The following is a 71,022-nucleotide window of genomic DNA, read 5'->3' as shown; positions in this document are numbered from 1 at the left end:
AAAAGGAAGGAAGCCCAACTTGAATTATTTTAAAGTGTGGGGGTGTTTGACAAAAGTGCAAGTTCCTAAACCTAAAAGGGTAAAGATAGGACCGAAAACCGTTGATTGTGTTTTCATAGGATATGTGACAAATAGTAAAGCATATCGATTTCTGGTTCATAAATCAGAAAATCCCGACATTCATAATAATACGGTTATAGAATCAGATAATGATGAGTTCTTTGAAAATATATATCCGTATAAAAAGGAATGTGAGTCGTTTGGTGAAGGATCTAAACGACCTCGGGAAAAAACAAAAGAAATTATATGTAATCAGGAGGATCCAAGACGTAGTAAACGTCAAAGAACGTCTACTTCATTTGGACCATATTTTGTGACTTTCTTATTGGAGAATGAGCCTCAAACATTTAAAGAAGCTATGACTTCTTCCGAATAATTGTTTTGGAAAGATGCATTCAATAGTGAAATAGAATCCATATTGAACGACCATACATGGGAATTGGTTGATCTTCCTCCTAGAAATAAACCTTTGGGTTCTAAATGGATTTTTAAAAGAAAAATCAAAGATGATGGCACTATTGATAAATTCAAGGCAAGACTTGTAGTCAAAGGGTATAGACAACGAGAAGGTCTAGACTATTATGATACATACTCTCCAATTACAAGAATTACGTCCATACGGATGTTAGTAGCATTAGCTGCAGTGTATGGTCTTGAAATTCATCAAATGGATGTTAAGACGGCCTTTTTAAATGGAGAGTTGGAGGAAGAAATTTACATGGAATAACCTGAAGGGTTTGTGGTTTCAGGTAAAGAAAAGAAGGTATGTAGAGTTGTTAAGTCTCTTTACGGACTAAAACAAGCACCCAAACAATGGCATGCGAAATTTGACCAAACAATGTTGTCAAATGGTTTTAAGATAAATGAATGTGATAAATGTGTGTACATTAAAAATGTTCCAAATCACATAGTCATTATTTGCCTATATGTGGATGATATGCTGATAATGAGTAATGACATTGCCAACATAAATGCTACTAAGCGTATGCTCAATAGCAAGTTTGATATGAAAGACTTGGGAGTTGCTGATTTAATTCTGGGAATTAAGATCCATAAGACTCCTCAAGGTCTGGCATTGTCACAATCTCATTATATTAAGACAGTACTTGAAAAATTCAAGCACTTGGGCTTTAAAGTTGCAAAGACTCCAATTGACGTGAATCTTGCATTAGCAAAGAATAAAGGCCAAAGCATATCACAATTGGATTATGCTCGTGTGTTGGGATGCTTAATGTATATCATGAATTGTACACGACCAGATATAGCTTGTGCTATAAGTAAACTGAGTCGATATACGAGCAATCCAGGCCAATCTCATTGGATGGCAATGAAACGAGTTTTGGGATATTTAGAACATACCCAGAACTTTGAATTGCACTACAGTAATTTCCCTGCGGTGATTGAGGGATACTGTGATGCAAATTGGATCACCGGTTCAACTGATTCTAAGTCCACGAGTGGATATGTATTCACTATTGGTGGAGGAGCGGTATCTTGGAAGTCGTCCAAACAAACATGTATTGCCCGCTCTACAATGGAGGCTGAATTCATAGCCTTAGATAAAGCCGGTGAAGAAGCTGAATGGCTCCGGAATTTCTTGGAAGACATTCCATTTTGGCCCAAACCGTTGGCACCAATATGCATACATTGTGATAGTCAAGCGGCAATTGGAAGGGCTGGGAGCGTTATGTATAACGGTAAATCTCGTCATATACGACGAAGACATAAAACCGTTAGGCAATTACTCTCTAGAGGAATTATCACGATTGACTATGTAAAGTCAAGTGATAATGTGTCGGATCCACTTACAAAAGGCCTAACTAGAGAGGTAGTTGAGAAATCATCAAGGGGAATGGGGCTATGGCCGAGAACAAGTCATTGTGGCGGTAACTCTACCTAGAAGACTGGAGATCCCAAGATCTAGGTTCAAGGAGATCAAACAAAGTCATTAATGACGGTTCAACATTGTCAAATAAAATTTTAGTCCGTTCTCGTGATGAGACAATGTTCAGTACCAAGGATAAAGCATTAAGGCTTTTTAATGATTTTTAAATTTGATACGGGATATATCAAATAGTGTATCTACAGGATGTCACGTTTAGGAATCACCTATGTAAGTGTGAAGTGTTAGCCGCTTCAAGGAGAACTTTGTAAGGCCAGTTCTCTACGCACTTATGAAACCAGGCGGTGTTCATGGCTGAAACGAACATAACAATGAGAACCAAAGACGGTTACGGGTTGATTGTGTGACTTATGTTTGTCTAGGTATACACCAAAGATCGACGGTTCAAAGATATCAAATCTACCGATTGACCGAGTATATCCGACATAAGTTCACTACGGAAAGTTCAAAGGGAAACCTACTTATCCAGATGCGATTAATCCTTGCTTGCAAATCACACAGTTTTTCCATGCATACTTTCGTGATATAGCCATTCCCCATTCATGTGGGGGATTGTTGAGGTTTTTGTTATTTAAGATGAAATAGTCTTAAAATGAGGGTGAATGGGAAATGTAGGAAAAAATAAAATTTTTGAGTAAAATTTTAAGTTTTCCCCTCTTGACAATGAGACATTGTCCCATATTGGAAGAGGAAAAGATTTTTGGTGGGTATATATATTATTGCTCTTCTTGTAGCTCTTAAAGAGTTAAGAAGAAAGCAAGCCTCGCGCCGTCGTCGTCGTCGCTCGCTCTGCTCGGCTTCGGCTTCGGCTTCAGTCAATTGATTGATTAATTTTTTGGACCAAATTTATTTGTTAATAGTAAATATTAACGTAAGATTATCTGCAATAGCAGCCGCCTAATGCTCTTCCCACCATGGCCAAGTGCTTGCTCCACAAACAAGCTAGTGCATGCTTCACCATGGAGGGTGGATGGTCGTTCATCTTCAAAGCTGACTGCTATAAATATGTGCAGTAGCTGTTGAAGAAAGATATACCAAACTGAAAACGCTCAACTTTGGCTATACATTGCACTCCTCCCTCTCAGCATTTTCATACTATTTTCTGAGTTTCTACTCCTTTGTTCTGCATTGTTTTAACTTCAAACAAAGTAACTGTAAGTGTGATTTGCTACCGAACTTTGTGTTCGCTGAAACACTGGGGTTTGAAGTACCGCTATAACAGTGTGTGATTCGTTCTATCCTGGGAGGAAATAATCCATAACCTTGGGTACTAGGAGGGGATTAAATTCCTTAAGAAAATACTGTGAATTCAGTGGGCTCGAATTAATTACTGTTTCATTACGATAATTTATATTTTCCAAAATTATTATTTACAAATACAGCAATATTGGCGGGACTAACATCAAGTACAATAACCATTTACAAAGTAAAGTTTCAATAAATAATCTAATTAGTCTTATGAGTAAGTAAAACCTCATAATCTTCATTTAACTTGGAGCTCTAGAATAACTTGGGAACCAATTATTATAGACCACAAAAATGAACCAGCTGCTTAACTTGAAGTAGCTTACATCAATAAAAGAGCTTGTAATTTGGTAATATAAATAATGAACTTGATCATAACATAAAATATCAAATTTACAAAAAAAATAAAAAATCAATGCGAGTTTTTGGAACTCTCAACTTGTTCAAAGTGTTGTATTCAACTCAACTTTCTTAATACATCAATTATTGTACATGTTGTAGTCTTCTAAAGACTAAAAACGATCCAACTAATGCTTAATTGTTTCTTCTTTCTATATTTTGGGGATGCTAGTTAGCTAGGAGTCTAATACATGAGCAGTTGGCATCTCATAGCGGCAAATAGGGCAACGATGACTCTTCTCTAACCAGGTCGTAATGCAATCTCCATGAAACATGTGCGAGCAAAGCATGCACAAAATCTTCCTCTCCTTCCCAAGCTCTTCAAAACAGATGACACAGTCATCATTTATACGTCATCTTCATCGATCTCCATTCTCTCCGGCAACTCCATGATGAATGACTTACGAGCAGGTACCATCCCATTGAAGCGCGGTGACAATCCTTCCAACAAACTCCTCTCATCAGAATAATGGTCAATGACTAAAGTTAAAGAAACAAACACCTTCAAGATTCTACTACCTTTGTTAGACTCATCATCAACAATTTCACGTACTTTGCTTATCATATCACGGATGACAACGTCGCGATAATTTCAATCAAATTCCTCACCCCAGTTGTTGAGATTTGATTGCATGACACTGTAGAACATGTCATATGACATGTACACAAAAGGAGGCAGTGTGAGATCACGAAGTGATTTGATATGGCTTCGCTCTCCTTGGAATTGTGCAGGTTCATTAAGTACTGGTCTATACCAATATTGTTCGTCAGTGTGAAGGTGAAATTGAATGGCTAAACGGGGTAAAGAAGAAGGAGAAATAGTATTATTACTCCTATCGTTATTGATTGGTGATACTTGTTGCCGAATTAGGAGGCCTCCAACCGAGCAGGGATGGTGGTATTCGATATCATGCTCCATATTCAAAGTGGTAACTTCTCAATTTAGCTAGTCCTATATATAATATAACTAGAAGCAAATCCTAGACCAACTCAGCTTAGGCTTCCATTGTTTGCTTAATTGTGCCGCAAGTACCACCAACAAAATTCTGTCCCAAGTAACACCCAAAAATTGTGCGTCAAGTAAATCGGAATCCCTTTTCCCTTAATTGGAACAAGGATTAGTTGAAATAAATTACTTATTTTTTTTAAAAAATAAGAATTTTTACTTGAGCAAATTTTGATGATGATATACAAATACCGTATAAAACTAGAAACAGGGGAATTATTTCCGCTAGAGACCACATATATAATAGATCGATCTAGGCAAGAGATATATATTTCTGAAGCAATCAATTAAGATATTGAACATGTCAAGACATTTTTCTGGTTATAAAAATAATGATATTAAGGTAAAACAAAAGATCTAAAACTAAAGTGTTTTCCAATTATAGAAAGTTTGACATTATTTTTTGTACTCCCTCCGTTCATTTTTGCTTGTTCAGTATTCTAAAAATAGATTTTTAATTTTACTTGTCACTTTTAGCATATCAAGATAAGACAATTTATTTTTTCCTGTTATACTCATAGTATCAATTACTCATTTCAAATTATTTTCTCAAGTCTATTAAAAATATGCATCAATTAATATGTGTATCATGATAAATTATTCACTTCATTTATTATTTCTTAAGGGGTGTGCAAAGTCCATAGCGGACAAGTAAAAGTGAACTGATGAAGTAAGTTTGAATCCCCTGAACAAATTTATGAGGTTAAATTTTTTTACAACTAAGTGTGAAAAGCCACACAAATTTAATTAGTGAGAATGTTTCCATCTTTTCAACACAGGAACAATGATTACTTCAAAGAGCCGACTACTTTTGGGCTAGAGATTTAAAAGGAAGAAGTTGAACATGAAATGGGGGAAAACAGTCCTTACTTGCTTATTTTAACATAGAACTAGTTATTTTTCAATAGAATTTTAAAAAGTGGCTAACACTAATTACTGGTTCAAAAACTAGCCATCACAAATATTTTTTACTAGATATTGAGATTGAATTAGACTTAAGTTTCATATTTTTTAACATGGTATCAGAGACATAGCCATCTATGTTATGTTTTATTAATTTTGGAGCTACATATCGCGTTATCTTTGCTCCAGATGTAAGCATGCAAGATGTTAGAGTCTTATATTTAGCCAAGTTTATAAGACTATTATCTCCTTATATGATCTTGAACGGTCCTTACATTTTGAACTAACTTTTTGGGCTAATTAGGCTCAATGTCTATTAACATAATTTTTTTTTGGATATGGGTTGGCTAGCTAAGTAAAGACAAATGTGTCACAAGTAAAGGATAGCAACAACCCCTCTAAAGTCGTGACTGCTTGTACTGAGTCTGTGCCGGATAACTGGAATAACCACTGTAAGAACCACGTGCTGGTGTGCATTAAAAGTATTAACTGAAGCACTACGATTACTCTGAATTACGGATTGGGCTGACCGACTGTCCGAGCCTCCTCCATGATGAGTCATAGCTGCAGAGTAGAATCCATTGAATCCTTCAGAGTTCCGAGACCTTTTGGCCTCTTTAGACCCCTTTTCCTCCCTTCGAACACGTTCTAACATCCTGGAAATCTCTACTACTTGCTGAAATGGAAAGTCAGTCTGTAACTCTCGAGCCATGCATATTTTAAAATCATAATCGAGCCCTTCAATGAATCTGCAGACTCGCTCTCTAACTGTAGGAACCAAGATAGGTGCATGACGGGCTAACTCACTGAACCTGATAGCATATTCTGACACCGTCATGGTGCCCTGATGCAACCATTCAAACTCTGTGCATCATATATCCCGGAGAGTCTGGGGAACAAACTCTTTCAAAAATATTTCCGAAAATTGAGCCCAAGTTGGTGGTATTGCATCGGCTGGTCTGCCTTCTTCATAAGCTTGCCACCATCGATACGCTGCTCCTGAAAACTGAAAAGGCAACTCCGCTCACTTCCACAATGCCCATGGTGCGGAGAATACAGTGACGTTTTTCTAGAATTCCCTGGGCATCCTCGGTAGTTTTGCCACTAAAAGTAGGTGGACTATACCTCTTAAACCTTTCAAGTCTCTTTTGTTCCTCTTCTGATGCCTCTGGCCTGGTCTCAGGCTGAACCAGAATAACATGTTGTACCGTACTATACCCGGAACCTGACCAATGTGAACATGCTGCTCCGGAGTACGGGTGGTAGGAGTCTGAACTCCTCCCCTAATCTGTGAAATATTTGGTAAAACGGAGATCAATCCCGCCTGAGTCAATGTACCAAATATGTTCAGGAACTATGCTAAAGTCTCCTGAAGTCCGGGGGCAACAACAGGTGTCACTGGTGTCGGTTCCCCAAGTGGAGCTACTAGCGGCTCTTCAACTTCCCCTCTGGTCGATGTTCCAACTGTGACATGTGCCCTTCCTCGGCCTCTACCTCGGATTCTATGTCGGCTCCGGCCTCTTACGACCCTAACATTATGTGCGGGTATTTGCTCAGCTGACCCGGTAGCACGTGAATAGAGATACAAAGGCTCAAACTCCAAAATTAACAAATTCCGCACGACATGAATGAAAGAAGTGGAAATTTCCTAACAGTTCTGTAGCCTCTCGAAGATAAGTACAGACGTCTATATACCGATATGCAAGACTCTACTAAATACGTTCGTGACTCGTAGAACCTATGAACCTAAAGCTCTAATACCAACTTATCACGACCCAAAATCCCACCTTAGGCGTCGTGATGACACTTAGTCTCTAAGACTAGGTAAGCCGATTACAATTTCATTCTAAGCCATTTTTTTTGAAACATATAATTTAATACAAGTGTCGAAACCAAAAGCGAAAACAAATATATAACATCCCAAGACTGGTAATACTGAGTCATGAACTCTAACTGAATACATGAAATTATGTCGAGGGTCGAATATATAATACTGTTAGAATAAGAAATTAACAGTATAATAAAATGAAAAGACTTCAAGGGACTGCGACGACCAAACAGCTTTACCTTGAATCCTTGCAATCACAGTCTAACTCTATCCGAGTCTGATATCTCTAATACCTGGCTCTGCACAAAAATATATATAAGTGTAGTATGAGTACATCACGGTCCGTACCCAGCAAGTATCAAGACTAACTCGGTGGAGTAGTGACGAGGTACTGTCAATACACTCACTAGTCTAATAACCTGTGCAATATAGTATACAAAAATAATAAAAAATAAATAGCAGTTATAGCAATAATAATCAACTAGTGATGTAACAACAAGGCAGCAAGAACACCATAATTATTGCTTAAACGAATAAGGAACATATGTACAACCAATTTAACAAGTCCTTCAAATACAAATTTTTCACATATAATTCTTTCGAATAAATACCTTCTGAATATATTTCTTCCAAATAAATATCTTTAGAACATAAAATCCTTTCCAATAAATATCTTTCGAATATAATTCTTTCAAATAAATATCTTTCGAATATAATTTCTTTCAAGTAAAAGTCACTCTGTGACACCTCATTTCATATTCATAAAACACGGGTCTCAGCCTACTTTCATATTTCGTAACACGGGTCTCATCCCACTTTCATATTTCCACGGCACCTCATGCCCATATTTCTATCAAAACCACATGGACAACTCACGTGCCAATAATAAAATTATCATATTTTTCCGACACCTCATTCCCATGTTTCTTTCATAACCGCAAAGACAATTCACGTCCAATAATATAAATCGCCCTGCAATAGCCACAGGCTCCCAATTTCAACATGAATCAGTCTATTATCAAGTCTACCAAAATGACAAAATAAGTTGCACAAGAGATAAAAATAACCACCAGGAAAATCACAACATCATATAAAAATCACCAACACAATAATCCCACATCATCACGTATCATCCCCGACAATAGCCACCCTTATCTCTCTTATAGCCACCCATATCACTCCATAATAATAGCCACCCTGATCCCTCCGTCCTGACAATATCAATAGCCACCGCCCTTATCGCTTCTATAGCCACCCTTATTACTCTGTCCACAATCCCAACACACATAACCACAGTGAAATGCCACCCTTATACACACACAATATTAACAGTGAAATGCCACCCTTATGTCCTCATAATAATAACTCAAATCACACTATAATTCACACGGAACATTATCACGACAATACAACACAATCAATTTATATTACAAATTGCCCAATTGCCATAACCAATTCCAAAGATACAACACAATCAATAAATTTCACAGCAAATAGCCCAAGGCTCCCCACAACGCATATAAAACTACAAAAACAATAGCAGAGATGGAAAAGTAACTCAGCATAGGACAACGCCTTCTTTAATCCAAATTTTTAATAAATATATTAAAGCCTCATTTTGAACTTATTTAATAATTATTTGCAGATAAGAATCTATAATAAAATTATTCCCAAGAAATGTTAACCCAACTAACCACGGTATTTCACATAAAAATCAAAGTGGCAATCACACCAAATTATCATATAAAAATAACCTCGGCAAACAAGGAATAAGGCATGACAAATAAAGGATTTAATAAGCTCCAATAATTTTTCCAATTTAATACTTAAGGGTGTTTACGAATTTTAACCGATATAATTTACACATATAAACCAAGTACGTACTCGTCACCTCGCGTACATGGCTTTCAATTATACAATTTCCACATAAGACTCAATGCCTAAGTGGTACTTTTTACCACTCAAGGTTAGGCAAGATACTTACCTTTTTGAAGTTATGCCGATAGTTCAAAATAACCTTCTTGCTTGAATTGACCTCCGGACAGCTCAAATCTATCCAAATTAATTGTATAACTTCATTAAAATTTATCGGAAATAATTCCGAATAATAAAATGTCGACTTAAAATTTTATATTAAAAAGTCAACCAAAAGTCAACGCGGGGCCCACATCTCGAAACTCGACAGAATTTTTATGAAATCCGGACACCCATTCCGATACGATTTCAACCATACCAATTTTATCAAATTTCGATAACGAATCGACCTCCAAATCTAAAATTTTTGTTTTTCAAAGATTTTGCAAAAATCTCAATTTCTTCCATCAAAACTAGAATTAAAAGATGAATATAACCATGGATTTATGAAATATAATCACTTTCAGGTATAGAACACTTAATCTAGTCGAAGTCATGAAGAAATCTTCAAAATCGCCCAAAAACCGAGCTCCAAAAATACCAATCGAAAATGAAGAAATGAAAGATTTTCAATCCTTAAGTTTCTGCCCAGGTTCGCATTTGCGGACAAGAACTTCACATATGATTCTTGGGTGGTGTAGTATCATTTATACATATCAATAAGGTTTATGGAAAAATTGTTGAGTTCAAATGGGTATAGATTGGGTTGAAAATGGTAGAAATCTTTAAAGACTTTAATTGAAGATTTGAGGGTCGAGTTGATGTTAGAATTTGGTGAAATTTGTATGGTTGGACTCGTGGTTGGATGGGCGTTCATATTTTATAACTTTTGTCGGGTTCCGAGACGTGGGCCTCACGGGCTATTTTTGAGTTAATTTCGGATTTGATTGGAAAATTAGTATCTCCTTATGGAATTAATTACAATAATTTGTATTGATTGAATCAAATTAATTGTTGCTAGATTCGAGGCGTTTGGAGGCAAATTCACGAGGCAAAGGCATACCAGAGTAAAGAATTATACGGTTTGAGGTAAGTAACACTTCTATACTTGGTTCTGAGGGTATGAATCCGCGAATTTGGTATGATATAAATTGTTTTGAGGTGACACTCATGATAGGTGACGAGCATGTGGACATGCACCATATAAATCGTGTCTTGAATAAGTCCTGTGCAGTTATAAAGATTAAAGAATCATGTTATTATCTGAACATGTTAGAGAAATTGAGATGGGGCTTTTATTAAAGATCATGTGTAGGCTACGTGCCGATATTTTGGGACCCATGAGGTCGTATTGCTATTGAATTAATTGTTATAAAAATATACATTTCGCACTTAGTCATATCCATCCATTGTGAGGATATTTATGGGATCGAGTTGCGTGCCGCAGCAGGCCATATTGGCTTTATATATGTTATTATTAAATGGATCGGGATTGCCCACCTGCAGCAGGCCAGAATGGCTTTATACATTATTATTATATGGATCGGGGCTGCCTGTCTGCAGCAGGCCTTATAGGCTTTACTATTTTTGGATCGTGGCTGCCCGCCTGCAGCATGCCTTATAGGCTATGTTATTATACGAATTGGGACTGCCCGCCTGCAGTAGGCCATATTGGCTTTGTATTACGCTTGGGTTGAAGGAGCCCATCCGGAGTCTGTACACACCCCCAGTGAGCGTAGATGATCATCGATATTCGGGATGGACTTCCCAGGGCATGGACTTGCCTTACTTACTGCTTATATATATATATATATATATATATATATATATATATATATATATATATATATATATATATATATATATATATATATATATATATATATATTTGGGATGGATTTTCCGAGGGCATGGACTTGGCTTACTTATTTTTATTGTAATGAGTTATGCGGACATGGATCTTGTCAGTATCATTTATATTTAGGGATAAATTATCTAGGCTTGGATTGGCCTTATGTGGTACTGGGAGACTGATTGTCAGTCGATGTGCATATATATACGGGTTGGAACACCCCTGTGCTGGATTGACCATAAACAGTACCAAGTGACCGGATAATTTGTGACTAGTATTTACTTGAGGTCTTTCTACTGAGATATCATATGCCTCATATCATGCAGTATTGATCTATTTCACTTGTACTGAGTTTACTGTTGAACTTGAAAGCATGTCTATATTTCGGTACCATTATTTTTACTGGACTGTACCTGTAGAGCTCATCATTGCTTTCAGCCCAGAGGTTAGTCTTGTTACTTATTGAGTTAGTTGTACTCATACTACACTCTGCACCTCGTGTGCAGATCCAGGTGCTTTCGGACACAGAGATTGTTAAATTTTAGAGTACTATCAGTTGGAGACTATCAAGGTAGCTGTTTGGCGCCTGCTGACCTTGTCTCTCTTTTCTTCAGTTATTGTACTGTTCTATACTTTCAGACAGTGGTTTTTTTAAATCAAATCAGACATTATATTCATATTATATGCTTATGTATTCAGTGACACCGGGTTTTGGGAGTGTTAGATTTGAAATTGTGAGGTTTCTTCCGCTGAATTTAATTATTTTATTTTCAAATTTAAAAGATATGATGGTTTATTGAGATATTCGGCTTGCCTAGTATTGAGATAGGCGCCATCACGACAGGTGAGATTTTGGGTCATGACAAGTTGGTATCAGAGCTCTAGGTTACATAGGTCTCACTAGTCATGAGCAGGTTTAGTAGAGTCTTGCGGATCGGTACGGAGACGTGTGTACTTATCTTCGAGAGGCTGCGGAACCCTTAGGAAAAATTTCACTTTCTTGTATTCTATCGTGCAGAATTGGTTCAGCTTACAACATAACTCTTTGAATTCCTTCCATGTATTCGTATGCGCAATGAGCGCTCGGTATAAGTTGTGCATCGCCAGCTTGTGATTCTATGAACGAGGTTCAAGATGTGTATTCTGTGTTTTGGTGATGGGCCAGTCTGGAGGACTTGAGGCCAGATTTAGAACGCAGATTAGGCTCTGTAGCTTAAGTTGTAATCTGTATATTTGGGCTCATATGTCCGGTAATGTCCTTATGAGTGGAATTTGTGGCTCGATGAGCGGTGGAATGGCTTTGTGATGAGAATGATGTGACTTCGGAATATGTTAAAACGATTTGAATGTGACGAGAAGTATTTCCTTGAAATATAAAAAGGGCCATTAGGTGCTTGATTTTCATTTTGATGTGACGTGCAGTCCCGAGTATGAATGTTCTGAAGGATCTTTCAGTTAAATTGTGGGACAAATTAAATTCTCATGTCTTGTTAATGAGTTTGGACTCAGAAAGATTAAGTGATTGCGTAGTAATTGTGGTTGCAAAAGGGTATAACAAGATGCCAATTTGAGATTAAGCAGGTGGATTATGTCATGCGGAGTAACCTATGTAGGTGTGTTCCTTACGATGTGAATAGAGAGTTTCTTTTCTGCCAGCGGGGCGTATGTGTTGAGACTTGAATTTGAATCTGGTTGAGAAAGTTGACTTGATTGTCACGAGAATAAATGTGAACTTAGCGGATGATTGAGGTAGTTTGTGGTGGGTGTTGCATAAGCTTGAGAAGAAGTTTTGTTGAACTGATTGCAGTATTATGGCAGTAATAAAGTATGGGTATTATGAATTATCGAGTGTTTTGTTCTATGGCTTTGAGCCAAGTGGGGGAGTCTGCTATTGACAATTCAATTCATGGTTATATGTTTAAAATTTAGTTTTGGTCTGAGGCATACTTGTGGGTTAGTTATGACTTGCAGAGGTTGAGATCGAGGGTGACTCGAATAAGAAAATTCCTGGATACGAGTTATATTGCACTTATGAATATATGAAAATCATGGAATGAGTGAGTTGTCATTTGTGAATGATATAGTGCGCACAAAGTATGAATTTGATTGGTGATGTTAAGACTGGGGTACTTCTTTGGGTGTTGTTGTGCTAATGGGGCATGTGTCTTTCGGCCCGTTTGGGCGGTGCAATTGATATTTGAGCATAGTAGATGACTCATGAGAAAGTTCCAATGGATTCATTAATACGTAACAATTGAGAATTTTTTGCGGATTTGTTCATGGCTAAAATATGAGATTTAAGTTGGATGGTGTCGAGACTTGTGCTATTTTTGTATATCATTAGGGATTTTATATTTCGGTATCAGGAAGGTGAACGAAATGGCCTTAGAATCAAATAAGGTATTTTCAGAGTGAGTGTTTCGGTTGTGGTATTTATAAGGGTAATTATGATGTGGAGAGACTCTACAGATATTTTAGTGGCAATATTCTTGGGTTTTGGTGACCTATGTGGTTTGGTCGAGTTAGAGGAATTTAGTTCTAATAGCTTACTTATGTGCAGATGGATTTCAAAGTGTTCTTGACGGTTTGAATCGGATATTTTCTACTGGTGTGGGAAACATGTTGTATATTGTGATTTCCTACTGGAAGGAAGCAAGAGAAATGTTTCTAACTAAACGGCTATGTAATTTGCCGGTGACTCAAAGTTGATAATGAGATTCTTGTGCCTTTCACATGGTAGATATGGTGTGTTGTGCGGGATTAAGATTCACACGCATAAGGTGGGAGTTCATTCTTGAAAGAAAGATCACGAATTTTGGGCAGAATGGTCAGTTTTAGATATTTAGAGGAATGTTATAATTGCCCGAGGATCCCTGAGAAGGGTGCGCATTTCAGAAGGCGCATTGTGTTTTGACTTACGGATTTTCATCGATATTGCAGTACCCACCTGGGTTATAGACTGCTAATATTCAAATTATTTCTATGTGGCACGAAAGAATTATGAAAGTATTCCTCATGGGTGAAAGGAAGACGTGTTAGTCATTCTAATGCTGGAGTTGGGATCAGCTACGGTGATTCATGTGTTTGATGAATTTGGAGACTGGGAGTTATCAGAAGTATATATTTCAGGTTGCGACCTGTTTAAGGTGAGTATTTTATTTTTATTCAGTGGAGGCACTAGTGGCGTTAATTATTTATGATAGCTATGCACTATAAGTGTGCATATATATGAGGTTTGAGCCAATGTGCAGGCATCAGGGCAAGTACTCATACTCGAAAGAATGCTTAGGCTATGATATGCCTAGAGTTGACTGTTAAGCGTAAAGTTATAATATTTCTCGTGTTCGTACCTTTATTGAGAACTATCTGGGCTACATTTGAGGTTTCAAAGAGGTTAATTCCCCTGAATAAATAGGGCAGTTACTATTTTTGCGTTAACTTACCAATTTGAAGTGTGACACCAGACTTTGCACATGCTTATGCTATGGCGTGTTATTTATACCAGTCCAGGAGCATGTGAATCTCATTTCATTTATCACATACATGTATACTTATTTGATTGCTCCTCTAAGATATGCTTGGACTGGAGGCCTATGACCATGTCAGGCGGATTATGTTATTGGTATGTGAGTTGTCTGTGCGGATCCATATACTGATATTATTGGCACGTGAGTTGTCTGTGCGGGTTCAGATATTGATACTATAGCACGTAAGTTGTCTGTGTGAGTGATGTTAATGTGAGCTCTAAAAGAGCTGGTTACTGTTATTAAACTTGTGTGTATCGGTTGTAAAATATATAATGAGATTATAGCATTACAGTTGTGGTGGTGCTTGTTGAACTTACAATGTGAGATTCGGGTATTGAAAAGAATTGTGGATGTTAGAAATTTGGCTCCATGATTTTTGGGCTAAGGTTAAATTAAGGATTTTCAGTTGTATTGTGTTGTCAGGACTATATAGAATAGGGTGACGTGAGATCACCCCCGGGTATATGCGTGGTTAGGCGGAATAGAGATTTGAAGGTTAAGAACAACTCTTGGCACGTTCGAGGACGAACATATATTTAAGTGGGAGAGAATGTAACGACCCGACAGGTCGTTTTGAGTATCACAACCCCGTTCCCCCATTCACTGCTCAATTTATGCCTTATAGTTGATTTATGACTTATCGGGTTAGTTGATTCGGGTCTGGAAGACTTTCTGAGTGAAATGAGACACTTAGTCTCATAATTGAAAACATAAGTTGGAAAAGTTGACAGTATATTCACTTATATGTAAACGACCTCGGAATTGAATTCTAATGATTCCAATAGCTCTGTATGATTATTTTGGACATAAGAGCGTATCCGTAAAATTATTTGGAGGTCCGTAGTAGAATTAGGCTTGAAATGACGAAAGTTGAATTTTTGGAAAGTTTGACCCGGGGGTTGACTTTTTGATATTGGGGTCGGAATTCAATTTCGGAAATTGGAATAGGTTTGTTATGTCATTTATGACTTGTGTGCAAAAGTTGAGGTCAATCGGACTTGATTCGATAGGTTTCGTCATCGAATGTAGAAGTTGAAAATTTCATAATAGACTAAAGTTTCAAGTGAGTTCGCACAAGACCCAATTTTGAACGAGAATATCTACATATATATATGGAGTTATGTGATGATTTACCTATAAAATGAAATATCTTCTAGTCTAGTTTATAACGCTTCAAACCGTTCGTCATTTGGACATTCCTACAAGAAGTTATGACCAAATTACCAAAGTCTGAAAACATGCGATTCTCCGACCAATTCTGCGATCGCAGAACCATTATGCGATCGCAGGAGTAGTTATACGACCGCAAAATGGTCACAAACCTGTCTAGTGAAGCCCATTTCTGGGCAGCGATTTTGCGGTGCATTTTGCGACCCGCATACCCATTTTGCGGTCCATTATGAGACCGCAGACCTACTTTCGGAGGGTTAATTTTTCTATTTTCATAACCCGAACCCATTTTGATAAATAGGCTTTGGGAGAGAGAAGGGAGAGTGTTCTAGAGAGAGAAAGAAGCTCAAGTGCTTTGTTCATCAAGATCTTGTTCAAGCTTTGAAATCCAACAAGGAAATATCACAAGTTCTTCACCCAAGAGGTAAGGTTCTAACCCCTAGTCTTCAATTTCGAGTTTGGGTAAAGATGGGTGATTAAGAGTATGATTCTTGGGTGTAGTAGTATCATTTATACATATCAATAAGGTTTATGGAAAGATTGTTGAGTTCAAATGGGTATAGATTGGGTTGAAAATGGTAAAAATCTTCAAAGACTTTAATTGAAGATTTGAGGGTCGAGTTGATGTCGGAATTTGGTGAAATTTGTATGGTTGGACTCGTGGTTAGATGGGCATTCATATTTTATAACTTTTGTCAGGTTCTGAGACTTGGGCCCCATGGGTGATTTTTGAGTTAATTTCGGATTTTATTAAAAAATTAGTATCTCCTTATGGAATTAATTACAATAATTAGTATTGACTGAATCGAATTAGTTGTGGCTAGATTCGAGGCGTTTGAAGGCAAATTCACGAGGCAAAGGCATACCAGAGTAAAGAATTACACGGTTTGAGGTAAGTAACACTTCTAAACTTGGTTCTGAGGGTATGAATCCGCGAATTTGGTATGATATAAATTGCTTGGAGGTGGCACTCACGATAGGTGACGAGCATGTGGGCATGCACCATATAAATCGTGTCTTGAATAAGTCCTGTGCAGTTGTAAAGATTAAAGAATCATGTTATTATCTGAACATGTTAGAGAAATTGAGCTGGGGCTTTTATTAAAGATCATGTGTAAGCTACATATCGATATTTTGGGACCCATGAGGTCGTATTGTTGTTGAAGTAATTATTTCAAAAATATACATTTCACACTTAGTCATATTCATCTATTGTGAGGATATTTATGGGATCGAGCTGCGTGCCGCAGTAGGCCATATTTGCTTTATATATGTTATTATTAAATGGATCGGGGTTGCCTGCCTGCAACAGGCCAGAATGGCTTTATACATTATTATTATATGGATTGGGGCTGCCTGCCTGCAGCAGGCCTTATAAGCTTTACTATTTTTGGATCGGGATTGCCCGCCTGCAGCAGGCATTATAGGCTTTGTTATTATACAGATCGGGACTGCCCGCCTGCAGTAGGCCATATTGGCTTTGTATTACGCTTGCGCTGAAGAAGCTCCTTCGGAGTCTGTATACACCCCAGTGAGCGTATATGATCTTCGATATTCGGGATGGACTTCCCAGGGCATGGACTTGCCTTACTTACTACTTTAAAAAAAAAAAAAATAAAAATAAAAAATAATAAATATATATATATATATATATATATATATATATATATATATATATATTTATATATACGGGGGATGGATTTTCCGAGGGCATGGACTTGCCTTACTTATTTGTATTGTAATGAGTTATGCGGACATGGATCTTGTCAGTATCATTTATATTTAGGAATAAATTATCCTAGGGCTGGATTGGCCTTATACGGTACTGGGTGACTGATTGTCAGTCGATGTGCATATATATACGGGTTGGAACACCACTGGGCTGGATTGGCCATAAACAGTACCAAGTGACCGGATAATTTGTGACCAGTATTTACTTGAGGTCTTTCTACTGAGATATCATATGCCTCACATCATTCAGTATTGATCTATTTCACTTGTACTGAGTTTACTGTTGAACTTGAAAGCATGCCTATATTTCTGTACCATTATTTTTACTGGACTATACCTGCGGAGCTCATCTTTGCTTTCAGCCCAGAGGTTAGTCTTGTTACTTATTGAGTTAGTTGTAAAATTCATACTACACTCTGCACCTCGTGTGCAAATCCAGATGCTTTCTGACACGGAGATTGTTAGATTTCAGAGTACTATCAATTGGAGACTATCAAGGTAGCTGTTTGGCCCCTGCTGACCTTGTCTCTCTTTTCTTTAGTTATTGTACTGTTCTATACTTTCAGACAGTGGTTTTCTTTTTTATCAAATCAGACATTGTATTCATATTAGATGCTCATGTACTCAGTGACACCGAATTTTGGGAGTGTTAGATTTGAAATTGTGAGATTTCTTCCGCTGAATTTAATTATTTTATTTTCAAATTTAAAAGATATGGTAGTTTATTGAGATATTCGGCTTGCCTAGTATTGAGATAGGTGCCATCACGACAGGTGAGATTTTGGGTCGTGACAGAAATGTTGGGCAACCTATGTCTGGTTTCATCGAGATTTGGTAATTTTTGAATATTGGTTCAAGGTTGAGGTTTACATTATGATATTACACATTGGTAAAATACTGGCTTCTTTGTGAACCTTCTGTTTGTCCGTTGTTATTGATTCTGTGATTTGTGAGGAGGAGTGTAAAGCATGAAGGGTGATGCCGTGCATGCATTATTTATATTGTGAGGAAGAGTGTAAAGCACGAAGGGTGATGCCTTGCTATGTTATGTGAGTGTTAATGCACGAATGGTGATGCCGTACCATGATTTATGAGTGATAAAGCACGAAGGATGATGCCGTGCATAATATGAGAGGTTTAATGCACGAAGGGTGATGCCGTGCCGCTCTATTTATTATTGTTGAGGTTGAGAGTAAAAGCACGAAGGGTGATGCCGTGTGGTCTTATTTATCATTTGGTGAAGTTGAGAGTAAAAACACGAAGGGTGATGCCGTGCAGTTTTGTTTTAATTGCTTAATTTGTTTACAGATTACTGTTTAATTCTGTCTTTTCGTTATTCTCACCCCTTATATTAAAATCCCCCACTGTATGTCCCCTTCCCATTATTTTCTGCTTTATTTCTTTATTTACTGTTATTTTCATTAGCATGATTATACTGTTCAGGTTATATGTAGGTGTCTTGTCCTAGCCTCGTCACTACTTCGTCGAGGTTAGGCTCGACACTTACCAGTATATGGGGTCGGTTGTACTGATACTGTACTCTACACTTTCTGTGCAGATTTTGATACCGGCTCGGGTTGATCGAGATTTTGCTATTGGTCCACTGTCCGGAGACTCAAGGTAGATCTGTCGGCGTTCACAGACCTTGAAGTCCTCGTCTATCTTTTCTGTTCTACTATTTCTTTCATTCAGACAGTTGTATTTCTTTTAGACTATTGCTTGTAGTAAAAATTCATCTTAATTATCCTCTTTGTTTTTTTTTTTTTGCTTCTCTTAACATTATGGGTGTCACTACTTATACTCATGAGGCATCAACCACAGTTGCCCCAACTAGGTTATTCAAAGATTTGGTTCTTGACGCAGACAACCTTATTCCCATGTTGATGCCACAAGTTGTTAACAACATTGAGACTGTTGAAGGTGATGGTGGTATTGTGTGATGACCCAAAAGGACATCTTATATTTTAAAACTCGAATCTGCACTCTTAAGCCTTAAAAATCTCATTTTACCCTCCTCGATTTTCTCCGGACAGGTTTCTGGAAATCTTTTATGTTGAAAACTGATGAAAATAAGAATTTTTGCCTTAAAAGTTAATTTTAGTTGACTTCGATCTTTAGTAAACGGACCCAGATCCATACTTTGATGGTCCCAGTAGGTCCGTATCGAATTATGGAACCTGGGCGTATGCCCGGAATCAAATTTGGAGGTCCCTAGCTTGAGTTATGAATTTTTGATGAAAATTAAAAGTTTGAAAATTATTTGTTTTTAAGAATCGATTGATATTTGGCATTGTTAGTATCGGGTCCGTATTTTAGTTTCGGATCCCGGTACAGGTTCATTATGATATTTAAGACATGTGTGTAAAATTTGGTGAGAAATGGAGTTGATTTGACGTGATTCGGACGTCCACCTGAGAAATTAGAAGTTTTAAAGTGTTCTTGAAAATTTCAATTGAATTGGTACTAAATTTAGAGTTCTATGTGTTATTTTGGCGATTTGATTGCGCGAGCAAGTTCGTATGATATTTTTAGACTTGTGTGCATATTTGAGTTGGAGCCCCGAGGGCTCGGGTGAGTTTCGGATAGGCCACGGGATGTTTTGGACTTTGAAAATCTGATTTTTCTACAGAATCTGTGTTCTGGCATGTCCTTCTTCGTGTTCGCGAAGGTCCTCTTGCGAACGCGAAGAGTAAACTCGGCAGCTGAGGATTTCTTCTTCGCGAACGCGAAGGCTTGGTCGCGAACGCGAAGCGATGGGGGCGTTACCCTTCGCGAACGCGACAAGCCCATCGCGAACGCGTAGTGTTAGGCACTGGGGAGGGGGAGTCAACCTTTTCTTCATCGCGAACACGAAGGCCAGGGAAGGGTAGCCTCCGCGAACGCGAGCACTGCCTCGCAAACGCGAAGGCTTGGCAGCCCATACACTTCGCGAACGCGATAGTGTTCTCGCGAACGCGATGAACACTGTCGCCCAGCACTTAACAGAACCCAAAAATGGGATTTTAGCCAAAAATTCATTTTTCTCAAAAACCAAACGGTGAGAGGCGATTATTCAAGAGTCATTCCTTCCCCAAATTGTTGGTAAGTGATTATAAACCATTTTTTTTCAATTACCCATTACATTTCTTGAATTTTCAACCTAAAATCTAGAGTTTTCATAGTAGAATTAGGGGTTAGGGTAGAAAATAGGGATTTCGGGAATTTGGGAATTTAGACCTCAATTTGAGGTCGGATTCCAAAACTAATTACATATTCGGGCTTGGGGGTGAATGGTAAAAAGATTTTGGTTTGAACCTCGGGTTTTGACCAAGCGGGCCCGGGGTCGATTTTTCGACTTTTTGGATGAAAAATTGGGAAATTTAATTTATGCAATATAATTGATTCCTTTAGCAATATTTGATATTATTGAGTCATTTTTGAATAGATACGAGTGATTTGGAGGTGAATTCCAAAGGAAAAGCTGTGATTGAGAATTAAGTGGCCTTCGGAGCAAGGTAATTATTGTGTCTAACCCTGACTTGAGGGAATTAGGAACCTTAGATTATTTGCTAAGTGAAATTCATGTGAGCGGCGTATATGTGAGGTGACGAGTACCTATGCGCCGCCAATTTACCTGTTTTTCCATATTTCTCTGTTTTTCTTATACTGTCTCATTCTTATGCCAAATTGCTACGTGTTATACTAATGTTGTTCAAATTATTGTTCTTATCATGTTTACGGAATTTTCTGGTGATAATTGAGTTTTTATTTCAAAGTTGAGATTGATATTATGGAATCAAATGTTGAAGTAAGGTTTGTACTAGTTATTCTATTTCCCTGTTGTTATTTATGCCTTGCATTATGGTGGGGAGAGTGTTAATGCACGAAGGGTGATGCCGTGCCATATTGTGAGTGTTAAGGCACGAAAAGTGATGCCGTGCCATATTGTGAGTGTTAATGCACGAAGGGTGATGCCGTGCCATGATATGAGAGTAAAAGCACGAAGGGTGGTGCCGTGCCATTTCTATTAATTTTTTGGTGAGATTGAGAGTAAAAGCACGAAGGATGATGCCGTATATTTTTTCTTACTGTATTCACTATTCCTGTTGATTCATGGTATATTGACTAATCCGGTAATCATTCTGTTATAGTTCTTTATCTTGTATTTCCCTCAGTATGTTTCCCCTCCCGACATTTCCTGTTTAGTTCTTCATTCCTGTTATTTGCGTATATATTGTTAAATTGTACAGGTTGATTATAGGTGCCTTACCTTAGCCTCGTTACTACTTCGTCGAGGTTAGGCTCGACACTTACCAGTGCATGGGGTCGGTTGTACTGATGCTGCACTCTACACTTTCTATGCAGATTTTGATACCGGCTCAGGTTGATCGAGATTTGCTATTGGTCCGCTGTCCGGAGACTAAAGGTAGATCTGTCGGAGTTCATAGACCTTGAAGTCCCCGTGTATCTTTTATGTCCTAATGTTTTCTTTCATTCAGACAGTTGTATTTTTTTCAGACTATTACTTGTAGTAAATTCTAGAATGTTCATGAATTGTGACTCCAGATTCGGGTGGTAGTAATTAATACCGTTTTACGATATTCCGCACTTATTATATTTTATTTGAGTTAATTATTGATATTTACTGAATCAAAATAAGGAATTTGTTTAATGATTCTCTAATGTTGGCTTGCCTGGCAAGTGAAATATTAGGCGCCATCACGGTCCCGTCGGCGAAAATGTTTGGATCGTGACAGTTGGTATCAGAGCACTAGGTTACATAGGTCTCACGATTCACGAACAAGCTTAGTAGAGTCTGGAGGATCGGTACGGAGACGTCTGTGCTTATATTCCAGAGGCTATGAAGTTTAGGAACAAGTTTCACTTCTATTCTTTCCTGTCGTACGATTTTGCTTTCTCAATATTGATTGAACTCTTCTACTCTTATTATCTGGTAGATGGAGAGAACACGTACCGCTTCCTCAGCTGAGCAGCAGCCAGAGCCTCCAGTGATAGCTCCTACACGGGGCAAAGGTCGAGGCCGAGGCTGTGCCAGAGGCGGAGGCAGGGGCAGGGGCAGGGGCAGGGCTCAGCCCAGTGCCCGAGCAGCAACCCCAGCAGTGGAGCCTCAGATAGAGATTGACGAGGAGGTTCCAGCCCAGATTGTTGTTGTCGGACCTGCTCAGGTTCCAGAGGGGTTCATTGCTTCCCTAGTACTTCAGGACGCTTTGGTCCGTTTGGTGGGCCTTATGGAGAGTGTGGCCCAGACTGGCGCATTTCCCATGGCACCAGCAGTCTCTCAGGCTGGAGGAGGAGCCCAGAATCCTACCACTCCCGCTCCGGAGCAGATAGCTCCCCAGTATCAGGCTCCAGCAGCTCAGCCAATCAGATTGGTTCAACCGATTATTGCGGCACAGGTCGAAAATGGGCCAGCTATGTCTTCTAAGGCTTTTTTACCAAGCTCTTTCCTGTTCACTTCAGTGGTGCTCCTTCAGAGGACCCCCAGAAGTATCTTTACAGCTGTCACGAGGTTCTACGGAACATGGGTATAGTGGAGACCAATGGGGTCTATTTTGCTGCATTTCAGATGACTGGTTCCGCCAAGAAATGGTGGAGAGATTACTTGTTGACCAGACCAGCTAGGTCGCCTGATCTTACTTGAGACCAGTTCTCTCAGCTCTTCATAGAGAAGTTTCTGCCTATCACATTGAGAGAGGAGCATCGCCGTCAGTTTGAGCGTCTCCAGCAGGGCAGTATGACTGTTACTCAGTCTGAGACCCATTTTGTGGATTTGGCCCGTCATGCTATTCTTCTCCTTCCCACTGTGTGTGAGAGAGAGAGGGTGAGGAGGTTTATTGATGGACTTGCTCAGCCTATCAGATTGCAGATGGCTAAGGAGACTAGGAGTGAGATTTCTTTTCAGGCGGCTACAAATATCGCCAGACGAGTCGAGATGGTTCTTACTCAGGGAGGTCAGGGGTCTGACAAGAGGCCTCGTCATTCCGGTGAGTTCAACGGTGCCTCACCTAGAGGTAGGAGTACTTTTGGTAGAGACCATCCTCCCAGGCCATTTTATTCAGCACTCCAGACATCCCACGGTGCCTCAGGTGGTCGTGGCCCTCAAATGCATTATTTCGACCAGCTAGCCTACAATGCACCACCAGCTCCTATTAGTGCACCTCCACTTCAGAGTTATCAGGGTGGTTATTCAGGTCGACAGGGTCAGTTTCAGGGTCAGCAGTCACAGCAACTGAGGTTATGTTATACTTGTGGTGATCCGAGACACATTGCTAGATTTTGCCCTCAGGCAACGGGCAGCTCACAACATCAGAGTTCTCGTGCCATGGTTCCGGCACCAGTTGTTGCACCACCTGCTCAGTCAGAGGTAGGGGTCAAGCAACCAGAGGTAGGGGCCAGATAGTTGAGGTGGAGGTCAGGCCGTTAGAGGTGGAGACCAGCCAGCAAGAGGCCGTCCCAGGGACGTAGTTCAGGGTGGTGGGGCCCAGCCCCGGTGTTATGCTTTTCCAGCCAGGCCTGAGGCTGAGTCATCTGACGCTGTTATCACATGTACTGTTTCAGTTTTCAGTAGAGATGCTTCAGTTCTATTTGATCCGGGATCCACTTACTCCTATGTGTCTTCCTATTTTGCTTCCTATTTGGTTGTGCCCCATAATTCTTTGAGTGCTCCTGTGTATGTGTCCACACCAGTGGGAGATGCTATTATTGTGAATCGTGTTTATCGTTCGTGTGTGGTCACCATTGGAAATCTTGAGACTCGTATAGATCTTCTACTTCTCAACATGGTTGATTTTGATGTCATACTGGGCATGGATTGGCTGTCACCTTATGATGCTATATTAGATTGTCACGCCAAGACGGTGACCTTAGCCTTGCAGGGGTTGCCTCGATTAGAGTGGAGAGGGAATCTTGGCCATTCTGCCAGCAGGGTTATCTCTTATGTGAAGGCTCGGCATATGGTCGAGAAGGGGTGTCTAGCTTATTTGGCTTATGTCCGTGATTCTAGTACGGAGGTTCCTTCCATAGATTCGGTGCCGGTTTTTTGTGAGTTTCTAGAGGTGTTTCCTATAGACCTGCCAGGGATGCCACCCAATAGAGATATTGATTTCTACATTGATTTGGCTCCGGGCACTCAACCTATTTCCATTCCTCCATATCGCATGGCCCCGCCAGAGTTGAAAGAATTGAAGGAGTAGTTGCAAGATTTGCTTGATAAGGGCTTCATTAGACCTAGTGTCTCGCCCTAGGGTGCACCTGTGTTGTTTGTGAAGAAGAAAGATAGATCGATGAGGATGTGTATAGATTATCGGCAGTTGAACAAAGTCACCATCAAGAATAAATATCCATTGCCGAGGATTGATGATTTATTTGATCAGCTTCAGGGTGCCAAGGTGTTTTCAAAGTTTGATTTGAGATCTGGCTACCATCAGTTGAGGATTAGGGCATCCGATGTTCCTAAGACAACTTTTTAGACTCGATATGGGCATTATAAGTTTCTAGTGATGTCATTTGGGCTGATAAATGCCCCAGCAGCATTCATGGATTTGATGAACCGGGTGTTCAAACCTTACTTGGATTCCTTTGTGGTTGTGTTTATTGATGATATCTTGATCTACTCCCACAGTCGAGAGGAGCATGAGCAGCACCTTCGGATCGTTCTTCAGACTCTGAAAGATAGCCAGTTATATGCTAAGTTCTCAAAATGCAAGTTTTGGTTGAGTTCAGTTCCTTTCTTGGGTCACGTTTTATCAGCAGAGGGTATTCAGGTGGATCCTAAGAAGATTGAGGCAGTCCAAAACTGGCCTAGATCCACATCAACTACAAAGATTCGTAGTTTCCTGGGTTTGGCGGGGTATTACCGTTGATTTGTGGAGGGGTTTTCATCCATATCAGCCCCGTTGACCAGATTGACACAGAAGGGTGCCCAATTCATGTGGTCAGATGACTATGAAGCGACCTTTCAGAAGCTTAAGATAGCTTTGACTACGGCACCAGTATTGGTGTTACCCACAGGTTCAGGATCTTATACAGTATATTGTGACGCATCTCGGATTGGTCTGGGTGCGGTATTGATGCAGGGTGGCAAGGTTATTGCTTATGCTTCACGGCAGCTGAAGGTTTACAAGAAGAATTACCTTGTTCTTGATCTAGAATTAGCAGCCATTGTTCACGCACTGAAGATTTGGAGGCACTATCTTTATGGCGTGCCATGTGAGGTATTCACTGATCATCGGAGCTTGCAGTATTTGTTCAAGCAGAAGGAACTCAATTTGAGGCAGAGGAGGTGGCTGGAGCTATTGAAAGACTATGATATCACCATATTGTATCATCCCGAGAAGGACAATGTGGTGGCCGATGCTTTGAGTAGAAAGTCAGTCAATATGGGTAGCCTTGCATATATTCCAGTTGGTGAGAGACCGCTTGCATTGGATGTTCAGGCCTTGGCCATCCAGTTCGTGAGGTTAGATGTTTCGGAGCCCAGCCATGTTCTAGCTTGTACAATTGCTCGATTTTCTTTATTTGAGCGCATCAGAGATCGGCAGGATGATGATCCTCATTTACTTGTCCTTAGATACACAGTGCGGCATGGTGGTGCCAAGCAGGTTACTGTTGGAGATGATGAAGTTTTGAGGATGCAAGGTCGTATTTGTGTGCCTAATGTGGATGGACTTCGTGAGTTGATCCTTGAGGAGTCCCACAGTTCTTGGTATTCTATTCATCCGGGCACCGCCAAGATGTATCAAGACTTGAGGCAGCATTATTGGTAGAGACGAATGAAGAAGGATATAGTTGCCTATGTAGCTCGGTGCCTAAATTTCCAGCAGGTAAAGTGTGAGCATCAGAGACCTCGTGGTTTACTTCAGAGGTTAGATATTCCTGAGTGGAAGTGGGAGCGTATCACTATGGACTTTGTTGTTGGACTTCCACGGACTCAGAGGAAGTTCGATGCAGTTTGGGTCATTGTGGACAGGCTGACTAAGTCAGCGCATTTCATTCCTGTGGCAGTTACCTATTCCTCAGAGCGGTTAGCAGAGATTTATATTCGTGAGATCGTCCGTCTTCACAGTGTGCCCGTGTCTATCATTTCTGATCGAGGTACGTAGTTTACCTCGTACTTTTGGAGGGCAGTTCAGCGTGAGTTGGGTACGCGGGTTGAGTTGAGCGCATCATTTCATCCTCAGACGGACGAGCAGTCCGAGCGCACTTTTTAGATCTTGGAGGATATGCTCCGCGCCTGTGTTATTGAGTTTGGAGGTTCTTGGGATCAGTTTTTGCCGTTAGCGGAGTTTGTCTACAATAACAACTACCAGTCGAGCATTCAGATGGCTCCCTATGAGGCATTATATGGTAGATGATGTAGGTTGCCAGTTGGGTGGTTTAAGCCGGGGGAGGCTCGGTTATTGGGTACAGATTTAGTTCAGGAGGCCTTGGATAAGGTCAAGATTATTCAGGATTGACTTCGCACAACTCAGTCCAGGCAGAAGAGTTATGCCGACCGTAGAGTTTGTGATGTTGCATTCATGGTCGGAGAGAGAGTGTTACTTCGGGTATCACCCATGAAGGGTGTAATGAGGTTCGGAAAGAAGGGCAAGTTGAGCCCTAGGTATATCGGACCTTTTGAGATTCTGGAGAGAGTGGGAGAGGTGGCTTATAGGCTTGCGTTGCCACACAGTTTAGCAGCTATTCATCCGATATTCCATGTGTCCATGCTTTGAAAGTATCACGGTGATCCGTCCCATGTATTAGATTTCAGCTCTGTCCAATTGGACAAGGATTAGACTTGCGAGGAGGAGCCGGTGGCAATTCTAGTCCGGCAAGTCCGCCAGTTGAGATCAAAGAGTTACCCTTCAGTTCGAGTGCAGTGGAGCGGTCAGCCTATTGAGGCAGCTACTTGGGAGTCCGAGTCTGATATGTGGAGTAGATATCCCCACCTTATCACCAGCCCAGGTACTTTTCTATGTCCGTTCAAGGACGAACGGTTGTTTTAGAGGTGGAGAATGTGATGACCCAAAAGGTCATCTTATATTTTAGAACTGGAATCTGCACTCTTAAGCCTTAAAAATCTCATTTTTATCCTCCTCGATTTACGTGCGCAATCCGGGTAGGTTTCCAGAAAGCTTTTATGTTGAAAACTGATAAAAATAAGAATTTTTACCTTAAAAGTTGATTTTAGTTGACTTCGGTCAACATTTTTGGTAAACGGGCCCGAATCCGTACTTTGATGGTCCCGGTAGGTCCGTATCAAATTATGGGACTTAGGCGTATGCTCGGAATCGAATTTGGAGGTCCCTAGATTGAGTTATGAATTTTTGATGAAAATTAATAGTTTGGAAATTATTTGTTTTTAAGAATTGATTGATATTTGGCATTGTTAGTATCGGGTCCGTATTTTGGTTCCGGAGCCCGGTACAGGTTCATTATGATATTTAAGACATGTCTGTGAAATTTGGTGAGAAATGGAGTTGATTTGACATGATTCGGACGTCACATGAGAAATTAGAAGTTTTAAAGTGTTCTTGAAAATTTCATTTGAATTGGTACTAAATTTAGAGTTCTAGATGTTATTTTGGCGATTTGATCACGCGAGCAAGTTCGTATGATATTTTTAGACTTGTGTGCCTGTTTGGGTTGGAGCCCTGAGAGCTCGGGTGAGTTTCGGATAGGCCACGAGATATTTTGGACTTTGGAAATCTAGTTTTTCTGCAGAATCTGTGTTCTGGCATGTCCTTCTTCGCGTTCGCGAAGGTCCTCTTGCGAACGCAAAGAGTAAACTGGGCAGCTGAGGATTTCTTCTTCGTGAACGTGAAGGCTTGGTCGCGAACGCGAAGCGATGGGGGCATTACCCTTCACGAATGCGACAAGCCCATCGCGAACGCGTAGTGTTAGGCACTAGGGAGTGGGAGTCAGCCTTTTCTTCATCGCGAACTCGAGCAATGTCTCGCGAACGCGAAGGCCAGGAAAGGGTAGCCTACGCGAACACGAGCACTGCCTCGCGAACGCGAAGGCTTGGCAGCCCATACACTTCGCGAACGCGACAGTGCTCTCGCGAACGCGATGAACACTGTCGCCCAGCACTTAACAGAACCTAAAAATGAGATTTTAGCCAAAAACTCATTTTTCTCAAAAATCAAACGGTGAGAGGCAATTCTTCAAGAGTTATTCCTTTTCCAAATTTTTGGTAGGTGATTCTAAACCATTTTATTTCAATTACCCATTATATTTCTTGAATTTTCAACCTAAAATCTAGAGTTTTCATGGTAGAATTAGGGATTAGGGTAGAAAATAGGGATTTCGTGAATTTGGGGATTTAGACCTCAATTTGAGGTCGGATTCCAAAACTAATTATATATTCGGGCTCGGGGATGAATGAGTAAAAAGATTTTGGTTCAAACCTCGAGTTTTGACCAAGCGGGCCCGGGGTCGATTTTTTGACTTTTTGGAGGAAAAATTGGGAAATTTAATTTATGCAATATAATTGATTCCTTTAGCAATATTTGATATTATTGAGTCATTTTTGAATAGATACGAGTGATTTGGAGGTGAATTCCAAAGGAAAAACTGTGACTGAGAATTAAGTGGCCTTCGGAGCAAGGTAAATGTTGTGTCTAACCCTGACTTGAGGGAATTAGGAACCTTAGATTATTTGCTAAGTGAAATTCATGTGAGCGGCGTATATGTGAGGTGACGAGTACCTATGCGCCGCCAATTTACCTGTTTTTCCATATTTCTCTATTTTTCTAATACTGTCTCATTCTTATGCCAAATTGCTATGTGTTATACTAGTGTTGTTCAAATTATCGTTCTTATCATGTATACGGAATTTTCTGGTGGTAATTGAGTTTTTATTTCAAATTTGAGATTGATATTATGGAATCAAATGTTGAAGTAAGGTTTGTACTTGTTATTCTATTTTCCTGTTGTTATTTATGCATTGCATTATGGTAAGGGAGAGTGTTAATGTACGAAGGATGATACCGTGCCATATTGTGAGTGTTAATACACGACGGGTGATGCCGTACCATATTGTGAGTGTTAATGCATGAAGAGTGATGTCGTGCCATGATATGAGAGTAAAAGCACGAAGGGTGATGCCGTGCCGTTTCTATTAATTTTATGGTGAGATTGAGAGTAAAAGCACGAAGGGTGATGCCGTGTATTTGTTCTTACTGTATTCACTATTCTTGTTGATTCATGGTATATTGACTGCTCCGGTGATCATTATGTTGTAGTTCTTTATCTTGTATTTCCCTCAGTATGTTTTTTCTCCTGACATTTTTTGTTTAGTTCTTCATTCCTGTTATTTGCGTATACACTGTTAAATTGTACATGTTGATTGTAGGTGCCTTGCCTTAGCCTCGTCACTACTTCGTTGAGGTTAGGCTCGGCACTTACCAGTATATGGGGTCGGTTGTACTGATGCTGCACTCTGCACTTTCTGTGCAGATTTTGATACTGGCTCAGGTTGATCGAGATTTGCTATTGGTCTGCTGTCCGGAGACTCAAGATAGATCTGACGGCGATCACAGACCTTGTAGTCCCCGTCTATCTTTTATGTCCTACTGTTTTCTTTCATTCAGACAGTTGTATTTATTTCAGACTATACACTGTTAAATTGTACAGGTTGATTTTAGTGCCTTGCCTTAGCCTCGTCACTACTTCGTCGAGGTTAGGCTCGACACTTACCAGTACATGGGGTCGGTTGTACTGATGCTGCACTCTGCACTTTCTGTGCAGATTTTGATACCGGTTCAGATTGATCGAGATTTGCTATTGGTCTGCTGTCCGGAGACTCAAGGTAGATCTGTCGGCGTTCACAGACCTTGAAGTCCCCGTCTATCTTTTATGTCCTACTATTTTCTTTCATTCAGACAGTTGTATTTCTTTCAGACTATTACTTGTAGTAAATTCTAGAATATTCGTGAATTGTGACTCTAGATCCGGGTGGTAGTAATTAATACCGTTTTATGATATTCCGCACTTATTATATTTTATTTGAGTTAATTATTGATATTTACTGAATCAAAATAAGAAATTTGTTTACTGAATCAAGTGAAATGTTAGGCGCCATCACGGTCCCGTCGGTAAAACATTTTGGGTCGTGACATGTTGGAAGCATCAAGAAGATGAACTTTGTCGAAGGTGAGTTTTACACACACACACACACACACACACATATATATATGTGTGTGTGCGCGCGAGCGCGCGCGCGTATGTGTGTGTATGTGTGTGTGTATATATATGTATGTGTATAAAAACTTATGATTAGCTACAAAATTTATTGTAGCAATAAATTTGTAGCTTTTAGCTAATTATTGCCACGAAAGTTAGCAATCATAGCAAAAATAAGGAATTAGCTTTGCCAATTTAATTTTCGTAGTTATGAAATTTTATGATTTTATAAATAACTATGAAAATTTTATTTTTGTGGCTATTGTTAGGTATTAGCTACGATTTTTGAATTTGTAGCTGAGATTTCATAGCTAAAAATATATTATGTTGTAGTATAAAACTTCATTATATCCCACACATCAAAAACCATTCTATTCACTTCTTATTCCAAATTCATCTTAATTATCCTTTTTTTTTTTTGCTTCTCTTAACATTATGGGTGTCACTACGTATACCCATGAGGCATCAACCACAGTTGCCCCAATTAGGTTATTCAAAGCTTTGGTTCTTGACGCAGACAACCTTATTCCCATGTTGATGCCACAAGTTGTTAACATTGAGACTGTTGAAGGTGATGGTGGTGTTGGAAGCATCAAGAAGATGAACTTTGTCGAAGGTGAGTTATATATATATATATATATATAGTGAGATCTCTATAACATTATAGCTATATAACAGTCATTCACTATAAAAGTCAATTTTTTTATGGAACCAATTTCAATGCTATATGTTATAATATACGTTCTCTATCAAACACTTCGCTATAACAATCAAAACAATCCGGAACAGATGAGACTATTATAGAGCGGTTTGACTGTATATAGGGCAGCCTAGAACAAAAAGTATCATATGTTTATGTAGGGTTCGTGGAAATGTTGCATCCAAATGGGTGTGAGTGTTGGTGCATTTTTATGCCTAACATGCATGGTTCTGGAATTAAAGTCCTAACATGCATGGTTCTGGAATTAAAGTACAATTTTAAATTAGAATAGTTGCCTTATTACAATAATTAAATAGATAAACTGTTAACTAAATATAGGAAGTAAAATTGTTATAACCTTAAAAAGAAAAACGAAGAAGAAGGAGGAGGAGGACGAGAGCTAAAAAGATTTTTTTTTTTCCTACAAAAATGTGCATTATCTACATTTTTGAATGGCAAAACATAGGAAATTCACACTAGTTGGACTTGTTCGGCTAATTAAATTCTTTTGGTGCAATTCTTTCTCTTTTAGAAATTTTTTTTGGTTGAAACATTGATACTGAAAAAGATATTTATACGATCAAATTACTAAATTATAAAATTTATTAAATTGCACTAATAATGTAAAAATGACTTAAATCCTCTCCGAAAGACTATGAAAGTTTCAAAGAACTACTAATAATTAAACATTCTTTTTTTTTTTTGGCAAAAACTTGTTCTTAGTTTTGTCAAGAAAATAAGGGCCCATTTGGCCATAAGAAGTTTTTCACCTTTTTGATTTTTTTTTTTTTTTTTACATTTTTCAGAATCATTGTTTTGCCATGAAAATTTCAATTTCACTTGAAGTTGAATTTCAAAATTTTTCAAAAATTTGAAAAATTCCAAAAAGCTACTTTCAAAATTTTCACTTCAACTCACTCACAAAAATGTCAAAAATATCTCCAAATTGTATTTATGTCCAAACACAATTCTAATTTTTAAATATTATTATCATTTGAAGTACAATCTTTATGTATTTATATTTTCTAGGTATTTTCTATTAATAGGAAGTAGGCTTTTGTCACGACCCAAAATTCCCACCTTCGGACCGTGATGGCTCCTAACATTTCACTTGCTAGGCAAGCCAACGATAGAATAATATTAACCAATTTTTAAATAATCTTTACATTATTAATAATCAAGGAACCAAAAGCAGAAGCAAAATGTGAAATATAGTGAAATAATCCATAAAATCAATGGTGTCTAAATACCATCCCAGAATTAGTGTCACAAGTGCACGAGCTTCTAGAATAATACAAATAAAGGTCTGAATAAAATAAAGTTATCTGGAAATAAACACACAACTAAAGTAAAATAGACTAGGACTTCAGAACAACGGACGGCATGCAGTTATACCTCAAGTCTCCTCTAAATAGCTGAAATCCGAGCAAGTCTATAGCACGCCGCTGGAACCAACTCTGAAATCTGCACAAGAAGTGCAGAGTGTAGTATCAGTACAACCGATCCCATGTACTGGTAAGTGCTGAGCCTAACCTCGACGAAGTAGTGACGAGGCTAAGGCGGGTCACTTACATTACCTGTACGCAATATTAGTAACAACAACAATAATATAAATAAATCAGGTAACTCATTTATAATAATTGAAGTCAACTCAGCATTCATAACTAATTATTATTTCAACTAATTCTGTTGCAGCGTGCAACCCGCTCTCACAATATGTTCACATTCAATTCTGTTGCGGCGTACAATCCGCTCTCCTAATATTTTCCTTTTAATCAAGTCTGTCAAATATTTATTTCAATCAAGTATATATATAGACTTTTAAATAAGTCTGTTGCGGCGTGCAATCCGATCCCCCAATATTGACTTTTAATAAGTCTGTTGCAGCGTGCAACCCGATCCTCCAATATAGACTTTTTAATAAGTCTGTTGCGGCGTGCAACCCGATCCTCTAATATTGACTTTTAATAAGTCTGTTGCGGCGTGCAATCCGATCCTCCAATATATCCATTTCAATCAATTCGTATAGAAGAAATAACCCTAATAAATATAATAATTAATATAAAATTATAAGACAAAAAGCATTCAATAATTATGATTTAATTATGAAACAGACAATGACAAATAGCAAATTATTATGAAAATCAGGGAGAAAATAGGCAGTTTAATATTTAATATGCTAAATGTCAAATAACAATTAAAACACATAATTCAAATAGCATGTAACAATTAATGCGGGAATTCAAGAATTAATATATGACAAAGAATAGGAGAGAAATAATTATTATAATATTTAATTTATGATTTAAAATAATTTATGATTTTTCAAGTAAGCAGGCAAACAACTAATTTCACGACGTATATACACTCGTCACCTCGCCTATACATCGTTCACATGCTTTTCACATAAAAAATAATTTAAGGGTTCTATTCCCTCAAGTCAAGGTTAACCACGACACTTACCATGCTTTGTAAATTCCAACCAATTACTCAACCACAACTTTTCCTTTTAAATTTGACTCTGAAAGTTTCAAATCTATTTACAAATAATTCGATATATTCAATACTAATCATTGAAATTAATTCCACATGAATTTACAAATATTTCGAATAAAAATTCGAATTTCATTTAAATATTTGACAGTGGGACCAACGTCTCAAATCCCGGAAATATTTACGAAATCCGAACACCCATTCTGAGACGAGTCCAACCATACAAAAATTATCTAATTCCGATGTCAAATGGACCTTCAAATCTTAAATTTTCTTTTTTGAAAGATTTTACAAAAATCTGATTTTTCTTCCATAAATTCACGGATTCATGATATAAATGAATATGAAATTATGAAATATAATCAATATAGGATAAGGAACACTTACTCCAATATTTTTCCGTGAAAATCGCCCAAAACTCGCCTTACCCGAACTCAAAAATGGAAAAGGGTTGAAAATGGGACGAATCCCATTTTCGAGAACTTAAGTTCTATTTCTGGGACTTTTACCCTTCGCGAACGCGGTTAATGCCTCGCGTTCGCGAAGCACAAATTTGTGCTATCACATTTTACACTTCGCGAACGCGAAGCTTGCCTAGCTTGGTCTTCGCGAATGCGAGGGCTACTTCGCGAACGCGAGGGCTACTTCGCGAACGCGAACCTTTCCTAGCTTGGCCTTCGCGAACGCGAGATGCCCTTCGTGAACGCGAAGGCAATAATGATGGCCAGTCACTTTCCCTTCGCGAACGCGAGGCTTCAGTCGCGAACGCGAAGTTTTGAACCTCAGGCCTTCGCGAACGTGGTCACTCTGTCGCGAACGCGAAGCACAAAACGTGCCAGCCCCAATTTGCTCTTTGCGTTCGCGAGAGTACCTTCGCGAACGCGATGAAGAACACACCAGAAGCATGAAGTCTGCAAAAACTAGATTTTCTATGTCCGAAATCATCCCGTAGCCCATTCGAAACTCACCCGAGCCCTGGGGGCTCCAAACCAAACATGCACCCATGTCCTAAAACATCATACGAACTTGCTCGCACGATCAAATCTCCAAACTAATTCCTAGAACTACGAATCAGACACCAAATCAAAGGAAATTTTTAAAAAAACTTTAAAACCTTTATTTTTACAACCGGACATCCGAATAACGTCAAATCAACTCTGTTTCTCACCAAATTCGGCAGACAAGTCATAAATATTATAGTGGACCTATGCCGAGCTCCGTAACCAAAATACGGACCCGAGGTCAATAAATCCAACATCAGTAATTTCTTAGAAATCATTAAGCTTTCAAGCTTTTAATGTTTCATCAAAATTCCATATCTCGAGCTAGGGATCTCGAAATTGGATTCCGGACATACACCCAAGTCCCAAATTACGATACAGACCTACCGGAATTTGTCAAAACACTGATCCGGGTCTGTTTGCTTAAAATATTGACTAAAGTCAACTCAGTTGAGTTTTTAAAGCTATATTTCACGTTTTAATCCCTTTTTCACATAAAAACTTTTCGAAAAATTTTACGGACTGCGCACGCAAGTCGTGGAATGATAAATAGTGCTTTTCAAGGTTTTAAAACACAGAATTACTTATTAAATTTAAAGATGACATTTTGGGTCATCACATTCTCCATCTCTAAAACAAACGTTCGTCCTCAAATGGAGTTAGAAAAAGTACCTTAGCTGGAGAAAAGGTGTGGATATTTACTCCGCATGTCCGACTAGGACTCCCAGGTAGATGCCTCTACCGGCTGACCTCTCCATTGCACTCGAACTGAAGGATAACTCTTAGACCTCAACTATCGGACCTGCCGGGCTAGAATAGCCACCGGCTCCTCCTCGTAAGTCAAATATTTATCCAATTGGACTTAGCTGAAATCTAACACATGGGACGGATCACCATGACATTTTCGGAGCATAGACACATGAAACACCATAGGAACCGCTGATAAATTAGGTGGTAATGCAAGCTTGTAGGCTACTTCACCCACCCTTTCAAGAATTTCAAAGGGTCCGATATATCTAGGGCTCAACTTTCCCTTCTTTCCGAACCTCATTACACCTTTCATAGGTGAAACCCGGAGCAATATTCTTTCTCCAACCATGAATGCAATATCACGAACTTTACGGTCGACATAACTCTTTTGCCTAGACTGAGTTGTGCGAAGTCGATCCTGAATAATCTTGACCTTATCCAATGCATCATGTACCAAATCGGTACCCAACAACTGAGCCTCTCCCGGTTCAAACCAACCAACTGGAGATCGGCATCGCCTTCCGTATAATGCCTTATATGGAGTCATCTGTATGCTAGACTGGTAGCTATTATTACAAGCAAACTCCGCAAGTGGCAAGAAATGATCCCAAGAACCTCCAAAGTCTATAACACAAGCGCGAAGCATATCTTCCAATATCTGAATAGTACATTCTGACTATCCGTCTGTCTGTGGATGAAATACTGTACTCAACTCCACCCGCGTGCCTAACTCATGCTGTACAACCCTCCAGAAATGTGAGGTAAACTGCGTACCTCGATCTGAAATAATAGACACGGGAACCCCGTGAAGGCGGACAATCTCATGAATGTAAATTTTAGCTAACCTCTCTGAAGAATAGGTAACTGCCACTGGAATGAAATGTGCTGACTTGGGCAACCTGTCCACGATGACCCAAACTACGCCAAATTTTCTCTGAGTCCTTGGGAGCCCAACAACAAAATCCATAGTGATACGCTCCCACTTCCACTCAGGAATTTCTAACTTCTGAAGCAAACCACCAGGTCTCTGATGCTCGTATTTAACTTGCTAACAATTCAGACACCGAGCTACATATGCAACTATATCCTTTTTCATTCTCCTCCACCAATAATGTTGCCGCAAATCTTGATACATTTTGGCGGTACCTGGATGAATAGAATACTTGGAACTGTGTGCTTCTTCAAGAATTAATTCATGAAGCCCATCCACATTAGGCACACAAATACGACCCTGTATTCGCAGAACCCCATCTTTCCCCACAACAACCTGTTTGGCATCACCGTGCCGCACCGTGTCCTTAAGGACAAGTAAATGAGGATCATCATACTGCCTCTCTCTGATGCGCTCACATAAAGAAGACCGAGCGACTGTGCAAGCTAGAACTCGACTGGGTTCTGAAACATCTAACCTCATGAATTGATTAGCGAAAGTCTGAACATCTGCAGCTAATGGCCTCTCACCAACCGGAATATACGCAAGACTGCCCATACTCACAGCCTTTCTACTCAAAGCATCGGCCACCACATTAGCCTTTCCGGGGTGATACAAAATGGTGATATCATAGTCTTTCAACAACTCCAACCATCTTCTCTGCCTCAAATTAAGATCTTTTTGTTTGAACAGATACTGAAGGCTACGATAATCAGTAAATACCTCACACGAGACACCGTAGAGGTAATGCCTCCAAATCTTCAGCGCATGAACAATGGCTGCCAATTCTAAGTCATGAACAGGATAATTCCTCTCGTGAACTTTCAACTACCACGATGCATATGCAATTACCTTACCATCTTGCATTAATACTGTACCAAGCCCAATGTGAGATGCGTGACAATATACCATATACGTTCCTGAATCTGTGGGTAATACCAATACTGGCGCCATAGTCAAAGCGGTCTTGAGCTTCAAAAAGCTCAACTCATACTCGTCTAACCATCTGAATGGGACACCTTTCTGGGTTAGTCTGGTCAATGTGCTTGCTATAGATGAAAACCCTTCCATGAACCGACGATAATAACCTGCCAAACCCAGGAAACTCCAGATCTCTGTAACTGAAGTAAGTCTAGGCCAATTTTGAATAGCCTCTATCTTCTTAGGATCCACCTTTATGCCTTCTGCCGATACCACATGCCCCAAAAAGGCAACTGAGTCTAACCAAAACTCACATTTTGAAAACTTGGCATATAACTGATTATTCTTCAAAGTGTGAAGCACACTTCGAAGATGCTGCTCATGCTCCTCTCGACTGCTGGAGTAAATTAAGATATCATCAATGAATATAACCACAAAAGAGTTCAAATAAGGCTTGAACACCCGATTTATCAAAACCATAAATGCTGCTGGGGCATTTGTCAACCCAAATGACATCACTAGGAATTCGTAATGCCCATACCAAGTTCGAAAAGCTGTTTTAGGGACATCAGAGGCCCTAATCTTCAACTGATGGTAACCAGACCTCAAATCAATATTTGAAAATATCTTTGCATCCTGAAGCTGATCAAATAAGTCATCAATTCTTGGCAGCGGATATTTGTTTTTTATAGTGGCCTTGTTCAACTGCCGATAGTCTATACACATCCGCATAGAGCCATCTTTCTTCTTTAAAAATAATACTGGTGCATCCCAGGGCGAGACACTAGGTCTAATGAATCCCTGATCAAGCAAGTCTTGTAACTACTCTTTCAATTCATCAATTCTGGCGGGGCCATACGGTATGGTGGAGTAGAAATGGGCTAAGTGCCCGGAGCCAAATAAATACGGAAGTCAATATCTCTATCGGGTGGCATCCCCAACAAATCTGCAGGAAATACTTCTAGAAATTCACGAACAACTGGTACTGAGTCCATAGAAGGGACATCCACACTGGATCGCGAATATAAGCCAAATAGGCTAGACACCCTTTCTCTATTATATGTCGAGCTTTCATATAAGATATAACCCTGCTGGCAGAATGGTCAGGAATTCCTTTCCACTCTACCGAGGTAACCCCGGCATAGCTAGGGTCACTGTCTTGGCTTGACAATCCAATATAGCATGATAAGGGGACAACAAGTCCATACCCAAGATGACATCAAAGTCTACCATATCAAGAAGTAGAAGATCCACACTAGTATCAAGATTACCAATAGTAACCACACACGAACGATAGACATGATCTACTACAACAGAGTCTCCCACCGGTGTAGATACACACACAGAAGCACTCAGAGAATCACAAGGCACAACCAAATATGAAGCAAAATAGGAGGACACATAGGAATAAGTAGATCCGGGATCAAATAGAACTGAAGCATCTCTATGGCAAACTGGAATAATACCTGTGATCAAAGCATCAGATGACTTTGCCTCAAGCCTAGCTGGAAAAGCATAAAATCGGGGCTGGGCCCCGCTGCGTCTCTAGGACGGCGTCTAACTAGCTGGCCTCCACCTCTAACGGTCTGACCTCCACCTCTAATGGCTTGGCCTCCACCTCTAATGGCCTGACCTCCACCTCTAGCTGCCTGACCCCTACCTCTAGCTGGCTGAGTAGGCAGTGAAGCAACCGATGCCGGTATGATGACACAAGAATCTTGCCGAGATCTGTTACTCTCCAATATGGGGAAATACCTCCGGATGTGACCGATGTTTCCACACTCATAACACCCATCCTGATACCATGGTTGCTGAAGCTAAAGCTGACCCAGATGGGCCGGATAACCACTGTAGTAACTCTGGAGTGGTGGTGCACTGATAGGAGATGAATATGCACTGAATACTGGCTGCCCAGAGTAAGGCATAATAGGACCGTGACTCCCAGAAGCACCGAAGATACATGAAGTGCTGAATGAAACGGTCTGGGAAGATGACCCCTACCAAAATTACCCCTGCCTCCAGATGAGGCACCACTGAAACCACCGAACTGACGAGGCCTCTTATCGGACCTGCCAAACCCAGGAAACTCCGGATCTCTGTAACTGAAGTAAGTCTAGGCCAATTTTGAATAGCCTCTATCTTCTTAGGATCCACCTTTATGCCTTCTGCCGATACCACATGCCCCAAAAAGGCAACTGAGTCTAACCAAAACTCACATTTTGAAAACTTGGCATATAACTGATTATTCTTCAAAGTGTGAAGCACACTTCGAAGATGCTGCTCATGCTCCTCTCGACTGCTGGTGTAAATTAAGATATCATCAATGAATACAACCATAAAAGAGTTCAAATAAGGCTTGAACACCCGATTTATCAAAACCATAAATGCTGCTGGGGCATTTGTCAACCCAAATGACATCACTAGGAATTCATAATGCCCATACCAAGTTCGAAAAGCTGTTTTAGGGACATCAGAGGCCCTAATCTTCAACTGATGGTAACCAGACCTCAAATCAATCTATGAAAATACCTTGGCATCCTGAAGCTGATCAAATAAGTTATCAATTCTTGGCAGCGGATATTTGTTTTTTATAGTGGCCTTGTTCAACTGCCGATAGTCTATACACATCCGCATAGAGCCATATTTCTTCTTTAAAAATAATACTGGTGCATCCCAGGGCGAGACACTAGGTCTAATGAATCCCTGATCAAGCAAGTCTTGTAACTACTCTTTCAATTCATCAATTCTGGCGAGGCCATATGGTATGGTGGAATAGAAATGGGCTGAGTGCCCGGAGCCAAATCAATACGGAAGTCAATATCTCTATCGGGTGGCATCCCCAACAAATCTGCAGGAAATACTTCTAGAAATTCACGAACAACTGGTACTGAGTCCATAGAAGGGACATCCACACTGGATCGCGAATATAAGCCAAATAGGCTAGACACCCTTTCTCTACTATACGTCGAGCTTTCATATAAGATATAACCCTGCTGGCAGAATGGTCAGGAATTCCTTTCCACTCTACCGAGGTAACCCCGGCATAGCTAGGGTCACTGTCTTGGCATGACAATCCAATATAGCATGATAAGGGGACAGCAAGTCTATACCCAAGATGACATCAAAGTCTACCATATCAAGAAGTAGAAGATCCACACTAGTATCAAGATTACCAATAGTAACCACACACGAATGATAGACATGATCTACTACAACAGAGTCTCCCACCGGTGTAGATACACACACAGAAGCACTCAGAGAATCACAAGGCACAACCAAATATGAAGCACAATAGGAGGACACATAGGAATAAGTAGATCCGGGATCAAATAGAACTAAAGCATCTCTATGGCAAACTGGAATAATACCTGTGATCAAAGCATCAGATGACTTTGCCTCAAGCCTAGCTGGAAAAGCATAAAATCGGGGCTGGGCCCTGCTGCGTCTCTGGGACGGCGTCTAAATAGCTGGCCTCCGCCTCTAACGGTCTAACCTCCACCTCTAATGGCCTGGCCTCCACCTCTAATGGCCTGACCTCCACCTCTAGCTGCCTAACCCCTACCTCTAGCTGGCTGAGTAGGCAGTGAAGCAACCGATGCCGGTATGATGACACAAGAATCTTGCCGAGATCTGTTACTCTCCAATATGGGGAAATACCTCCGGATGTGACCGATGTTTCCACACTCATAACACCCATCCTGATACCATGGTTGCTGAAGCTAAAGTTGACCCAGATGGGCCGGATAACCACTGTAGTAACTCTGGAGTGGTGGTGCACTAATAGGAGATGAATGTGCACTGAATACTGGCTGTCCAGAGTAAGGCATAATAGGACCTTGACTCCCAGAAGCACCGAAGATACATGAAGTGCTGAATGAAACGGTCTGGGAAGATGACCCCTACCAAAATTACCCCTGCCTCCAGATGAGGCACCACTGAAACCACCGAACTGACGAGGCCTCTTATCGGACCTCTGCTTTCTCTCTTGTGCAAGAACCATCTCGATCCTCCTTGCGACATTAGCAGCCTCCTAAAAAGAAATCTCGCTTCTGGTCTCCTTGCCCATCTGAAGTTTGATAGGGTGAGTGAGTCCCTCAATAAACCTCCTCTCTCTCTCTCTCTCTCCGTAGGTAGTAAAATGAGAGCATGGCGGGCCAAATCCACAAAACGGGACTCATACTGAGTAACAGTCATACTTCCCTACTGTAGACGCTCAAATTGCTTGCTGAATTCCTCTCTCAGTGTGATAGGGAGGATCTTTTCCAGAAATAGCTAAGAGAACTGCTCCCATGTAAGTGCAGGCGATCCGACTGGTTGGGTCAATGTATAATCTCTCCACCATCTCTTGGCGGAACCCGTCATCTGAAATACTGCAAAATCAACCCCATTGGTCTTAACTATACCCATGTTCCGCAACACCTCATGGCAGCGTTCAAGATAATCCTGTGGGTCCTCAAAAGGTGTACCACTGAAGTGAACTGGAAAGAGCTTGGTAAACTTATCCAGTCTCAATAAGGCCTCAAAAGACATGGCGGGCCTATCACCGGTCTGTGCCGCAATAACTGGCTGAACTACCCCAACTAGCGGGGCTGCTGGGGCCTGATTCTGGGGAGCCATCTGCTCTAGAGCGGGAGTAGTGGGAGTTTGTGCTCCTCCCCCAGCCTGTGAGATGGCTGGTGCCACGGAAAATGTACCATTCTAGGCCATGCCCTCCATAAGACTTACCAAATGAACTAGAGCATCCTGAAGTATTGGAGTGGCTATGAATCCTTCCGGGACCGGAACTGGTCCAACTGGTACATTCTGAACTGGAACCTCCTCCTGAAGGTCCACCTGAGGTTCTACAACAGGTACAGCTGCTCGAGCTCTCGACTGAGCTCTACCTCGGCCTCTGCCTCGGTCTCTAACATGACCTCTACCCTTGGCCATAGTTGCCACCGGGGGTTCTGGTCCCTGTCCATCAGTACAGGTATTACGTGTTCCAACCATCTGTAAGAGAATAAGAGTAAAATGGTTCAATCATCGATGATAGAATAAAATCGCACGACATAATAAGAAAGAAGTGATATTGTTCCTAAACTTCATAGCCTCTAAGAGATAAATACAGACGTCTCCATACCGATTCTTCAGACTCTACTAATCTTGCTCGTGACTCGTGAGACCTATGTAACCTAGTGCTCTAATACCAACTGTCACGACCCGTAATTCCCACCTTCGGACCGTGATGGCGCCTAGCATTTCACTTGCTAGGCAAGCTAACGTTAGAATAATATTAACCAATTTTTAAACAATCTTTACATTATTAATAATCAAGGAACCAAATGCGGAAGCAAAGTGTGAAATATAGTGAAATAATCCATAAAACCAACGGTGTCTAAATACCATCCCAGAATTGGTGTCACAAGTGCATGAGCTTCTAGAATAATACAAATAAAGGTCTGAATAAAATAAAGTTATCTGGAAATAAACACACAGCTAAAGTAAAATAGACTAGGACTTCAGAACAGCGGACGGCATGCAGTTATACCTCAAGTCTCCTCTAAATAGCTGAAATCCGAGCAAGTCTATGGCACGCCGCTAGGACCAACTCCGAAATCTGCACAAGAAGTGCAGAGTGTAATATCAGTACAACCGACCCCATGTATTGGTAAGTGCTGAGCCTAACATCGATGAAGTAGTGATAAGGCTAAGGCAGGTCACTTACATTACCTGTACGCAATATTAGTAACAACAACAATAATAGAAATAAATCAGGTAACTCATTTATAATAATTGAAGCCAACTCAGCAGTCATAACTAATTATTATTTCAACTAATTCTATTGCAACGTGGAACCCACCCTCACAATATATTCACATTCAATTCTGTTGCAGCGTGCAACCCGCTCTCCTAATATTTTCCTTTTAATCAAGTCTGTCATATATTTATTTCAATCAAGTATATATATAGACTTTTAAATAAGTCTGTTGCGGTGTGCAATCCGATTCCCCAATATTGACTTTTAATAAGTCTGTTGCGGCGTGCAACCCGATCCTCCAATATGGACTTTTTAATAAGTCTGTTGCGGCGTGCAAACCGATCCTCCAATATTGACTTTTAATAAGTCTGTTGCGGCGTGCAACCCGATCCTCCAATATGAATTTTTTAATAAGTCTGTTGCGGCGTGCAAACCGATCCTCCAATATATCCATTTCAATCAATTCTTATAAAAGAAATTTTTCCAATAAATGCAATAATTAATATAAAATTATAAGACAACAATCATTCAATAATTATGATTTAATTATGAAACAGACAATGACAAATAGTAAATTATTATGAAAATCAGGGAAACAATATGCAGTTTAATATTTAATATGCTAAATGTCAAATAACAATTAAAATACATAATTCAAATAGCGTGTAACAATTAATGCAGGAATTCAAGAATTAATATATGACAAAGAATATGAGAGAAATAATTATTATAATAATTAATTTATGATTTAAAACAATTTATGATTTTTCAAGTAAGCAGACAAACAATTAATTTCACGACGTATAGACCCTCGTCACCTCGCCTATACGTCGTTCACATGCTTTTCACATAACAAATAATTTAAGGGTTCTATTTTCTTAAGTCAAGGTTAACCACGACACTTACCAAGCTTTGCAAATTCCAATCAATTACTCAACCATAGCTTTTCCTTTTAAATTTGACTCCGAAAGCTTCAAATCTATTCACAAATAATTCGATATATTTAATACTAATCATAGGAATTAATTCCATATGAATTTACAAATTTTTCGGATAAAAATCCGAAATTCATTTAAATATTCGACAGTGGGACATACGTCTCAAATCAGAAAAAACTTTTGAAATCCGAACACCCATTCCGAGACAAGTCCAACCATACAAAAATTATCCAATTACGATGTCAAATGGACCTTCAAATCTTAAATTTTCGTTTTTGGAAGATTTTATAAAAATTTAATTTTTCTTTCATAAATTCACGGATTCATGATATAAATGAGTATGAAATCATTAAACATAATTAATATAGGATAAGGAACACTTACCCCAATGTTTTCCCGTGAAAATCGCTTTACCCGAGCTAAAAAATGGAAAAGGGTTGAAAATGGGACGAATCCCATTTTTCAGAACTTAAGTTCTGTTTCTGGGACTTTTACCCTTCGCGAACGCGGTCAGTGCCTCGCGTTCGCGAAGCACAAATTTGTGCTGTCCCATTTTACACTTCGCGAACGCGAAGCTTGTCTAGCTTGGCCTTCGCGAACCCGAAGGCAATAATCCTGGCCAGCCTCTTTCCCTTCGTGAACGCGAGGCTTCGGTCGCGAACGCGCAGTTTTGAACCTCAGGCCTTCGGGAACGTGGTCACTCTGTCGCGAACGCGAAGCACAAAATGTGCCAGCCCCAATCTGCTCTTCGCGTTCGTGAGAGTACCTTCGCGAACATGAAGAAGAACACACCAGAAGCCTGAAGTCTGTAGAAAACCGAATTTCCTAAGTCCGAAATCATCCCGTAACCCATCCGAAACTCACCCGATCCCTCGGGGCTCCAAACCAAACATGCACCCAAGTCCTAAAATATCATACGAACTTGCTCGCGCGATCAAATCGCCAAACTAACTCCTAGAACTACGAATCAGATACCAAATCAAAGGAAATTTTCAAGAAAACTTTAAAACCTTTATGTTTACTATCGGAAGTCCGAACCACATCAAATCAACTCTGTTTCTTATCAAATTCGGCAAACAAGTTATACAAGTTATAAACAAGTAGACCTATGCCGGGCTCCGAAACCAAAATACGGACCCGAGGTCAATAAATCCAACATCAGTAATTTCTTAGATATTATTAAGCTTTCAAGCTTTTAATTTTTTCATCAAAATTTCATATCTCGAGATAGGGACCTCGGACTTCGATTCCGGGCATACGCCCAAGTCCCAAATCACGATACAGACCTATCGAAATTGTTAAAACATTGATCCGAGTCCGTTTGCTCAAAATGTTGACTAAAGTCAACTCAGTTGAGTTTTTAAAGCTCTATTTCACATTTTAATCCATTTTTCATATAAAATCTTTTCGAAAAATTTTACCGACTGCGCACGCAAGTCGAGGAATATTAAATGGTGCTTTTTCGAGGTCTTAAAATACAAAATTACTTATTAAATTTAAAGATGACATTTTGGGTCATCACAGCTTTCTTCTACAGGAAAACTCTCAATGGATGATCATGATGACGAATGGGGAATTCAGCACTCTGCTTTAAAGGGTACTGTTTTTTCAACCGTCTCTGTTTATTTGGCAATTTGTATTATCCGACTAAGTTAAGGGGCTAAATCGAACTAGATTAATTTATTCTTTAAAATTTAAATTTAGATACTTGGAAACTATGGGAAGAATCATTTTAGTTGTTTCAAAAATTACATTTTTAAATTTCACTTAGTCTTCTTGAGCAGAGAGTTATATTGGAAATAGTCTCTTTACTCCTCCGTGGCGGGTTAAGGTCTACATATATACTATCCTCCCCGTACCCCACTTATGAGATTTTACTGGGTTGTATTATCACTTGAAATTGTTTTTCACTTTTTTCTGGAATTTCACAATTGTTATGTCCAAACGCCCACTAAGTTTGCTTTATTTTGTGAAATGACAGATGGTCCAATAAAGTATTTGAAGCACGAGCTTCATGTGATTGACGATAAGAACTTGGTAACCAAATATTCACTAATCGAAGGAGATGTTCTAGGAGACAAATTGGAATCCATTACCTATGATGTCAAATTCGAAACTTCTGCAAATGGAGGTTGTATTTGCAAGACATCGACTGAGTACCACACAAAGGGTGATTATGTATTTAAGGAAGAAGAACACAATGAAGGCAAAGATAAAGCCATGGAACTTTTCAAGGCTGTTGAAGACTACCTTCTTGCCAATCCTACCGTCTATGCTTAAATGGTGTCCGAGTCGGTTTGCGTCCAGCCCGGCTAATTCCACGAAATACCTGGTTATACTATCATAATATTTTTGAGTGTCTGTGTTCTTTCCAAACATGTAATGGAAAGAACTTTAAATAAAGAATATCGCAAGCTTTGTACTGTACTTTTCAAATGCTTGTACTGAAATTAAAATGTCTTGTTCAATATATATGACGCTCAAGGAGTATGTTTTGCGATATTCCATTATTTAAAGTTCCTGCATAAAAAGTAATGCTCAAGTTATAATCTGTCACGATCCAAAATCCGACATGTCGTAATGACACCTAACCCAACCCGCTAGGTAAGCCAATTAGAAACTAACCAATTCTAATAATATTTAATAAGACAATTAAGTAAAAGAAATTATTTGAATCCTATATATTTTCCAAGGACTAGTAGTATAAATCATGAGTTTCTAAGATTGAAAATTACAAAGCTGGTATGAAATAAATACATCATATGTTCGAAATGTACATAAACAATTTTTTTTTTTTATAAATCTAAGGCTACCATGAACAAGAAGCAGCAATGACTGGAATACAGGTACATCTTCAGATCCAGCTTCCGCTATGTATAGTAGCATCAACATACAAAATCTACACGCAAAGTGCAGAAGTGTAGTATGAGTACAACTGACCGCATGTACTCAATAAGTAACAAACCTAATCTTAGGTTGAAAGTAGTGACGAGCTTGAACAACAGTCAGGGTCCACACCAATATCCAGTAACATCTCATAGCAATAAAATTAAGGCAACACAAAGAATAACTCAATAATAAAATGCGTTCACAATTTCCAAAAAAAAAAAATTAATATTTTCTTTTCAAGTATAATAGTAAAACTCAATTCTTTTCACTGAAAATCACGAAAAGATGAGTAAGTCTGAAACTGTGATTTATTCCAAAAACTTTCTTCCACAATAGAAAATTTTATTTTCAAATGGCATGAGGAAAGTACATCTCTATGCCTATATGTCAATGTGCATGCCAATGCAATGCAACATAGTGATAAAACCATATGCATACTCTCAGAGTATCAATTCACTCGGTCCTCACAGTCACTCGATCCTTTCAGTCACTCAGTCCTCTCAATCACTCAATCCTCACATTCACTCATGCCTCACAGTCACTCAATCCTCCCAAATCACTTAGCACTCGCGCTCGACACTCGCACTCGGCACTTGCACTCAGTAGGTACCTGCACTCACTGGGGGTGTGTACAAACTCCGGAGGGGCTCCTTCAGCCCAAGCGCTATAACAAGTCAATCATGGCATAAATCAATGAAACATGCTGCGGCGCGTAGCCCGATCCCATAAATATCCTCACCATCAGGTCCTCAGCCTTAGTCAGTCATCAATCTCTCCAGTCTCTCGAGCTCACAATGTCATAAAAAATCAGCCCAAAATGATGATATGATGAATCAATAAATAGCAACAGAGACTGAGAGATAATATGAAATGAATGAACATGACTGAGTTTTAAATTTTAATTTAAACAAATTCAACAACAATATGATCTCTGTGGGTCTCAATAATACTGACATATAGCCTCAACATGATTTTAACATGATTCTCAGCTCAATAGCTCTAGTACGTAGAGATTTTCATGATTTCAGATAAGTTCAGGTAACTACATAGTACCACGGGAATAATGGAGTCACAGTTCATACGGTGCACACCCACATAACCGTCACCTAGCATGTGCGTCACCTCAACTCCAAACACATAACACATATAATTCAGGGTTCATACCCTCAGCTCCAAGATTAGAAGAGTTACTTACATCAACAAGACGAACCCAACGTCGAGCAAGCTAATTAATACTCAGGAAATTCCATTCCACGTGTATCCACCTCTGAATGCCTTCTTGTCTCCTCATTCAATGCCAACGATCCGAAACTGAAATTTGTCCCTTAATGATACTACAACGATCTACTATAATAAGCAACTGCAATCTACAATATCAACATCCAGTGGGATCAACATTAGTAACCAATTTCATAGTTTAGGCCATTTAGACAATTTACCAAACACCTAGTGGGCATACATTTATACATTTCTTAACCATAGAATTAGTTCTTCCAACTACCATCATTTACCAACAATTCATCCCACCATCATTCTTTAATAACTTATAATCGTAACATCACATGTGTGACCAACCATTCTCACCCAACCAACAAAATTTCATCAAATAATCATCTTTCAATCTCTACAAGGGTTATGTATTTAAATCGAGAACTTATGGCTTATAATCACCATACCATAAGTTTTAATACATATTTCATACATAAATAATCGCCATAGATTAGTTAGAGATGGTAGACATACCTCTTATAGTGAAACTCTTGAGAATCCCAACTTGTAGTGTACTTGACCAATTTGGGAATTTAAATGGAAATCTATGGATCTTCAAGATTAATCCTTATTAATACAAGTGTTTAGGAGTAGTAATCAACTCAAAATTACTCCAAAAACATTACCTTGGTTCATGGGAGGGAGATGTTGGACAGATTCCCCTTGATATGCAAGCCCTAGATCAAAGAAATGACTTAGCTCTCACTCTACCCGACCTTGGGGGTATTTAATGGGTTTCTACGTATGTGGCCGCGCACCTGGGCAAGTGGCCGCGCATCTGACCGTGCACCTGAGGCAGAGACTCTCAAATATGCGCGGCCGCGCATCTGGGCACGCATATGACACAGGTCCAGTAAAATGGCCATAACTTTCTGTATACATATCCAAATGACGAACGGTTTGATTCATTGGAAATTAGACTCAAAGGGATATAGTTTGATAAATTATACACCATATACCGCTTCATATCTTAAGAGTTATGCTCGTTTAAATTTAGATCTTGTGCGAACTCACTTGAAACTTTATCCCTTTATATAATTTTCAACTTGACTTAGCCATATGGCTCCTCTTAGACCATAAACTATTCTTAATGCACCTCATACATATATTATCATGATAAATTGATATAATTCAAATTATCAGTATTGTTCATACCCGAATTAATATAATTAGTACCTGTCAATCTTGTTAATGGTCTTAAAACACTTCGAAATTTTCCGGAATGTTACATAATCTCTTCACTGTAATCTCAAAGTAACTTATTGGTCGATCAAACGAGTAGCTTTTGTCAGTGTCAGCAAAGTAGTTAGCCTAATTTTTGTTTAATTCTTCTTTCTTAACAGGACAAGTTAACTTTTGAGGATAGTGAACACCTCAAAACAGAGGTGGCATACTCTTTTTTTTTAAAAAAAGGTTATGATGTAGTGGTAAGTACCTCTTCATCCCTAATCAGAGGTCTTGGGTTCGAGACCTAGATATAGAGTCATGTTTGTTAGAGAGCGTTTTACCCTCCAATTCTGATGCGAATTCGGATTTAATCATGCCCCAATACGAATATTGGACACCAAATAAAGAAAAAACTCTCTATACCCTGTACCTTCTTCAAATTGCATTGAGAGAGAACGCCAAAATAATAATAAAAAATATTAATCAATCTTCTAATCTATCCTATTGCCATGGTTAAAACTTATATTCGCTTGTCCCAATGGTAATAAGTAGTTTTCTCAATACTTAGGTTGCATTTTTGATAATTTCAAAATTACGGTTCACTTAAAAAACGATAATCATGATTTTCAAGAATGCTTTTACTTACATAAGACAGACATTATAGGAAGTAAATATGAACGCAAAGACGAATCAAGATTTAGACTTGATGTAGTTAATCTTAAGTTTTTAATACTAAACATATTGTATTTTAATAATTATGGTTAAAAATTTAATCTTTGTTAAAATTTTAGTAGTTTTCACCCATATATTTATATTTCATATAAAAAATATTGTGGTTGGCCGTACTCATAACCCATACAGTACATCCGCAACTACATGAACATTTTTATTTTCTAAAGCTAGAGAATTGTTTAAGTCATGGGAGTGAGCTTTCAAATATGAAACCACCCTACTCGTAGAACAACCAAGGGTCCCTCTTCACTCTAATCTAGGCAACTCTCGATTTGCTAAAGCTACGGTTTTGACATGACAATCTAAGATAACGTGGGGGAGAACCAATCCACGCCTAGAATCACCTCAAAATCCACCATATCGAACAACAATAGATCAACTATGGTATCAAAATCACTAATAATAATAACATTGACTGGTATACTCGATCAACAACTATAGAATCCCCAATCCGTGTAGACACAACAACATGAAGATAAAGAGAATCATGAGGCAAACTCAAGTGTGATGCAAAATATGAAGATACATATGAATAAGTAGAACCCGAATCAAACAACATCGAAGCATCTCTATGATAGACAGAGATAATACCTGTAATGACTACATTAAACGACTCTACCTCAGGCCTACCCGAGAATGCATAACAACGGGGCTGGGCCCCACCAGCCTGCCATCCTCCTCTAGGACGACCTCTACATGGGTGACCTCCACGTCTAGCTGGACGACCCCCTATCCCCAGTTGGATGGGCGGGTGATGTAGCAACTGGTGCCAGAAACATAACACGAGTACCCTGTTGTGGCATACCACTCTGCATCCTAGGACAAAACCTCGCGACATGCCTCAAATCCCACACACATAGCAACCCCTCATAGATTGAATCTTGTGTTCTTTAAGCTTTCAGCCAACAATATGCATCCTTTAATGGATCTTGTCTTTGTTTAAAATATAAGTGATGGTTATAACATGTGTAACAATTTATGATTGTGAGTTATAAACAAACTAACCGAGTTATGTATTGAAGGAAGAAGAACACAATGAAGGCAAAAATCAAGCCATGCAACTTTTCAAGACTGTTGAAGACTACCTTCTCGCTAACCCTACTGTCTACAGCTAAATGATTATATGGAATTTATCAAACTCTTAAAAGACTTTTAAGGGCTTGAGTTTTTCTGTTACAGTGTGTGTTTTCTTTCTAAGTTTGTCAATTTTCATGGCCGGGAGGAGCTTTTAATAATGTACATCTTCATAATTGGAGCTTCATAATGTACCTTTACATGTTTTAGTATTCTTGACTTGACAACCCCTACTCAATGATGCTTTGTTGTACAACTACGTTTCAATCTCAAGCTAGTTTAGGCCGGCTGTATGAATTCTCAATATCATAAATACGATGTTTGGATCTATACAAATTCATCATGAAATGACAAGTTTTATAATAGTTGTTACACGGCTCCTTTATCCGAGCTTGGGATTGGCAGTGTAAGCAAGCTCCCACAGGCAAAGTTTCAATGATGTTTTGTTGTACGGAAAGCAAAATGCATTACAGTATGCAGGATATGAACATTAAGTTCTCAGGTGCAACAACTGAGTAAGTGGTTGTATCCTGCCTTATACATAATTCAATTATGCTTGTGTTTATGGTGCAAAAGGCATTATGATATGGGGAAAAAGTCTAAACTGACATTGAATATTTGGTCTAAAAAAGGTGCAACAAACATAACATTAAGCTCAAGACTCAAAAAGATTAAGTCTTCAAACAAGTTTAAGTTCCAATTAATGAGGACTAACCAACAATTTCAACTGATAAAAGGAGCCATAATATCAAGAAAGTTTGGCTATTCAATGATTCTAAAGGTCAAACGATAAAACATAACTTTTCACAGGGAAAACATTGTTTACTGGTCAATGACATTTTCAAATTAAAATTAAGCACTTATAGCTAGACGATGGTGTAACACGTCAACAGTCTGAAGATGCAGAATTCTCTGCAAAAAGGATGAGTCTTGACTCTTGTCATAAAAAGACATCACCTAATTGAGGTTTCTCTTTGAAGAGTTTCTAGTTCAGTTATAACTTGGTCAAGTTGCGACCAGTTGCATTCAGAAATTTTCACAATTAGTATGCATGCTAGAACGATCCTATTTGAAAGCTGATTACTCGGCCAATACGGGCTGCTCAGTGCATTACTTTGAACAAACAAAAGCTTGATCTCCTTTATGAAGATGTGTCTTTTCACTTTGATCAGCTTTCACTAGCCCTCCTCTTGCTCAAGGATCAAGTTTTGCATCAGTTGTTTCTTTTGAGCCCTAATTTCCACTTATAGGACTTTCAGCTTGAATTGATTTTGGAAAGGTTTTGCACCTGATATGATGTCTGTTTTGACATAAATTGTGACTTTTCAAGCCAGAAATTAGTTGTGCTTTCGTCTTCTGATCATTATCTGCAAACAAAATTCCAATACCTTCAGCAAAACATACACTCATCTACTGTGTTTATCTTTGTGAACTACACGGCAATTCAAAATATTCAAGAGGCTATGTATTAGATGATCTCATTCTATCATCAATTCTTGGTTATTCTACAGCGCAATTGACGTGCTAAACAATAGAAACACATGAACAAATTTCACAAAATAGTGCGGAATCAAGAATAACTTCTGAAATGTTTCAGCAACATTCCTATTTCTTGTCTAAGTAAATCTGCCAGATGAGTTGGCAAGTCCATTTCTAATGCAAGAATAATTCAGACCCATCGCGCTCATTCAAATACAGCAAATTTCCCTTGACGTCTCACTGAAAACCAGTCCCTATATGTTGATTATGTGCATGAAGATTATTTATTTGAATAGCAGAACTATGCAACGACATCATTTGTCATGCTAGTGAGAATCACCAGGACTTTCTGCCCCTTATTTACTCTGCTTTATCCATTTAGGTAATGTGGAGAGACGACATAGCCAAAAAGGTGTGGTATCATTATCAGCAGAACTCGTCTGATGTAGCTCACAAACCGCATGAAGAAGTTAATTCTACTTAAGGATAGTATTTTTCAATCTTAAGGATAGTATTTTTTAATCTATTTTTGATTTTCTTATATATCATAATATGTTATGTATGCATAGGCGGATTCAAAATTTTAATTTGATTGATAGGTTCTTATCACTAGAATCCTCAAACTTTTGAATTTATGGGTTTTAATGTAGTAATAGTTTTTGAAATATGTTCTGTGTTGAAAGTGTTGAGTTTAAAATATGTTGGTTATGTGCTCCATCCGCCATTGTTAATAGGGATGACAATGGAATGAGATTCAATAAAGTAAGATGAGCAAAAAGAATTTAGTATTCTTATCGTTATTTTCGAATGACTCGATTCAAAATAAGATTCATTCTTAAAAGAAAGAACACGGAGATGACTTTTCAGACTCCTCCGAGCTGATATCCAGAATACATCCACTATTATCAATATCTTCAACACATTTCATACCCAGTCGGGTCAAAAAATAAATTTCGCCAAATCAAAAGTTTTCTTCTTCAAGAATGTCACCCCTGCTACCCAAGCCTCCTTAACTACTATCCTTAATGTCCTCTCTTCTACCAATTTTCATAAACACCTAGGCTTTCACCTATCAACACATTTGACAAAATGAATAATAAGCTTTTGGGCTGGAAAGCTAAGCTTCTAAACCTCGGGGGCATATTACCCTTGTACAATTAGTCCTAGCAACCATTCCTAACTATTTCATGCAAACCAACCTCCTTTCCATTTCTAATAGAAACCACATAGATCGCATTCAACGTAACTTTCTATGGGGATCTATCCCCCAAAAAAAGAGGATCCGCGTTATGAATTTGGATGTGGTTACCACGCCTAAGCCCCTAGGTGGCTTGAGACTCTACAAAACCCGTGCCAAAAACTTAGGCATGCTAGCAGGTTTACTCTAGTGCTTCCAAAGCAGCACTGTCAAATTGTGGGCTAGGGTACTCCATGTCAAATACGTCCAGCACAGTTGTATAGGGACAAGTCATGCTAAACAAACTGACTCCTACATTTTGGAAATGGGTGATCAAAGCTCATAGCCTCTTTCAAGCTGGCTTTTCTTGGAACGTCGGGGACAGCTCAACCATCAATCTATGGACTGATAACTGGTTACCATCCAACAACTGGCTCCGCCAAAACATCCAAGGCTCCCTCAATCACCTGGAAGCTAACCTTACAGTTTCGATGATAATTTCAACTTGACCACCTGTCAATTATTCTTTCTCCTATGGTCCTTGCCCAGATCCACCATACCTACATCCCTTTCACCACCCCTAACGTCGATTACTCCTTTTGGAATCAAACAACGGATCACATCTTTTTAACCAAATTAGCATACTACTACAACTACAACTCTCTCAACAACTCCTACAGATCAACCACACCAATTACTCTTGTATTTGGCACCTCCATTGTTTAAATAAGCTCAATTTGTTTTCTCTAGCTCATGCTCCAACACAAACTCTCTACCAGAAATTTTCTAGCCAAACGAGACATATTACAATCAAATGCTTGTTATTTCTGTCACGCCTCTACGAAAGACATTTCCCATATATTCTTCCACTGCCCCAAGCCAACCACCTACGGTCTTTCTTTAATATCTCCTTACCACAACAAGACAACCTTGCCACTTGGCTCAAGAAACTTGTAACAATGCCTCCACTATCACTACGCCACACGTCGTTATCCCCACCTCGTAGACTACTCTCCTACCAACCATTCTCTAAATATCTGTATTAACAGATTCTAACCTACTCAATCACACCTCCACCCTTACTTGTCCTAAAAAAATCATCTTACAAATACGGAATATATCACTCTCACTGCCCCAACCCCTTGAAGTTTCAAGCACTCTATCCCCATCAAATGGCTTCCGCCACCGCGAACGCACTTTAAGCTTAACATAGATAGTTCTTTTAATCCCAACAGCTACATCAATGGCGTAGGGGCCCCTGATCTGAGATCACACGAGCTCATGGGTCGTGGGCTACGCCAAGAGCACCATTGCCACGATTGCCCTACATGTTGAACTACTTGCCCTATTAGTAGGATTGGAACTTGCTTTTCCCAAAAATCTTTTCCCTATAATAGTGAAAATAAATTCTCAGATATTATGCAATTTATTTATCACTACTCACAGAGTTTTTCTGATTGCAGTTGATGTTGTGGGACTGCACGCGAAATGCCACATATTTTGAGAGGGCAATACTGTAGTAGATGCACTGGCATAATATGGACGAAAATTGACTCCACCAACTCCAGAAGTGGATTATACAATGTTCTGGGACACACCTCTCCGTTTGTTTTAAATGCTTTCAATAAGGACAAATCAGGAAGGATCGCTATGCGATCACTGCCCCTAGTTTGTAATAACTAAATACTCATTTTCTTTTAGTAATGAAGTATTCCATTTCCTTAGCAAAAAAAGGGATATTTATGAGTTCTTGGTGATAGTCTTCTCGCTGACGAATGTAGCTTCTCATTTCTCTTGATCTGAAGGAAGTTTCTAGCAAAAAGGGGTAGCCCGGAGTACAAACCACTGATCGAGGAAGCCACACCCAGTAGTGGATCTACTCTACTAGTCCTACTACTAGATACTAGATAGAAAGGATCAATAGAAGGATCTTATTTCGAAGAAAATCTCAGGAGTTTTTTCTTATCCGAACAGGTCAAAATAGGATTTTATATTGAGCTCCAAATATACGCTATTGGGATGGGATGGCTCCTACTAGCTCTCCCCTGCAAGAAACGCACATGCAATTTCCCCCGCATTAAGAATTTTGTAATCACACGGGGTCATCTTTAGTGGTGTGATATAGATAGCCTACTCCAATGTAAGTATTAGTGGCTACTTCCACGGCTTGAACCCGTGATCTATAGGTCACACGAAGACAACTTTTCCGTTGCTTCAAGGCTCAATAAGAGAAGTTTATAGTATAGTGACAAAATGAATTCAAAAATATTAGGTTATTTTACTAGTTCAAATCTTAAGTGTGATACTCTAATTTTATTTTTAAATTCCCTTTTAGGAATGCCATTACATATAATCCACCCTAGTTCAAATTGAGCCAAACTAACAAGTCAGGGATCAGTTGCAGTTTAAAGGAAAAAATGGATTGCGGAGGAAAAGTGTGAGAAGTTCATATATTCGATGGCTGTCCTACAATTAATTTTAGAGAAGTACATTTGATGAAAATTTTGAGACAAACAAAATTGTATTTGGATAGTCTTTAGAAATTCTGTGGATATTCCATTTTTCTACATAGAAAAGTGCTTTCTAATCAAAAATTACTTTCCTAAAATATTGTTTTCAAAACACTTTCAGATTTTGAAAAATATCCACTAATGAAGGGACTCTAAAAAATCGCTTTATTAATGTTTGAGTTATCCAACCCCAATATTTGAATTTGTTAGAATCAGAATCTAATAAAATTATTGAAGTTAATTTTCATCATCGAATTACCAAAACAGCAAAACTACCTAAGCGGGAACAATTCGTCCTGAAAATACTAAACAATAGATTAAATTTAGCACATGAATTTCTTTTAGCAAATCGCTCAATTGTTTCAACTTTAGACGGATTAACACATGAATTTTTTTACTTGACTCAATGAGTTGAAATTAAATAATTCATTAAACTATTGGGTCTAAATAAGTTAAAATATTATAACCTGAAGGGTAAAAATGCAACGCGAAACCCAAACGTAAATAACCTAATTTGGAAACTGAAAATACGTAAATTTGGGAGAATTTAAGCTAATATTTTAGAAAAATACTTCAACTTTTACATTTTTAAAAGGCAAAATATAAAATTTAACTCGTTATTTGACCATTCTTGATCCAACTCATTTTGAATCAAGCAAATTTCGGACAAATTGAGTTATGACTTGTTTATTAAGAGCTCGTTTGGGTTAGTTGATAGTAAATATTTGATAAGCATTTTTAAGTGGTGAAACTGATTTTATAAATAAAAAATTTATGATTGGATAAATGGTGAAACTGATGGTAAGCAGTTGATGCGTTTGATAAAAATTACTTATAAATTATTCTTTTGATAAAATAACTAAAATAAATTTAAAAGTGCATTTGTTAGGTAAAGGAGGTCCACATATGTAGAATAGAGAGAAGGCTAGGGTTTTGTTTTGAGAAATGTATTTTGAGAATTAGAAAAAATATTAGTGATAAAATCTTTAAAAAATTGGTTAAACTATTGTCACACCTCCTTTTTCGTGGAAAGAAATTTTTTCATTTTAAGTGACATTATTGAAATGAGATTATTTATTTTAATTTTAAGAATTGCCACTTAAAATTATTTATTATGGTGTCCCAAGTCACAATTTATTTTTAAATCCCGATTCACGGAAATTTGACTCTGTTTAAGTCTGCAAAACACAGAAGACCGGGTAAGAAATTCTGTTAACCCAAAAGAAGTGTGTGGCACTCCCCGATTTCGTGATTTTAGCATGGTCGCTTTACAATTATACTTGTCTTGATTATCTAATTATTACGTAATTAAAACCTATGCATATTTTTTCCTTTTTACCGCTTTAAATTACTTGGTTAAACTATTGAATTATCTTTGAATCGAATCATGTGTATGTCTGTTTTGTTTGAGTGTCGAAATCGTGTCACGCGTACGTGTACATAATTAGTAACACCTCAATAATTATTAAGATTGTTTGGCCAAAGTCGCGCGAACGCGAACCTTGATTTATTTTTTAGATCATAATTATGTCACGCGAACGTATATATAATTATGATAATAGATTAAAAGCGCACCTAAAGCATTCTACGAATGTTCATCAATTATTTACTTACATTTAAGGTTAACTGTAAAGGTCACGAAGTTATGGAATGTATTGTGGCTGAAGTATATATATTAGAGGATTTGTGAATCTTAATGGCAGGATTTAAAGTCGCGCAATTATTTGGAAGTTAGTTAAATGAAACAGCCTGCTAAAATTGTTGAGACGGTCCACGTAAATAGCCTTTAGGCTGCTAAAATTGTTGAAAGCTTCTTAATCACGTAAATAACCTTTAAACTCAATACATCATGATGACTATTCTTAACAAATACAATCACAAATGCTAGAAATTCTAAAACTACGCGTGTTTTTAGTTTACAAATTCGTCCTTACTGCTTGTAGAACTGCAAGACTATTAATTAACTCACTTCACCATTGCCTGAAATTTTCAGTCAATAAATTTGATAAACCGGTGATCAAACTCAAAGACTGACCACCTTCAGCTTAACAAATGCCTTTTAAGCCCATAATTAGTTAACTGGACAGCACCAAACAAAATCCCAGATCAAGTGACAAATAATTTCAATTTAATATAACAATTTGAATACAACTAATTATCAGTCGACTAAGCAGTAGATCAGCAGATAAAATCCTCAAAGTAACAAACAATTTAAATTTAGATTTTCAGCCTAAACAAATAATTTTAACAGAAGAACAAATGTAAACAGATCTAATAATGAAGCACGGTGAGTACACAAAATTAGACATGGTCATGAAATCAGCAATTCAACTCTTCATTTCTACATTCAAAGAAAATTTACAGATGGAATTTCAACATACCTAGCAGCAGAAAATCACAACAAATGACCAAATAAAGGTCTAGAGATGGAGATGAAAGCTCTGAGTAGTAAATTCAATCAGCACATAATTTCAGTTTCACATCCACATATATCACAACTAGAATTTCGGCAAAAACCGACCAAGGTCGACCGACCAACTTTGGTCGGTCAAAAAACCGGCCAAAAAACCAACCAAAGTTGGTCGGTTTTTCAAAATATTTTATTTTATTTTTTAAATTTTTTTACGAAACCGACCAACTTTGGTCAGTTTTCTTTGGCGCAAAAATGCGGGAAACTATTTTTGAGTCCCGCGAAATTTATTTTTCAAAAAATCGACCAACTTTGGTCGATTTTTCAATTAAAATAAATAAAAATTAATGTTAAAAAAATGACCAAAATTGGTCGGTTAATTCGGCCGGTCATTTTAAAAAACCGACCAACTTTGATTCGTAATTTTATTTTTTAATAAAACCGACCAACTTTGGTCGGTTATTTTTGTGCGAAAATACAATTAAAGAGTATAAATCAAATAAAAGACAGTATTAAAATAAAATGCATCAATGGTCTAGTGGTAAAATAGTATCCTGCCACAGTACAGACCCTTGCTCGATTCTAAGATGGTGAGTCTTTTGATTACATAATTAAAAAACCGACCAACTTTGGTCGATTTTTTTTGCAATATTTGTTTTTATGAATTTAATTGACCAACCAACGTTGGTCGGTAATTTCCGACCAACTTTGGTCGGTATGCCTTTCCGACCGTCAAAATACTGTCCACACATAAATGGTCGCGTTTTGGTCGATAATTGGCCATAACCGACCAACTTTGGTCGGTTTTTTGGTCGGTGTTTAGCGTATATCAACTTGAAAACCCAGAAATTACTGAAGTAACTCCACATAACTTAGAATCACTTTTGAAATTCCTTCTTCTTTTTTTGGCAGAATAGACTAATAGACACCTCTGCTTGTTTCATTTTGACATCACGGTCCCTTTACTTTATAAAGTTTCAATCAAGCACTTGAACTCGATCAAAACATAAGTTTTAAATACCTCTGACAGTGTGTGTTGCTCACTCGCCCTCACATGAATGACATATCAGATCCACCTCAAATTATTTGCCACATGATTATTTATTTTAATAACATATTATTTTTTTATAAAAATCCCAAATTTATTTCCTTTTTCTGCAACAAAAAAAGTATCCCAAACCTTCATCCTCTCTCTTTTCCCCACTTAATCTCTTCCTCCTCCACCTGCCAGCACCACACACCACTACCTTTTTGTCCTCCATCTCGAAACATACAACCAAAACCACTTTATCTTCTTTTGTATCACGAACCAAAATTCTAACATGTCATGATGACGCCTATCACAATACTAGGCAAGCCGACAACCTCAATAAACCACAACTTCTTTTAAGTTTGAAAATATAATATTTGAATTCCATAGAAAATCTCACAAATTACTAACATAGCATACTTCCCAAAACTCGGTGTCACTGAGTATATGAGCATCTAAATGATAACAATGTCTGACTGATAAAACACTGTTTGAAAATATAGAACAATAAATAAACCTAAAAGAAAAGAGAGTCAAAGTTTGCGGACGTCAAGCAGCTACCTCGATAGTCTCCAACAGATAAAGTTTCGAAAAACTAGCAACCGCCGTGTTCGAAAGTACCTGGATCTGCACACGAGGTACAGGGTATAGTATGAATACAACCAACTCAACAAGTAACAATACTAAATAAAGATCCGAAATTAGTGACAAGCTTCACAGCTAAGTCCAATTATAATAATTTCCAACATAAGAAAGTAGGCATGCTTGCAAGTTCAATAATTTAGTGCCCAAACAGTAATTTCAGGTCAGGTTTGACTGAAACAAGAGATAATATCTTTCAGAAATTTTTCAAAACAGGGATATATGACAACTGTAGTACAATTAGAATGAAATCGAATGCATCCTCTCAGGACCATAGTCACTCAGCCATTCCATTCACTCAACACTCAGCACTCGCACTCAGTATGTACTTGCGCTCACAGGGGGTGTGTACAAACTCCGGAGGGGATCCTACATCCCAAGCGCTATAATTCTCAAGGACAACTCACATTCTACACGGATAACTCACGTGTTATAGTATCAATATCTGAATCCGCACGGGCAACTCACGTGCTATAGTATAATATCTGGATCCGCACGGATAACTCACGTGCTGCACGGACAACTCATGTGCTGCACAGACAACTCACGTGCTATAGTATAATATCTAACAATTAGGATCTCGGCCTCACTCAGTCATAAATCTCTTTAGTCTCTCGGGCTCTCAATAATCATGAAAATCAGCCCAAACATCAATAATGAACAATAGAGACTGAGATAAAATAAACAGGTAAACTATTACTAAGTACAAAATAATAATTTAGCAGATAATTCAATATGTACAGACCTCTGTGGGTCCCTACAGTGCCAACACATAATCTAAACATGATTTGTGGTTCAATTTCTCTACTACATGGAGAATATACATATAACAACAGATTATTTAACTACACAGTTCCATGGAATTTGACCAATTCACAATTCCTACGGTGTACGCCCACACGCCAGTCACTTAGCATGTGTGTCACCTCAAAACCGGCCACATAACACATAATTCGAGGTTTCATACCTTCAGGACCTAATTTAGAACTGTTACTTACCTCAATCCGAGCAATTCTTTATTCCAATAAGCCTTTTCCTCGCGAATCAGCATCTGAATGCCTCGAATCTAATCACAATTAATTCGATTTAATCAATTCAAATTATAGGAATTAATTCCATATGAAACAATATTAATTTTTCAACAAAATTCGAAATTGCACTCAAACATTTCCCGTGGAGCCCACGCTTCGGAACCCGATAAAAATTATAAACTATGAACGCCAATCCAACCACGATTCCAACCATATAAGTTTCACCAAATTCCGACAACAACTCGACCCTCAAACCTTCAATTAAAGTCTTTGAAGATTTCTACCATTTTCAACCCAATCTTTACTCATTTGAACTCAACAATCTTTTCACATATATTATTGGTATGTGTATGTATAAATAATACTCTTACACTCAAGAATCATACTCTCAATCATCTATCATTACCCAAACTCGAAATTGAAGACTAGGGTTATAAATTCTTACCTCTTTGAAGTCCTAGCAAGTTCCTTGTGAAATCTTCAAACCTTGAACAAGAATTGATGGACAAATGACGAGGTCTTCACTTTATCTCTCTAATATGCTCTCACCTCTTTCTAAAATATCAGATGAAACCCTTAAAAATAACCCCTAATAGTGTTTTATAAGAATGGGGTCGGGTTTATAAAACCAGAAAAATGAAGCTCCGAAACACACTACTTCTGCGGCAGCATAATGGGTCGCAAAAAGGCCCACCGGAACTGGACAACACTGCTTCAGTCTGCGGTCATTATGTGGCCCACATACCTGTTCGGCGATCGCATAATACACCGCAGAACTGGTCTGCGATCGCATAATGCGCCGCAAACCTGATCTCCAAACTTGGCCTAACCTGCTTCACTCTGCGGCCATTATGCGGTCCGCAGAGTGATTTTGCGATCGCATAGTGGGCCGCAGAAATGTATTTCTTTATTTTTTATTTTTATTTTTTCCCCAAAATTTTCCTTTACTCACCAGCGCATTCTCAATAAGGTAATCCTAGTTCGACACCACGAAGCCTTAATTTCCTTAGCAAAACTTTTTCGGGGTCGTTACACATAAGTCAACATCCTGTCAACCTTTTCAACTTAAGTTCTATACCTTGAAACTAAGTGTTCCAAATCATTCCAAAACCTCACCGGACCCGAACCAATTACCCCGGCAAGTCAAATAAAAATCGTAAATCATAATTTGAGTAGTAATTGGGGAGACGGGGTTGTAATACTCGAAATGACCGGCTGGGTCGTTACATTCTCCCCCTCTTAAACAAACGTTCGTCCTCGAACGGGTTTAGAATTATACCTGGAGTCTCACATAGATGTGGATATTTGCTCCGCATCTCCCGCTCAGTCTCCCAAGTAGCTTCTCCGACTGGCTGGCCTCTCCACTGCACTTTCACCAAAGTTTTGTTCTTTGACCTCAACTTTCAAACCTGCCGGTCTAAAATGGCCACCGGCTCCACATCATAAGTCAAATTTTCATCCAATTGCACTGTGCTGAAATCCAAAATATGAGACGGATCCCCGACATACTTCCGGAGCATAGATACATGAAACACTGGATGAACACTCGATATACTAGGTGCCAATTCAAGTTCATAAGCCACCTTTCCAATCTTCTTAAGCACCTCAAACGACCCAATATACCGAGGGCTCAACTTGCCCTTCTTCCCGAACCTGAACACACCCTTCATGGGAGAAATCTTGAGCAAAACCATCTCCCCAACCATGTAAGCAACATCACGGACCTTCCGGTCGGCACTCCACTGAACCCTCCAGATCTTCGAGACCTTTTGGCCTCCTTAGACTCCCTTTCCTCGCCTAATATACCCTCAATCTTTTTTGGAACCTACACTACTTGTTGAAATGGAGTATCAGTTTACAATTATCGAGCCATGCATATTTTAATATCAAAATCGAGCCCCTCAATAAATCTGCGGACCCGCTCTCTGATTGTAGGAACAAAGATAGGTGCATGACGGGCTAACTCACTGAACCTGATAGCATATTCTGATACTGTCATAGTGCCCTGACGCAACCATTCAAACTTTGTGCGCCACGCATCTCGGAGAGTCTGGGGAACAAACTCTTTCAAGAATATTTCCGAAAATTGAGCCAAAGTTGGTGGTGTTGCATCGACTGGTCTACCTTCTTCATAGATTTGCCACCACCGATACGCTGCGCCTAACAGTTGAAATATAGTAAAGGTAACTCCGCTCACCTCCACAATACCCATGGTGCGGAGAATACAGTGACAAATTTCTACAAATCCTTGGGCATCCTCCATAGCTGCGCCACCGAAAGTAGGTGGACTATACTTCTTAAACCTTTCAAGTCTCTTTTGTTCTTCTTCTGATTCCTCTGACCTGACCTCAGGTCGAACCGGAATAATAGGTTGCACCGGTATTGCACCCGGAACCTGACCAACGTGAACCTGCTGCTCTGGAGTTGTGGTATGAGTCTGAGCTACTTCCCCAATCTGCGAAATATTTGGTGCAACAGATATCAATCTCGCCTGAGTTAATGTACCAAACATACTCAGGAACTGTGCTAAAGTCTCCTGAAGTCGGGGGGTAACAACAGGTGTTTCTGGTACCTGTCCCAAAACTAGAGCTACTGGAGGCTCCTCAACTGCTGTTCTGACAGGTGCTCTAGTCGCGGCACGTGCCCTTCCTCGACCTCTGCCTCGGCCTCTACCTCGGCCCCGGCCTCTTACAGCCCTAGCAGTATATGCAGATGCCTGCTCAGCTAACCTGGTAGCACGTGTCCTCACCATCCGTGAGAGAATAGAGATACAAAGGCTCAAATTCCAAATTCAACAAATTCCGCACGACAGGAGTGAAAGAAGTGGAATTTTCTAACAGTTCTGTAGCCTCTCGAAGATAAGTACAGACGTCTCCGTACCGATCCGCAAGACTCTACTAGACTCGTTCGTGACTCGTAGAACCTATGAACCTAGAGCTCTGATACCAACTTGTCACGACCCAAAATTCTATCACAGGCATCGTGATATCACCTAGTCTCTAAGACTAGGTAAGCCGGTTTCAATTACATTTTGAAGCCATTTTTTTTAATTAAATAAGTAACCAAAACTAACAGCGGAATAAATATGAATATACAACCTCCCAAGACTGGTAGTACTGAGTCACGAACTCTAACTGAATATATGGAATGATTACGAGGACCGAATATACAATACTGTTTGATTAAAAATTAACAGTACAGTGAAATGAAAAGACTTCAAGAGACTACGACGACCAAAAAGCTCTACCTTGAATCCGTACGGTCCGCTTTAACTCTGCTCAAGTTCAATATCTCCAATTCCTGGCTCTGCACAAAGATGTGCAAAAGTGTAGTATGAGTACACCACGGTCGGTACCCAGTAAGTATCAAGACTAACCTCAATGGAGTAGAGACGAGGTACAGTCAAGACACTCACTAGTCTAATAGCTTGTGCAATATAATATACAAGATAGTAGGAAACAAATAACAATAAGGACATCATAAAACTACTAGTGATATGCACAGCAAGACAACAAAATACCATTTAATATCGCTCAATAAATAATAAATACAAGTATACTCAATTAAATCAAATTCTTCAAATAAATTTCCTTCACATATAATTCTACCAAATAACTCTCTTTTAAATAAAATTTTCCTCAAATAAATATCTTTCAAATATAATTCTTTCACATAATACTTTCTAAATAAAAATCCTTCCAAATAAATATTTTGAATATAATTCTTCAATTAAAAAGTCACCATGTGAAACCTCATTTCATAATCATAATCACGGGTCTCAGCCCATTTTTCATATCTTTATGGCACTTCGTACCCATAATTAAATCATCATATTTTTCCGGCACTTCGTGCCCTCATTTCATATCACAACTGCACGGATAATTCACATGACAATATCCTCAATGTATTTAAGATCCACATGATCAATGCATTTCCACTAAAGTGAGTTTAGAATTTTTAAATCAAGTAAGAAATCAACAAAGAATTAAATTTATTGTTTTTGAAATTATTTGGGTGAAGACAATAACATTGCACTTAAATTAAAGCATCAAATAAACTACTAGTTTGGTTGTAAAACTATTTAATTTAAAACATAATAATAATTTTTTTTATTTAAATCAACTCAATCATCGAAAATCAATAAGAAAAACCAGAAATATACTTCTTTAGAGTCTCGTGCTAAAAAGCCAAAGCCAACACAATACAGCTAGGAGCACAAAACACATAATAATAAAGTTAACTAGTACATCACGGAAGAAGACAAGAATTTACATATTAAATGAAACAAAATCACCCAAGGCAAGAACATAAATAAAGAAATATCAGCAGGGCACTCCCGAGGTACCGCCTCGTAGTGCCAAATCATAAATAAATTCACAATATCTCATTTCCTTATATCACCGCGGGAGCCTTCACATTTAATTTTAAAGAAATAATTTTTCACGAAATAGCATCCCGCGTTTTAGCCATCCTTATCACACCGCATGACTTCTAGTAGTTCCCCTACTAGCCACGTATTTCAAGCCACCCTTATCTCACCGCATGTGTTTTAACACCCTGACCTTATATCACCGCATGACTTCTAGTAGTTTCCCTACTAGTCACGCGTTTCCAGACACCCTTATCTCACCGCATGCGTATCAACATCATATTATTTCACAAATCACACCTCAATTGCCCAAATATCACAGCATTATATAACTTGCACCTCAAGTGCCCAAATATTACAACATTTCACAAATTGCACATCAAGTGCTCAAAACTTACAACATATCACAAATTCCACATCAAGTGCTCAAATCTTACAACATATCACAAATTACACATCAAGTGCCCAAATATTATAACTTTCCACAGAAATCAACAACATATTATTTTCCACAATAAGGAGTCCATGGCTCGACCATAATGTGCACAAAATCTTAACAAAAATATCCGAAAGTGAACAGCTCTACAAAATAATATTTCACATAAAATCAAGGTGGAAATCACACCAAATCATCGTATAAAACAATTTCAACAAACAAGGATCTAGGCATGACAAATAGAGGAATTAATAAGTGTCAATAATTTCCAATTTAATACCTAAAGGTGTCTAAGGATTTTAATCAACAAAATTTGCACATATAAACCAAGTACGTACTCGTCACCTCGCGTACATGGTTTTCAATTACATAATTTGCACATAATACTCAACGCCTAAGGGGTATTTCTCTCACTCGAGGTTAAGCAAGACACTTACCTTTTTAAACTTATGCTGATATTCCAAAATCGCCTTCTTGCTTGAATTGACTTCCAGACCGCTCAAATCTATCCAAATTAATTGTATAACTTCATTAAAATTCATCGAAAATAATTCCGGATAATAATACGTCGACTTAAAAATTTACTCCAAAAAGTCAACAAAAGTGAACGCGGACCCACCTCTCCGAATCAGGACATAATTTTTATTGAATTCGAACACTCATTCCGATACGAGTTCAACCATACTAATTTTATCGAATTCCAATAATAACTCGATCTCCAAATCTTAAATTTTCGTTTTTGAAAGATTTTGTAAAAATCTTGATTTCTTTCATTTAAATCCAAATTAAACGATAAATATAATCATAGATTCATGAAATATAATCACTTTAGGATTTAGAACACTTACCCAAGTCAAAGTCATGAAGAACACCTCCAAAATCGCCCAAAAATCGAGCTCCAAAAATCACAATCGAAAATGGCGAAATGACCATTTTTGATCCTTAAATGTTTCTGCCCAGTTTCCCACCTGCGGACCATTTTATCGCACCTGCGAGCTCGGTTTTGCGAGCCAAAACTTGCTTCTGCGAAGGTCACTGCCAGACGAAGCATCGCACCTGCGGACAATTTGCCGCTTCTGCGCAATCACATAAGCGATGGTCAAACGCGCACTTGCGAAGCTCGTCGCTTCTGCGATCCAACCTCCGCTTCTGCGAGCTCGCTTCTGTGACGAGACTTCCGCAGAAGCGAAAGCAGCAGCAACAGATTTCAAGCAGTTCCTTCTAGTCGAAAAATCAGTCTGTTAATCATCCGGAATTCACCCGAGGCCCCCAGGACCCTGTCTAAACATACCAACAAGTTTCATAACTTAACACAGACTCGCTCGAGGTCTCAAATCATATCAACAACATCAAAATGACGAATCGCACCTCAAATCAAAATTTATGAACTTTGAACTTTCAAATTATATATCTTGTGCCGAAACACATCAGATCAATCCGGAATAACTTTAAATTTTGCACACAAGTCATAAATGACATAATGGAGCTATTCCCATTTTCGAAAATCAAAATCCGACCTCGTTATCAAAAATTCACCCTTCGGCCGGACTTTCCAAAATATTATATTTTCCAACTTTCGCCAAAATGAGTCGAATTGTCCTACGGACTTCCAAAAAATATTTTAGGACACGCTCCTAAGTCCAAAATTACCATACGGAGCTATTGACATCATCAAAATTCCATTCCTGAGTCGTTTATTCAAAAGTCAACTCTCCGGTCTACTCTTTCCATTTAAGCTTCTAAATAAGAATTGTTCTTTTAATAAAATTCCGAATCTTCAGTAAATCAAACTCGACCACACCCGCTGGTCATAATACATATTGTGAAGTTGCTCGAGACCTCAAATCACTGAATGGGACGTTAATTCTTAAAACGACAAGTCGGGTCGTTATAATACTTCTCGTCTTTGACAACGTTGGAGTATCATTTTTCTTTCTTATTTATCCTGATCTTGTCTTTCCGATAGTATATCATTTTACGTTTTATGAGTTCAATTAGTTTTACGATTTGAATCTTATACTAGTAATATTTTTGGCACTTACCTCAGTGTGTAGCTTGAAACCTCAATGAGGTAAAATTAGTATACTCCCCTTCGATCAATTATAGTGTCTTTTTAGTCTTTTGAATTTGGTCCATAATAAGTGTCACTTTAAGAAATCAAGATAATATTATTATCTTTGTTTTTCAATTATAGTGTCTTCTTAGTCTTTTAAATTTGGTCCATAATAAGTGTCATTTTAAGAAATCAAGATAATATTATTATCTCTTTTTTTCCAAATATATCCTTGCTCTAATAAATGATCCATATAACTTTTTAAATAAAAATTATATGCTTGAGGAGAGATAAATGATAACTTAGTCAAATAATTTCTTATTGTTAATGTTGCTAATGATTTTCTTAATGAGTGTATCAAAACGTTAGAAGACACCGGAGAGAATACTATCATAAAGCTAACATCTTGATACACGAAGGAATGCATTTAAAGGAGTGAGCAAAACTTATTACAGTTTTCTTAAAAATGAAGTTAAGGTTGGCCGAGAGGCATTCTTGTAGTGCATAAAATATACATAAAATCTCTACTTTGCTTTCAATTTCGTCTTCAACGTACCTATACATAAAATAGACTCAATTAAGCACAAATATAGTATAATTTATCATTAACGTACCTAAATGTAAGGTAAGTAATGCACTAAAAATATGTAATTATAGCCAAACATCAGCCGTAACGGAAATTGATTGAAATAATAGTTGGTTATGACTGCCAAGTTGGCTTCAACTACTGAAATGAGTTACTTGTTTTATTTCTATTATTGTTGTTATTACTATTATTGCGTACATGTTAATGTAAGTGACATGCCTTAGCCTCGTCACTATTTCGTCAAAGTTAGGCTCAACACTTACAGAGTACATGGGATCAGTTGTACTCATACTACACTCTGCACTTCTTGTGCAGATTTTGGAGTTGGTCCCAGTGGTGTACCATAGACTTGCTCGGATTCAGCTACCCATAGGAGACTTGAGGTTTAACTGCACAACGTCCGCAGTTCTGAAGTCCCCTTCTATCTTATCTTAGCTGTGTATTATCTTTCAAACAGATTGAATTTTATTTAGACCTTTATTTGTATTATTCTAGTAGCTTATGCACTTGTGATACCAGATTCGGGGATTTATTTGGATGGTTCGTTTGTTATGGTCTTCCGCACTTTATTTCAGTAATGAACTTCTGTTTAATTTAATTTGTTTAAAAATGATAAAAATTATTCTAACGTTGGCTTGCCTAGTAAGTGAAATGTTAGACGCCATCCCGGTCCTAAATATAGGAATTTCGGGTCGTGACACTTAGGGGGTAAGATATCTTTGTTCTTGTTTATGTATACTAACTACTAAGAAAGGAATTAACAGTGGTTATTTTGCCTTTTTAGTTATATTCTCTTGCCATTCTTAACTCCTGTACATGTCGTCTTTTAGAGCAAGAGCTTAAGCTCTATTCATGCACAATTGATATGAAAATTATTTATATAATCAGATCATTTACATCTAATTACAAGTAAGTTTATATGAAAAAATTAACGGTGTAATCTGATAGGAAAACAAAGGAAAATGCAATTTCATTTCTTTTTATTTTAATCAGCTGCAACTTGATTCATATTTTCTAGTCGACATATTTGAATTTTAATAAAAAAAATATACACAAGTATAAATAATATAACAATGTTCGAATTTAAAAATATAATAAAATAAAAATAATAGAACTTGATTCCAGAAATTGCTAACATGATATCAAAACAAAAATCACTACTTGGGTTTGCTTGCTGTAATGGTTAAAAACCTGAGAAAGAATAATATAAATGTACAATTTAATTTATTCAATGTCCTTCAGCCCTTGTTTTGAGAGAATAGATAGCTTTGTAGGAGGAAGGAAGAGAGTAAACGGTACACGTTTTATTATGAAAAAATATTATTAATATGGGGTTTCAAGAAGAAGAATTAACCAAAATAGTCGCTCAACCTGATATCAAAACAAAAATCACTACTTGGGTTTGCTTGCTGTAATGGTTAAAAACCTGAGAAAGAATAATATAAATGTACAATTTAATTTATTCATTGTCCTTCAGCCCTTGTTTTGAGAGAATAGATAGCTTTGTAGGAGGAAGGAAGAGAGTAAACGGCACACGTTTTATTATGAAAAAATATTATTAATATGGGGTTTCAAGAAGAAGAATTAACCAAAATAGTCGCTCAACCATCCGCTTAAATAAATAGTTTCCGGATGTATAATGTGTGTATAATCATAAATTATTAGTATTGAATCAATATATACAAACTCGAAAAAATAAATAGTAAATCCGACGGACTATTTGTGTAAGGATTCCTTCAAAAAAATAATAGGGCCTAGAGCACATGCTTCAATGACTTGGCCTTCAGCCAGCAACAAGATACAGTAAAGTTCACCAATAGCCCTCAAAGTGTATGGTCTTGAATTTTTGTTTTCGCTTGCCCTATGGGCAGAACTTCAAGCTTGACAAGTATTTTCCTCTCTTACCCCATGAACAACACTTTTTGACTTTGAAGTTCTACCCGTGAAAAAAAATCAAAAGTTAAGACCATCCAAGAAGTATTATATTCCTGCAAATGTTTTGCACTTTTTTCCATCAAAACAGGGCTGATAGGTCTCTGATCCCACAAAATT

The 71,022-nt window shown here is 38.5% G+C and overlaps 1 protein-coding gene across 1 annotated transcript; it reads left to right on the top strand.

Annotated features, from left to right (window-relative positions):
* The first annotated feature begins 19,239 nt into the window (after positions 1–19,239).
* On the top strand, positions 19,240–46,603 carry LOC104116204 (pathogenesis-related protein STH-2-like). The gene is made up of 4 exons (XM_070185910.1): positions 19,240–19,398; positions 31,217–31,261; positions 45,654–45,713; positions 46,098–46,603. The coding sequence occupies exons 1-4, from the start codon at positions 19,260–19,262 to the stop codon at positions 46,394–46,396; spliced, it is 543 nt and encodes a 180-aa protein (XP_070042011.1). The 5' UTR covers positions 19,240–19,259; the 3' UTR covers positions 46,397–46,603.
* Positions 46,604–71,022: the final 24,419 nt, after the last annotated feature.

This window comes from Nicotiana tomentosiformis, chromosome 9, assembly GCF_000390325.3.
Source record: "Nicotiana tomentosiformis chromosome 9, ASM39032v3, whole genome shotgun sequence".
Taxonomy (NCBI): Eukaryota; Viridiplantae; Streptophyta; class Magnoliopsida; order Solanales; family Solanaceae; genus Nicotiana; species Nicotiana tomentosiformis.
This window is presented reverse-complemented; position numbering and strand designations above follow the sequence as displayed.

Bases quoted from the DNA above. Each gene is read 5' to 3' on its own strand.
- LOC104116204 (XM_070185910.1), top strand. From the start codon at position 19,260: ATGGGTGTCACTACTTATACTCATGAGGCATCAACCACAGTTGCCCCA. The intron at 31,262-45,653 runs GTGAGTTATATA...TTTCTTCTACAG, and splicing joins GAAGATGAACTTTGTCGAAG to GAAAACTCTCAATGGATGAT. The intron at 45,714-46,097 runs GTACTGTTTTTT...GTGAAATGACAG, and splicing joins TCAGCACTCTGCTTTAAAGG to ATGGTCCAATAAAGTATTTG.